Source organism: Trachinotus anak, unplaced genomic scaffold (genome assembly GCF_046630095.1).
Source record: "Trachinotus anak isolate AG129_WGS33_773 ecotype Australia unplaced genomic scaffold, CSIRO_AGI_Tana_v1 ptg000008l, whole genome shotgun sequence".
Lineage (NCBI taxonomy): Eukaryota > Metazoa > Chordata > Actinopteri > Carangiformes > Carangidae > Trachinotus > Trachinotus anak.
Genome location: NW_027273859.1, coordinates 3,441,980 through 3,494,463, shown reverse-complemented (window position 1 = coordinate 3,494,463; position 52,484 = coordinate 3,441,980). Strand labels below are relative to the sequence as shown.

The 52,484-nt window shown below is 39.4% G+C and overlaps 3 protein-coding genes across 7 annotated transcripts; all 3 read left to right on the top strand.

Moving 5' to 3' along the window:
• The first annotated feature begins 13,583 nt into the window (after positions 1–13,583).
• On the top strand, positions 13,584–25,916 carry lman2lb (lectin, mannose-binding 2-like b). 2 transcript variants are annotated; one of them, XM_071481923.1, is made up of 8 exons: positions 13,584–13,832; positions 15,225–15,343; positions 15,650–15,767; positions 18,515–18,597; positions 19,191–19,352; positions 20,250–20,364; positions 20,608–20,724; positions 22,513–25,916. In XM_071481923.1, the coding sequence occupies exons 1-8, from the start codon at positions 13,628–13,630 to the stop codon at positions 22,653–22,655; spliced, it is 1,062 nt and encodes a 353-aa protein (XP_071338024.1). In that variant the 5' UTR covers positions 13,584–13,627; the 3' UTR covers positions 22,656–25,916. The 2 variants fall into 2 exon arrangements, with proteins under 2 accessions (XP_071338024.1, XP_071338025.1); XM_071481924.1 differs by lacking the exon at positions 13,584–13,832 and adding an exon at positions 14,019–14,452.
• A 1,250-nt stretch (positions 25,917–27,166) lies between these two features.
• LOC139623597 (leukocyte surface antigen CD53-like) lies at positions 27,167–37,277 on the top strand. 4 transcript variants are annotated; one of them, XM_071481928.1, is made up of 8 exons: positions 27,167–27,345; positions 27,957–28,038; positions 29,737–29,925; positions 30,137–30,211; positions 32,209–32,319; positions 32,507–32,614; positions 35,449–35,532; positions 36,652–37,277. In XM_071481928.1, exons 2-8 carry the CDS (start codon positions 27,976–27,978, stop codon positions 36,718–36,720), a joined length of 699 nt encoding a protein of 232 aa, XP_071338029.1. In that variant the 5' UTR covers positions 27,167–27,345; positions 27,957–27,975; the 3' UTR covers positions 36,721–37,277. The 4 variants fall into 4 exon arrangements, with proteins under 4 accessions (XP_071338029.1, XP_071338028.1, XP_071338027.1 ...); XM_071481927.1 differs by having other exon boundaries at positions 27,172–27,345; positions 27,895–28,038; XM_071481926.1 differs by having other exon boundaries at positions 27,173–27,345; positions 27,887–28,038.
• A 1,780-nt stretch (positions 37,278–39,057) lies between these two features.
• Positions 39,058–49,772, top strand: LOC139623595 (coiled-coil domain-containing protein 183-like). The gene is made up of 13 exons (XM_071481921.1): positions 39,058–39,523; positions 39,933–40,021; positions 40,140–40,307; positions 41,139–41,243; positions 41,516–41,638; positions 42,524–42,679; positions 42,781–42,814; positions 42,975–43,075; positions 44,292–44,449; positions 46,427–46,580; positions 46,886–47,011; positions 47,701–47,770; positions 49,329–49,772. The coding sequence occupies exons 1-13, from the start codon at positions 39,460–39,462 to the stop codon at positions 49,451–49,453; spliced, it is 1,473 nt and encodes a 490-aa protein (XP_071338022.1). The 5' UTR covers positions 39,058–39,459; the 3' UTR covers positions 49,454–49,772.
• The last annotated feature ends 2,712 nt before the right edge of the window (positions 49,773–52,484 follow it).

Genomic DNA, 52,484 nt, shown 5'->3' with positions numbered 1-52,484 from the left:
AAATGTATTTAAAATGAAAAAAAATAAGATGAAAAATGGATCTAAAAATGTTTAAACAAACCTTGTTGGTAACGGCACTATTCCTATAGCCATTTTTTTATATCTTCAATTTTGATTGTTGCAGGTTTTATTTGTTTTTGTACATATTTTGTTATGCATACATTTTTACATTGTTCATTTATTGTATGTAGAGCTTGTCACTGAAGAAAGGCAGTTTCATCCACCTATATACTGAATATTGTATAGGGAGAGAATGATAGTAAATTCAATCTTTATGGAAATTATTCCAAGACACAACTCACAGAGAGAAATAAATGAACTAAATTTGATGCCAAGTATGTTTAAAATAGGAAACACGTTGCCAAAAATTACATGTAAATACAAAATGTAAAATAAACACTACTGTAGAATTACATGACAAAATGTACCACTTCTCATCTGTCTTAATACATGTTAACTAAACCTGTGGGTAAATGCAAAGGTTTAGGCCTTCTGGGCCAACTCATTTCTGGTTTTACTCACTTTAATGTATGTCCTATGTTTTAGTATTTTATCTTTATCATTCAATTACTTATTTATTACTTATTCATTTATTGATCTGTGTAAATGGTGTGTGTGTGTGTGTGTGTGTGTGTGTGTGTATGTGTGTGTATGTGTGTGTGTGGTGTTGGGTGGGATAGGGGGCGTTTTATTTCTTTTATATACATTGTATGTATGAAAAGTGCTATACAAATAAAGTCTGATTGATTGATTAATTGATTGATTAATCTATTCAAAGCAGTTCTACATTTTGATACCACATACTAGTCAGAGGGAGGGGGTCTGGGTGGGTGTTGAGCCCCAGCTATAGTTCAACAAAAACAAAAACCAACAAAAACACTTTGGTAGAGATTGTTTTTTCAGTTAAGTGTTTATACATGAACTACATGAATATAATAATAATAATGATCACAATTGTCATTGTCATTAATATCTGTTATTATATTATTGCTATTATTATATATCATCATTGGTTATTATTATGATACTGTCTGTTGTATATATATATATATATATATATATATATATATATATATATATATATATATATAAAATATGAGATTAGAATTAGATTATATATTAGATTTAGAATTAGATTAGAATATTAAATTAGAATTAAATTTTTATTTTATTATTATTACCAAGGACTCTCATTAAAACATCCTACCATGCATACACACACACACACACACACACACACACACACACACACACTACCCACAACATACCCTTCCCAACATTATCCAAGCCTTACTTTATTTTATATGTCCTGTGATATGTCAACTTTCTGAGTCACCATGTCTTCTGCCACTTTTTGTTTGTCATGTTATTTCACTGATAAAGTATCTTAAACATGAACATCTGAATGTTATGTCTCAGGCAGATGCTTTTAACCATCTTTAACCTTAACCAAGTGCTGTGAGTGCATAAACATAGCCATTAATAATGCTTTAGTTGCTATGAATAGATATTGTTTTGTATTGTTGAAAACAAATTATGTGTCTTATTTACATGTGTTATTTAAAATGTCCTTATTATGTTAACAGCGAACATATCAACACAATGTTTTCTTCTGAATTTATTTGGCCTTGCACTACTTAGTTCAGGTTAGGGGAAGATAAGCTGAATGGCAGTTTTGGTTAAGTATAAATAAACACACTGTACCTGAACTCACTGTAAAGTTTTCCTGTATTAAAAAAGGCCATAATCTTAACTCTAATATGAACCAAGTGCTGTGAGAACCATGAAAATGTTCCACGATGCTGTTGTTGGTCACTACAAGTGGATATCGTGCTGCAAGATCAGATGTTTGGGGGAAAACAAATCCATGAACATTTTACTGGTATGTTCAGTATCAACATTTTTGTGACAAATAAACAGTTTATTATATTACAGTAAGTTCAGTATTTTAGGACTTTTCACTGAGTTTTGTTTTTCAACTGAAAACAAAGGTTTATGCAAAAAGAAAAAAAAATCCATCTAGTTTTTCCGGCACTAACAAGGCCATAAATCAGTTGTATTGGGAGGTGAGTGAAGAAAGGGGATGAGAGGGAGCTGTGGGAGGAGGAGGCAGGGGCCCCGTAGAAATCAATTTTGACACATTAGAACTATTAGCTTATCGACAAGTGAAAGATGGATTGAAGGCTGGACGTTAAAGAGCGCTGTAACTGTAAAACAGCCTCTCCACTGATGAGCTCTCTGGAAAGTGAAGCTCTACACTCAAATATCTCTCCACCATTACTTTATGCCCCCGAGCATAAAGAAGAGAGGTCAGCTTTAAAATATATCAAAATCCCTTACATCTGTGTTGAAGGTCATTATAAACCACTTTACAATAATCGCATAATGAAATGCCACAATTTGAAAAAATGCAACCGACATGATGATTGATCATAAATTAAAGTTAAAATTTTTAAAGGAAAGACACATTTTGAGAAATATTTTTTAAAAATGATAAGAATTTATGATATCATAATATTGTTTGCATTTTTTAATGGGGAATTCATTTAATTAATTTAATTTAATTAATTAGGGACTAAACTTCTTTTTCAATATATATAAAGTTATCATACAGCTCTCAGTATTTGACATGCATGTTGAAAGTGAAAAAAATATTTATAGTAAATCTCTTTTCCTCTAAATATCATCAGTTTGTGTTTAATATAAATTCAAATAACCCTTAAGAATTGAAGCATGATGAGCCTGATTTACTTCCTGATTATTAAGACCAATTATCAGAAGAGAAATGTTGACATACACCATTCAGCCCTTGATGTTTTTTTACTTTTGGGCATTTTTACCTTTATTTTAATCATTCAAAATAAGTGAAAAAGTAAGTGGGGCATAGCAATAACTGTAAAAATACAGTAGTCATTAATGCTAGAGACATCCTCTACTCTATTTTTCATTTTTTCTTTATTCAGTACGGCGCTTAATTACAGTATATGTAGCCACTTTTGAAATGCTGTCCCAAAGCCCCCTGTCATACAGCCAGTGCTACGATTCTACAGGAGAAACACTGCAGAAACTTTCATGTATTTATTACTGTGACTGTCTAAAACAGTCACTTTGAACCATACTGAGCAAAAAAAATCTGGAATTAGCTTTTGCCCCTTTGCACACAATATTAATAATACAATGTAAACTCCCCTCAGTTTGCACATGAACAAATAAAATAGGACAGAAGAAAATATAGAGACCTTGACCTTTAAGGTAGAACCCTGACGAAAGGAGGAAGAACTGAGAGTGACATCCAACAAAGTTCAGCCCAAGCGCCTTTAAATCATGTTAACAGCTGAATTAGAAAGTTGCTCAACACTTTAGTCATGTGTAATGTATAATTTGATGAGAATACACAGAGAAAACACAGATTTCCCCGAATGACTCTTCAGAATGTGGTGAAGGACAGTTCTTTTTTTTTTTTAATTTTGAAAAGGAGAAAATCTTGTAATCTTACATCCCTGTGGATGTGTATGGATGGGTTATTGAATGGACCGGGGGACCAGGGCGTCCAAGGAATCAAGGGGCACCAAAGACTTGTCATTTCAGTCGTGTTTCAGCCTGTTTCTTTTACGAAAAAGTAGAAATTTGACTTTAAAATGGAATAAAAAATATAAGGACAAAAATGTTAGAATGACTCTTTACTTTTCGTTACTTTGAAGTAACAAAATTTGAGTAAATAAAACACATTGTAGATTCAGGGAGTTAACACATTATGGCTAGAACAGCAGTGGGAAAATAATTATGAATTGCTGTTGAACTGCAAATTGCAGCAGACATGCAAAAATATAACAGATACAAGAGATTATATAAAACTGTAATTGGTTTCTACATTAAAGACAATAAGAAAAACTGTGAAAAGGTCTTGTGAATGAAATGCTTCATGTCTGAAGAGCTTCATGACAAATCATTTCTCCGATTATCGAAGTGTCTGAGCGACAGACAGCTCTTGGCACCTCACCTTCTGTGTCAGTTCATCCACCTGTCTTCTCTTTGAGCCACAAATTCAATACCAACTGAACACCAGTGCACTTTTTAAGGCTAATTTACAGAAGCTGGCAGACGGTCGCTAATTTTCTTGAGTAGCCTTTCACCGTGTGAGGAAGTCAATCTCTTTAGAGAAGTTTTCTCTGCATTTACAAAATTGCTCAAAACCCAGACAACTTCCTGTTTTCTATCTCACGCAGCCAGGAAGCTGAGTCATTTGAACAAACATGACAGAATAACTATGAGAATAACTTCTAACTAGTAAGACTAACTAATTCTAGATTTCATTTGACTTTGTTTTAAGCAGAATGACATTACTTAAAAAGGAATGTGCTTTTTTCTATAAATCAAAGTGTAATGCGTGATCACTGTGGCTGTGAAATATTGACAGTGAATGCATCTGGGTAACAAATGCTGAAGGCAGAATAGTGAGGAAATGAGCGCTTCAATTAGGAAGATGTGTTTTTCTTTTTGTCAGCACAAAGAGCCGGGCACATGAAAAGTCCATTAAAGTGCTGAAATGAGCAGCGGCTGTAATTCACCCTTGTGACTGCTCTGACAATATTCTCTCAGGCCTGTGGATTTGAATAGTGTGAATATTTACGTCCAGAGGTGTTTGCCTGTTCTTACTGTCTGCACTCTTTAAGCAGACTGAGCGGACATTTACTGTCTGCTTTAAGTGATCGTGCATCAACAGAGGCACGTCCTGCCAGAGGAAGCATTAACGTCTCCTCATTATTTAACCATTCGCTGTTTCACACTGTGAGCCTGTCGGACCCTGGGTTGACTGTTTACTGTATGTGCGATATAAACTCATCTCTCACACAGAAGAAGAAACTGCTGGTGCGGTTAATGCTGATAGGTCACACCCAGGTGATGTCATGGTAACTAAACATCAACACAATCATCAGTAGGCTTTCTCACCAATCTGAGGTAACTGTGTGCCCTTAGAGTTATCACAGGGGAGCCCAACTTTAAATGCATGGATGGAAATTATAGTGGATATTTCTAAAATGGATGAGATAACAGCATTTGCATTTGGAACAGCACACCGGAGAAAATGAATTAACTATGTAATGCCCTATAAGTCTGATTTTGTTTTCACCAATCAATAATATTGTTGTAGAGAAAAGATCACTCCCTTCATGGTTTCTTTTTCATTACCTTTTCTTCTCCTGTGTGTTTTCAGATTTATGGCAAACATTAATATTAATATTAAATAAATATATGGCATACACATTCAGTTTGAAATCTGACATATATTATATGAAAATATTTGATTCATGCTGGATTTTAATCAAAAAATAAATTTAAAAAAAGAAGAAGAAGAAGCAACACCACAATGAGGACACTGGGATCACGTAACTGTGATAAGATATCAAAGCTTTTTTCACTTGTTCATGCGTCTTAAATATGACACCATCAGTCACGATATTGACTTAGGTCGATGTAAAGTGGCTTTGGGATCTGGTCAAAAGCTGGTAAAAATAAGATCCAACAACAATATTTTATCACAAAAGACATATTCAGTTAGACTTTAATTTTGGTAAATTAGATGTAGAATTACTCTAAAATGTACTTAAAGATAAAGAACCAATGAAGATTTTTTCATTCAGCAGGGTTAAATTATTGATGCATTGAAAATATAAGCAAAACTCTAATATTGGAGGTAGTTTGGAAGCACGTCATAGTGTATTTTGCATGTCATATATAATAACTGCTTTTAGATGTGTCATTAATGATTAATGTTGTGTGCCATATGTTTTACTGTATTGTCTTTCTTGTTCATTTTAAACTCATGTAAAGTGTCTTTAAGAAAAGTGCTCCCTACTAAATGTATTATCATTATCATTATTATTATAGGTATTTAATTTGATGGACTAAGTAAAAAATCGATTTTATCGATGAACAAGCTCTACTTTCATTTGCCAGAAATCTTTACTTCACACCTCTGGATTTGTTCATGATGTGATCAAAAAGCAAATAATGATGTAAGATTTTCTTACCTTCATCAAAAACAGAAAGTTGAGGTGAATCACAGATCTCAGGATAGTCCAAACAGAACCTGAAACCTCCATCATCATCATCATCATCATCATCATCATCATCATCATCGTCATCATTGGTGCAGTATAAGCTCCTGAACACTGAGCGCCATTCAGATCTAGCGCCTGGCTGGACTAACCTTCAGTGATTAGCGTCACCTCAACGTTCAGCCAGCACAACTATGTGAATACACTGCACGACCCCTGAAATGTAGTTAGAGTTACACCCATCACTGACAAACGTCAGCCAATGTTGGATAAGTTATTTGTGTACATTTATGTACTCATTATATATTACTCATTGAAAGTGTAATTTCATTACTAATTGCTCAACAGCAACAGTAACTGGTTACATTACTTTTGTTCCTCTGCCCAGTTCTGCCAAAGGTGCCTTTAAACAATGGCACATACTGTATTCTGTATTTAACAAGTAGGAATATTAAACAAGGCAGTTTGTGTTTCACCGCAGTCGCTGTTTCTGAGGTATTTACCTCACATCAAAAGCTAGCTTGACATTAGCCTTGGTAACTGCACACAGCACTGTAGTGACATCGTCACAGTAAAGCTGCAGGGTTCCTACACCCTCCAGCAGAATCTGAGGAATCCTGAATGTGGGCTCACCAGTGGGTAACGTTAGCAACATGCAGGCTAAAAAAGACAACTACACCAACTAGTCCGAACAGGGAAACAGCTTTCCCTGTATTAACCGAGCAACACTGGTCACGGTGAAAGTCATAGCCACGCCTACAGCCATCATCATAGCAAAGGCCAAAGCTGTGGCCACCCCATGGTTGGTCATAATTACAGCTGCACCGTGTCACAGTCACAGACATGGCAGCAGATAGTCAGAACAACCAGCCTCCCCTAGCTGTCTTAGCATCAGCTGCAGTCATACGGACTTGGGTCCAGACCCTCCACAGCTGAGGGTGTCCCCACTCATGCTAACAGATACATGATACGTTCTGTTACTGTGTGTCATAATCCAGCTCAGTCTTCCACTGTGGAGCACAAAAGTATCCTGGAATAAAAATAATATCGTGACCTTAAAGGAGGACCACGGGTCAGGTTCCTGTTTTACCTGTTTCGTGGGCCGTCTGTTCTCCTGTCATGACACATACAGTAGATGAACACATACCGTTTTATCCATGTAGTAAACTATATTGTAGCTATAACACATTGTTCCTTCATTTTCAAACCTGTACAACTCGCTTGTTGAAATCATTCCACACGTTGCTGTGTAAAAGCGATGCCTTCTCTTCCCCGAGGAAACATTCACTCCCAATTGTTTATTATAGAACAGGTGTGGTCGGATTTAATAAAGATTAGCATTGAATCTGACTGTGACCAGTGGATATTAAAATATCGCTTGACCTTGCAAACAGGGTTTACAGTGCAAGTCTGCCACAGCGGGAGGCGACTGCACACAGCATGCCCTGCAATCCTCTCCACTCCAGTAAGCTGAGGCAGAATTTATGGCCCCGCACACAGCCCTGTGGTGTATGTGTCAGTCTCTGCTGCGGATTACAGGATACACAAATGGTGATGTGTGGGTGTCCGGAGAGGTGCTAGACACTGATGTTTCAGGTTTCAAGGTTCAGCTGGAATTCTGTAGCTTTCTCATTGTAAGTGAATAATATCTTCCCAGGGGACATATACAGGAAATACTAAGTGCCCCAAGTCACTGCTGGATCATAAACACCTTCATGTTTGCTCTCTTATTCCCTCTCTGTCTCTTTGTTTGTCTCTGAGGAGCAATAACATCACCCTAAACTTGACTGCATTACTGCAGTTTCTCACCAGGACCCCTGGCACAAGTCCATCCACCATCACATCTCAATACTAAAGGCTCCGTCCATTAATCGAACCGCGCACCGTTCTTTTATGAGACACAACAATGCTGGCTGAGCGAGCAGGAAGTCTGGGCAAACAGCTGAGTCGTATGTAATTCCCTGCTGAACCAGACGCCATCATTCAATGTTTCCTGTGATGAGTGACTGATTATCTACCTGCCTGACTCACTGTCAAAAAGCTGTTGGTATCTGGTGTTTAATTACATCAGATCATTCACTCTCCAACTCAAATGCGTGCACTTTTCTTTTATTACTAACTACCTCATCATCTGTTACTATTTTTGCGCACCGCTTATGTCATTGTACTGCTCTCCTTTCACATTTACAGAACCTGATGACTCTGAAACAACCTACTGAATGCACTGACTTAACTTGTAGAACCTGTAGAATAAAGACAATAGAAATTGAACTGAATTGGAGACAATAGAAATTGAGCACAAACGAATCAGCAAAAGGATACCCATTGATGTGTTGTATTTCTTTCTTTCTTTTCTTTCTTTTTTTTTATTTAACACACAACAATTGCAGTGTGTGCAGTGTGGTGTGTCTCTGTGTTCCTGCACATGTGTCCATCAAAGAGACAGTAGGATTGCTGCAGATGCAGCTTCCACAAGAAAAACAATCAAAAAACAACCTAACCTAGTTACAGACCTCTATCTTTAAAACTGAGCAACAGCAACATGACGTACGCCTGACAGCGGAGTTGGCTGTGTTTGGTTTTTCACCTGTGATTAACACAATGTATGGCCTATCACGACTTATTCCCCAACTAGTGATTTTGCCTATAAAGTAAAAGCAAGATAATGTTTTTTTTTTTTTTTTTGCATGCTACTGTGAGCTTTTATTCTGTAAAGTTCTGACAGAAATTCCAAAGGTTCCGTTGCTTACTTGACAAACCTTTGACATAGCAGACATTCATTCATTCATACCGCCACGGGAGGGGCTGGAGCCAATCCCAGCTGACATTGGGTGAGGGCGGGGTACACCCTGGACAGGTTGCTAGTCAATCGCAGGGCTGACACATAGAGACAACAACCATACACACACTCACTCACGCAGTGTCTAACACCTCTCCGGACACCCATGCATCACCAAATTTAGAATCACCAATTAACCTAATGTGCATGTCTTTGGACTGTGGGACATGCAGACACGGGGAGAACATGCAAACTCCACACAGAAAGGCCCCAGGCCCGGGGCTGGAGCCCAGAACCTACTTGCTGTGAGGCTGCAGCACTAACCACTGCACCACCGTGCCACCCACATAGCAGACATGTGTTATATGAAAATGAACACAGGTTCAGAAAATCAGTCAAACGTATAATATGTGACTAGGGGTGGATGATCTTTGGTATATGATATACTTTTCAGATAAATCCTACAGATTGCATCATTAAAAAGGTGCTCTATTCAAATTAAATTAATTCTAATCTAATTAATTAATCGGATTAAAAGACAATGGCTGCTACCCAGCTGACTGTTAACTGAGCGTCAATTTTTTTAAATATGTCATTGTAATACTGTATTCATATTGCACCAGCTATGTGGATCAGAGTATGGCTGGGCTGCATATTTGTGTCCAAACCCAACCTGGGGGTCGTGATCAAGTCGAGCCTGAACTGCACTCGACACAGTTTGTGTAAGCTGAAGTAGGGAATTTGTTGTCCTCTCACTGGAAATATTTCAACACTTATACTTTCATCAGAAATGCCTCCGATACTGCCTAAAATTTGGGATCAGGTATTGGCGAGTACACAGGTCCACAGGTCTTTAATGATGACAGCTTAGGCGAACAGGTGAATCGTTCTTCTTATTTCCATTTGATCAATAAAAATAAAGCACAAAAAAAGAAGGAACATCGCACTGCAGGTTGCTTTCAAAACAGGTAATCACAGACAACTGGTAGCTAGCATCATGCTACCTAAAATTTGTAAAATATTGAAAATGTTTTTTTTTTTGTTTTTTTTTAACTTTTATAGAGGCAAAGTAGAAGTTTCTGGCACAACTTCCCCTACTTCCAAAGCGCATGGAGAAAGAGAAAAAATGTCTAAAATAGTCAAAACTCCAGCAGCACTTGCAATACACAGAATAACTTTACTATTATCAAATGTATTTATAATATAAATACAAATTCTTGAAGAGAACATTAATTTATTTGAGTGAATTAAATTCAACACAACAGGAATATTACAATAGCAGGTGACTGGTCTAACAGGCTAATGGGTTGATTTATTAGTGCAGGACAGACTTGTAAATGAGAATGGTCTGGGATACCACAGAAGAAAATACCATTATGCAGCATCCAATTAGTTTGTAACAGACTCACTGTCAACTATCAAACACTGTCTATAAATCCTTACATTAACACTTCTAGGTGCAGTCAAGCCTGGACTGCATGAGCTGAAACATGCACAAACACATTCGAGGTCCACAGGTCAGCCATCTCCCGCACTGAAGACTGTGTAGGAAAGACAACATGACAGCATCTTGAGGCAGAATTACACCATCTTGTGTGGAAAAATGTAGTCAGACATGCATTTACATGCTGGTTATCAGAAACAACAGACCCATCTGAATGTATGTTTCCAATTGCAATGTTGTGCTTTAAAAAGACACTAGATTAACAAGCTGTTAAACACAAATTTCAGCCATTCAGCCACAGCAACATAATGCAGTATGTTTAGACATAAATAATTAATTTTGCATTGTAGGTAATCTTATAATACTGTTAATACATTTTGTATTATAATGTTTTATAATGTCAGTCGACCCCATGATACGTCTGTTTTTTTTTAAAACAGATTTGGTACAGCTGTGGGTGGTTCTAATCCTCCTGTTACTGTAATAATACTGATAATAGCAGACACAAAAACTCAAAAGTTTGAAAGGAGTTTCAATAAGGAAATGGTTGAGATGACATCTGAGGCTGGGGCAGGCAGGCTGGAGCGCTGGAAGAATCACTGGAGAACAGCATGGTGGAGATGGTAAGCAGGCAGCCGCTTGATGAAAATGCAGCGTTGACACACCCATAGTTGGTTTGCTCTGGTCTGATTCAGTTGATGATTTTGTAAACTTGTAGCACTTTCCCCTGGGTTTGGTTTATTTTCACACTGAGAAAAAGTCAAGTGAAGCAAAACGCATCACTTGGCTTATTGGTCAGATTGTCTGGAAAGCAGGAAGAAGGTTCTGCAGTCTGGACTGTGACAGCCTATGCAACAAGGATCAGGGTCAGAAATGGCATTTCTTCATAGCTTGTATATATCTGGGCAATTTACCTACATTCTGTACAAAACAAGAATGTAGATTCACGTTGGTATATCATCGTAATGCTGTGCAGATTCTGACTCTGTAAGACGTTTGAGAAGGATGGAGCTCTGTACAATGACATGCAAACCATCATGTCTAACTGGCTCAAACCTGTGAGTTCGCCTGCTCTTGGGGTCGGATCAAGTTCAGAACTCTTTTACACCAAAAACAAACCGCTCCAGAGTTTGTTTGGGATCGGACTGAGACCACCTCCCCAAAGTGCAATTGTTTTGGTCCTCACCCAAGTGCAACTACTGTTCTCACACCTGCCCAGACGAATTGCACCAAGGGGGGAAATGAACCAGGGTTCGATTTAACCAAACTAAAGAGTGCAGGTGTGAATACACCCCTAGGTCTGGCACTGGAGTCCTGGGGAACAGGAGAAGTAATGTTAGAGAGGCATCCGAGGAGGCACACAAGGAAGAACTTGAGTAAACTATAAATTGCAATTTCTAAAGAAATTGGGGGATTTCTGCAAGTACACTCATAAAATGAGACTTAGGTCCATTAGTTGTTACCCCAGTGCATGCTGGGATGCAGGCCCAGTTCAAGACTGCTTTGATTGAAAGGACAATAACTGCTAGACTTCAGGACTCGTCACTGAGGTACTCTGAGTATTCTTTACTACTGTGGCCCTGAGAGCTCAATGTACTGCAACTTAAAAAAAACACATGCAAATTACCAAAACACAAATAAATTCATATTCATCAATTTGACAACACATGTGCTGCAAATATACACATCACAACCAAATACACCACATCCTGTATGGACACGGCTAATTTTGAATTGATCAAATACCTCATCCTACTGCCATCACTTCTGTATCTAACTCACCTGCTACTCCTTTTGTCTCTTTCTAACATCATCATGGACACTGCTATGTTTTTCTATCCGAGTCATTATGGAGGCTACTGACCCAAATACATTTTCCAATATTAACTTAAAAAAAACTAATTCCAAATATCAAAATGAAGTTACTGTATTTCGAAAAAGAAAATGTGAGAAAGTGCAATGGAGTGATAGTATTTCACGTATATCAATAATTCAAATCCAATATTAATATTTGATATATTAGTCTTAAATGTGCTGTTCTGCATAATGAGTACTTTCACTTTTGGTACTAGTATATTTTGATGCTACAACTGTTGTACTGTGGTAAAAAAAATCCCAATATTTCTTCCACTAGTTGTCAAGTAACACCAGTCTCATCATAGCACCCCATACAAAAAATACATATCCATCACATACAAGAGTACAATGCGACAATCTATTGTACAATTCCCCTGAAGCATGTCCAGCTGTGAAGATGCAGATGATGATGATGATGATGATGATACTTATGCAGGATGACGTCTTCTGCTGGAGCTGAGAAGTTTCATCACGTCATAGATGTCGAGATGTAGTTGAGATCTCCTGATTATATATATAATGTATGACTCTTCTCTTTTTCATAAAACGAGTATCAGTCTGTGGCACAACTAGTGCACAAACAGTCGTGTAGGATCGCACAGACACACTGTCTCCATGCTTATCCATCATGTGGAGTGTGTAACAGTATCCAACACGCCTTCAATTCTAGGGTGTTTTACCACACTCTCAACAATATTTTAGAAAGATAATCTGCTAAAACCAGTGGTAAAACAGCACCCACTGTGTTTATTAAGAAAATACACCTGACAAAGACCATGAAGGCAAATTATGCAGGGCATGAGATTAGGTTTCTCCACGTTTCATCATCAATGTAACATTGCATTCATGTTTACAGGCCCTTTAAAAACATTTTCAGGTGTTGAGGAAAGACTGCTCATTAAATTCAACACGCCCAACACTTGTTTGGGGATCAGTGTTGGAAAATTAGGAAGGTAGTTCCTGCATGAAGTAGGGGTGGGAGGGTCTCTGGGGAAAATTAGGAGAGGACACTCTGAGCAGCAGGATTAGACTGGGACACACTGAACTTGGAAGGAGAGAGAGCGAGATGATGGTTTTATAGTATTCAAAGGAAAGTTGGAGAAATAAGATGGTATAAAAGAAACAGAAGAGAAGAAACAAGAACATCCACATTCAGTCTCAACAGCATGCTGATCAAAATTGGAAAATATAACACAGGACTTTGTGGAAGAGACTTTAGAACATGTTAGACTTTGATGTCAAAGATATGAACATGAAAGATAAGATCTAATAAAAGATCTGATTTATGAGATACTCTGCATAGAGGCTCAGGAGAAAAATGCTTTCTTTTTTTATTCTCTTTTATTCGCTGTTGCAGAGGATATGATTCATTCCATTAAAATCTCGAAGTACACTCCACACCGGCAGGTGGCGGTAAAGCGTAATTTCCTTGTTAAACATGAAGCAGACGAAGAAGAAGAAGAGGAAAGAAGTAGTGGGAGTGTAAAGATGGTTGCCGCTGTAAGCAAGTCAAGTCTAGCTCTAATGAGAAGCTTCAGTTTTTTACATCCAATGTTTTATTTCAAAAACACCCGTGAATTAACATGTTTGTTTGTCGCCGTATGTATTTTGATGAGCCAGTCGTTGGCAAACGACCGGGACTTTATGGAGGACTTTCTGAAGCGGGAATATTCTCTGGCGAAGCCGTACCGCGGTAAGTCACGTTACTGTCAACTGGAGGTGACGTTAACGTTAGCAAGTGCGCCTGAGCTAACCGGGTTGACGTTAACCAACACAAACTATTCATCCAATCAAAATGAGCGTTCCGCATGACGTAGCCCAATCCTCGGATTACACATGTCGCTTTAATGTGAGCTGCTGCGGATAATAATTTACCAAGAGGAACTTTGATCCTCGCAGGCACTTAGCTAACGTCACAGCACGGGATAGTAACTACTAATCCACAGCGAATAATTGTTAACTAATACGGTTAGCAAAGCCTAACTTACAACTAACCTACCTTTACCCGGTTAAGTTAACAGTCGCTTAAAGTTAGCTCCGACAAGTGCGGCTGTCATGTGCGGCCGTTGGGGACTGTCTCAGCCACTGAGTGGGAGGCGACTCCGCAGGAAGGAGCCGGTTTCCATTTCCAGTTTCTGTGTCCCATAACAGTTCAACCTCTTTAATTAAGATTTCAGGGGCAGCACAACTCTAAAAACACTAAAATAACTCAAACACACACCCAGCCGTGAACACTGATGGAGTAAAGGCAGTGACATGTGGAGCACACTGCAGTGTGTGCTGTCGGGATGCCTGTCTGTCTGTATATATTGGGTGAGTTTGGCAGTGTACCCCCTAACATTGAATGTCTGGGACTGACATACCCAGACTGTATGTCCCCAGACAGAGAAACTTACAGACTTCTTCCTGCCTTTCATACCTTGAGAGAGAGACGGGGGATGACATTACAATACACAAGTATTTTGTATTGTTATTACACAGTACTTATCTCACTTAAATATGTTTTTTGAGCTAAATGATATGACTCTGTATAGCTTGTCCGAGTTTTGTTTTTGACCCTCTGAAGCCAGAGGCCTGCTGCTACCTGATGGTTAGTGAGAACTGCTTTTGTAGTGGCTGGTTTTCACCCCAACAGACACAAGATCTTGTGATGAGATCGCACCGGCCGCAATAGCTGTCAACACGGTGACGTTATGACCTATGAGTACTAAGTAATTAATACTAAATTACTGTATGAGGACTTGGCCTTCATGATCTCAGCTACACACTGAGTTTTTGACTGTATTTTACATGGTTAAGTTGCTGTTGCAGGGGACAAAAATTTTTCCAAGGACACACATCCAGACATCTGCCAAAGTAATCAAACCTGCCTTTGTTGTTGTTCACACACACACACACACAGACTCACAAGGTGAACCCAATGATAGGCCTGCTATTGTGGCTGGTAATTATCTCAGGTACACATTACCATTACCTTGACATTACCTTGACTGAATGATTGAAGCCTCCTTTGGCTCAGTCTCCTGAGGTTACTGTGTGTACAGTTGTGAATACACTAGCTAACAGGTCTATTGCTGTTTTGCAGGGCTGGGCTTCTCTAGCTCTTCACAGTGGGATCTGATGGGCACTGCCGTGGTTACACCTGACCATGTGAGGCTGACCCCAGACCTGCAGAGCAGACAGGGAGCAGTGTGGAGTCGAATCGTATGTCTCTTGCAACAAACTGTAAAACCTACACATACACTCTGCCCTGTGTTAATTGACACCTAAACCTCTTACATCACCTACCTCAGGCTCACATAGTTACTCTGTCATTGTCAGAAAAGTCTGAGTTTGACAATAAAATAGCACATCTTATGAGTATTGTGCAGACCCTTTGAGTTAAGTTTACTGTCACTGACACTGGACTAATTCAGCCTGTTTAGAATACGTTACTCAGTTTGGTTGACCAACATACTGCATTTAGCACAGCTCAAGAGTAAGTTTGTCTGCATTTCTGTTGCTTTCTAGCCTTTCTTCTTGCGGGACTGGGAGCTCCAGGTGCACTTTAAAATCCACGGCCAGGGAAAGAAGAATTTGAATGGGGATGGACTGGCCATCTGGTTAACCAGAGATCGCATGCAGAATGGTAGGAAGAGACCCTACAGGTGTAAAAAGCTGCTTGATGCTTATTTAATGTAGTGTGAAAAAAAACAGTATTAAAAAGCATCTATTTTCAAAGTCTAGTATTAGGAGTTGTTCAGTCTTGGTTGCCAAAAAAGGAATAATCCAACATGTTGGAAACTGCACTAGTCATCTTACTATGTGGCCTCACAGTCAGTCAGATGATATGATAGTAGGGCTGCAGCTATCGATTATTTCAGTAATCAAGTATTCTCTCGTCACCCGTCAATGAATCGCGTATTCAGATAAGAACTACTTTTGTCTTATTGAAGAATAAGACATAAGATATGTAAAATATGTAGAATATAGAAAATAGAAAAAAAAAAGAACACAGGTCTATTAAAATTGCATGTGATGACATCTCAAAGGAGTTTTAAATCGAAAGCAACACAGAGCTGATAACGTACCCACCAGCTCACAGGCCCAAAGGGTAGAACACAAGCACCTGAGAGGCGCCCTCACAACTTGTGGTTACCCTAACTGGACCTTTGTGAAAACTACTTCTGCTTCCAGAAAGAAAAGTAGCAAAATGGTTGAGAAAGAAAAACCAAACAAGAGAAACAACATAGTCATCCCATATGTGTCTGGGGTATCAGAAAAACTCAGGAGGATCTTCAACAAACACTGTATCCCTGTGTATTTCAAACCCAGCAACACACTCAGACAGAGACTGGTACACCCCAAGGACAGAACACCACACACCCGAAAAAGCAACCTGGTGTATGCAGTCCAGTGCAATGAGGAATACAAAGACCTCTACATTGGAGAAACAAAACAACCACTGCATAAACGCATGGCCCAACACAGGAGAGCTAACTCCTCAGGCTTGGACTCTGCTGTCCACTTACATCTTAAGGAGAAAGCCCACTCCTTTGAGGACAGCAAGGTTCACATCCTGGACAGAGAGGACAGGTGGTTCGAAAGAGGAGTGAAAGAAGCCATCTATGTGAAAGTAGAGAAACCATCCCTCAACAGGGGAGGAGGCCTCAGACACCACCTATCTCCAATTTACAATGCTGCCCTTTCATCCCTTCCCAGGAGATTCAACAATTTAACCTCCAAGAAAATCAACTGTTCACAAGTGGCATGTGACTCCAACGACTGTCGTTATAACACAATAGGGCTCTAATGAAGTCGAAACCAACTCTCCACCAAGACAGTCACTCTAACGACTGTCGTTGGCACATGGAGCACAAAGGGAACCAATGACATCATCAGCCTTGTGAAAGCCCCTCCCTGAGGTTAAAAATACCTGGGTCTCCACACCAGATAGTTGGACCAGTCCCAGCCTGGTCAGGTGCGAGAAAGAACTGATGAAGCCTCTTGGATGAGAGGTGAAACGTCTTCCTAGACAAATAACCAAGTCCAGTTGCTTTCGATTTAAAACTCCTTTGAGATACTATGACCTGGACAAATGAGAATATTCACAGGCTTATGTGATGACATCGCTCCGAACAGAAAGGTAAACTCATCTGGCAGCTGTAAAAGGAGCCTTTTATAGCTGGTTTACTCAGGTGTAAAAAAAAAAAACCCACTTACACCCACTGACTGTGGTGTAAAAGGTGTTAGAAGGCTGAAACTCTCGCTGTCAGTGTCTTCTGCCATGTTTTGACCTAAGTCAAATTAACCACAGTGATTAACCACGGTAATCGGCCACGGTTAGTGATAATAATTTTTAAACAGTAATACTAACCCCTTCATCTCTAACGGTGACTACTGAGCCGTCATATGGATTAAACAAGGCTTTGATATCTTGATGGCTTTTATTAATAGAGTTAATGAAGTTTCTTGAGGAATCGTTTCAGCTGTATATGACTGATACATCTGGATACATGGGAAACCAAGTTGTGGCTGCACGTATCCACTCCCGGCTTCAATGCTAACTGCTTGGAAAAACACAATATTTGAAATTTCTGTGTCCACACATTTCAAATACACAAGATACAATGTGTAAATTAATGTGAATCTCTCTAAGTCCAATTTCTGTTTCCAGTGCCCCATTTGGATTCATTTTTCAAGGGACGTAGGGTGATTTTAAAATTACTCACACTGGTCAGTGATTCTGTTTGGAGTGCTCCCACCTCAGTAAAATTACAACCCCAATTATCTACTGTTTTTCATCAGTTGTCCTGTCTGGTCTGTGCAATGAAATGTCACAAATATCAAGACTAATAAGTGGCGATATTTCTGTCTAGAGCAGCAACGTTTATTACAAGGGAGGAGGGGAAAATATTTTCAGCCTTGGCTGCAACTAAAAGTTGACACAGTATCAACTTTAAACCCTCCTGGTCTATATGTCGTCCGAGAATAGTAAAAAAAAAAAGAGTCCATGCCAGGTCTTTGGAAAAAACAAGCAGTTTAAATCCAGTGGGATCCCAAACACCAGTCAAAGACCTGAAGATACTGAGGTTATTATCATGGCAAACTGAGAAAACTTTCAAATTCTCACTTTGAGAAGCTGAAATAAAATAATTCTGTGGTGTTTTTGCTTAAAAAAAGACTTAAATGGTTATTCTGTTGTTAAATTTGTTGATGCATAATTTTGGGTCAACCAATTAATCAACCAATCGTTTCACCTCCCCTCTATTATTATTCCTGTCTGAGCTGTGTTCATGATTGTTGCTTCATGTTTGTGGTGAAACTGCAAAAGGCCCAACAAACGTAAGTTTATGAGAAATGCCCCGATGTGCCTCACTCACTGTTTCTTTGCAGGTCCTGTGTTTGGCAACATGAACCAGTTCGTCGGACTTGGAATATTTGTGGACACTTACCCCAACGCTGACAAGACCCATGATGTGAGTGACAGTTGTTTCATGGCCGTCGTATTCTACTGCTGGTATTTCTCTATAGTTAAATGCTACATTTCTTATAGACTCTATTATGTTGTATCTTTACATGTTTGTCTTTATTAAGGAAGATCAACAGGTTTAAAGTGTTTCTGGCGATTGCACATGTATTTATTTTTGCTGGATTAATGTTTTCCTGCTCAGTGATGAAAAGCCATCCAGTCAAATCTGACTGTGACACCACTTGAAAGAGTGCCAGCGTGCAGGCTGCACCTGGCCTCTTTCTTTACCATTATTATACTGATCTCAGTGATGTGACATGTTTCTTTTTCTGCATCCCTTACGAATGTGAAGAAGACACAACCTGGAGCTCAGGTAGCATCAGAAAAAGTGCTGTTCATTCCACAAGCTGAGCTGCTGAATGTCCATCCCATCTTAAAGTATTCACTGTGTTGTGCTGTTTCATTAAATCCATCTGTTTGGATTCATCAGCAGTGTTTGGTGTGATTGTGATGCCATAACTGAAACAACAATGTAACTGTGTGTGTTTGTAAATAGCAGATAAAGGTGTCTCTGTTGTGTCTTCCCTGTCTTCCTCACAGAGGACTTTCCCATATATATCTGTAATGCTGGGGAATGGGACTCTGTCATATGACCATGATTACGATGGACGACCCACTGAACTCGGGGGGTGCACTGCTATGGTGCGCAACGCAATCTACGACACGTTCCTGCTTGTCAGACTCTCCAAAAACAGACTCACGGTATGAAACTCTAATGATCTAAAGTTGTCATATGGCAAATCAACCCACTGGCTTGTGCAACTGTTACACATTAACTAAAGTTATATAGTTTCATGATTAACCTGCCCCAGTGATACAGTAATAGGATCACGGAACAGGTGCATAACTGTTAATTTTCTTTATTTGTTGTGAAGTGAATGAGTGTTATTCTACTTGTTTCGGATAGGCAAGTGAAATACTACGAACAGTTTTGTTTCGATTGCAGTCAACGTTGAGGATACCACCACTGTCAGAGCAGAAATATGCACTATTATGTGTAAAAACACAGCTCTCTACAGGGGACAGGTAATGATGAAGGGGCTCCTGTTCTGTTCAGAGGATTTGTCAGATTATATGACGCAGCAGTGACCACTTCAGTGACAGAATCTGAGCTTCCTACCCTGAGCGTGATGTCAGAGGAAAATGGCCGCCTTGTGAATACGACCTGTGGATGGGAATCCAGAACCGGTTTGAGTTGAGAACCTTTTCCAAATTGTCTGAACCATCAGGACCGTATCCCCCTGAGCCTTTCAGTTCCTTTTGTCAGTGCCAACATGAGCCAAGGGAGGGAATGACATTCAGACATTTCCTTCATGTTAATGCATCAAAAACATAAATAACTAAAAAATGACTTGAGAGTGCAGAGCTGGAGACACCCTGACATACGGCTTTATCACAAAGTGCAAGAAGCATGTAGAGAATATATGAACTGAGGATTTATAGAGCAGTACATGACACAGAACAACCTGAACAATAAACTGTGGTACTTTTTCACTTTCCTCTGCATAAGTTAGCAGCTGTAAAGACTGAGATTTGAATTCAGACTGGAGCGAACAGTCTTCCCCCGTGACTCATGCTGACCATTCCTCTGCCCTCCAGCTCATGGTGGATGTCGACGGTAAGCAGGAATGGAAACACTGTGCTGACATCACAGGACTGCGGCTACCTCCAGGCTACTTCTTTGGTGCCTCGTCTGCCACTGGAGACCTGTCAGGTACGAGGAATCATCTGAAGGATGCTTAACCATGGAGAACCACTGTTAAGTTAAATGCAATGAAAGTTTAATTAGATCTTTATAAGACCAAAACAGTCCAGAAAGTTGACAGGTATGATGATAAACTAGCTTCTCCTCCAAACTCCACAGATGCTAAAATGACAGAAGAAACACTGAAATGGCGCAAGTGGTTTGTGTGAATTCTTTCTTTCAAGTGTTAATCACTTGCTTGTGCTGCTCCAGATAATCATGACATCATCTCCATGAAGTTGTACCAGCTGACAGTAGAGAGGACTCCGAAGGAGGAGGAAGAGGAAGAAGTCACTGAACCCAGAGTTGACGACATGGAGCAGTTTCAAGGTAGATGCTCCACAATCACCTCTCCTCAACTCTCAGTGCTGTCATGTGTTACTTGGTAGTTGGTGGATATTTTATATGTGGTCAGTTATGATTCACAAACGGGAGGGGAGAGCGTGTTTACTTATTTTTCCTCACTGTATTTCTCACAGTCATCCTCAGCAGATGGAGTTTGCCCGGTTGTCACAGAATTATAGATATTTCCATTTCTATCTGAGCTCCTAACGTCCATGTTAGTGTAAAAGTTGAGATCAGATGTTCTCTCTTGACCTAGAAAACAGCAGTTGACAAAAAAACACAGTGAGCTGGAAAACCCCCCAAGCCAGCCCCATGACCCAGCACGGGACAGGCTGAAGGATGAATGGATATCATGACAGAAACCATTTAACCAGTTCTATTCAGATTCACTACATGAAGACCACAATGGTTCCCAACCTGTGGACTACAAAAGTATTGAAAGTGGGCTGACAAATAATTTAAAATGTTATAAAACAAAATGATCTTTAAAAACATTTTTTCCTGTATGAAGTCCTATCTCTGTGATAAGGCCGTCCCATCAAACAAAAAAGAGAAATTGAGCTTCCAGTGCTTTCAGTTCAATCCTGAATGTTCAATCGTTATTATTAGAATGAAAATGCTCTGAGAATGTGTTGTTTGGTCTCCGTAATGTTACGCCGTTGGATGTAGACAACCAACAATTTTGAGATTTTCAAGTGGACCATGATTTGGAAAAGGTTGGGAACCACGATGTAGGTGACGGTGTTGTTTCTTTAGGGTGTGACTGGATCTGTTCCTTGTTGTAACAACATGTGGAATTTTCTTGTCATTAAACAAACCAACTTATGTTTTAATGAGAAAAGTTTGTTTAAATGAGATATGTTGATTTTTGTGAAATAACAGCAAAGATTTGTGATGTAACAAGATAAAATGAAGGATATTCTATAACAAGAAAAGTTTCTTGTTGAAACAGAACAATATAGGATCTAGTAATAATGAGAAAATATATATTTTTTCTTTTTTAACCGAGATGGGATATTTTTTTTTCTTTTAAATCCTTGGAGAACATGCTTTGATTTTAAGTTTTTGTAAGTAATATCAAACATTCATTAGTAGATGTGCAACAGTCAAAGTAAGTTTTATTTACTGAGTGCTTCACACTCTGCTTCCTCAGGTCTTCAAAGCTGTGGTTGGATCAGATTTGATTGACAGTGGCGAGGCAACTCACCATCGTCAGATTTAGATTCAGATGTTGCAAAACCCTGATTGGTCCGCAGAAATGTATGACATCACCTTTTAACTTTAAACCAGTGAGAAGAGCAGAAAGTCTCTCATGTGATGTAACCGAAACTGCTGCGGGAACCTTTTGTGTTCATGTGCAACATTATTGCTGGCCTGTGATGAGGAACTGAGCAGAAGTTTTTGTTGTCACAGTGGCAGTGAAAGGCTGCTGTAGTTACCTGATTATAAGTTGATTTCAATTAAAATGTCTTTAATAAAAATAAAAAAAAAACACAAAATAACAATAAAGATTTAACAGAAGAAGTTGTGGTGGTCGCAACATGCTGCCGTTATTTTTTAGTTTTAAGGGGAAACACAGCTTATCTTGCCGTGATACACATGGTGGCATAACCAGACAGTATTTGTACTGATTGAACTAGTTATCGACTTTGGCAGAGAGAAAATGAAACTACAAGAAATCCCTCCTCATTAAGTGGTTGTATAAAGTTAAACTGAACACTGCTGGAACCCTCCTCTGTTTGATCATGACTCTATCATCCTTTTCCTCTGCAGTGGACGTCCAGGAGGAAGGGATGAGCAGAGTCCAGTTCTTCTTCACCCTCCTCTTCTCCATCCTGGGCCTGGGTGTACTGGCAGTGGTCGGACTGGTGGTTTACGGGCGCTGGAAGGAAAACAGACGTAAACGCTTCTATTGATAAGAGACCAACTGATCCATGTGGGTTTTCAGAATGTGTGTTTCTTAATCATGACATTACAACAATGCAAAGACTGCGATAGCTTTATTGAAACCATACAATCAAATGAACTAAATGAACAACCTCCCGGGTCTGAAGCCCAGAGCCAAGAGAACATAAACTGCTGAGATGAACAGGTCAAGAGATCATGAACAGGTGAGCCAGCTGTGAAATATTCTTCTTTTTTTTTTTTTTAGTATTATGGAAGATGAAGCAACTTAAAGCACAGTGGGATGCAGCATCCCATCACAATAACTGAACCACTGTAGATTTCAAACAACCAAAAACGTCAGAATCGGATGCTGGATGTAGTTTACTGGCACCATGTTTGGAGATTTTTTGGCACGGGAGTGTAGTTACCTCTCACTGCCACTCGGTGCTGCCAGCGTGCAGCTTTGATCTGACTCGTACCTGCTGTGAAGACCAATCAGCCTGTGAATCACTATAGACTGAAGAAGTTTGAGTTGTATCGAGCTCTTCTGTGCATCTGAGAGCACCTTAGGAGCCAGGAAAAAAGCACTTCCTGTGTGATCTGGATCTGTGTGAGCTGTTTTAAAATGTATGAGCAACGATACATCATGTTGTACATTAAAGGAAGGACTCGAGTCACCAGTACTGTTTGAAGTGCCTAGGTAGGACCAGTAAAGACAAGGTCTTACTTTATATTCTGGCCCCTTCTGCAGGTCTGAGCTCCACCTTTTCTTTTCTGTTTGACATCTCAAATGGTTTGGCTTCATTCAGTTCTGTTATAAGTTGGTTTATCCAGCTGTCGTGCACCAACCATCATTGTTAACAAAATCCCTGTTCTTCTGCGGCAGTCAATATAAATATTTCACTGTTTTACCAGCTAATTCACTCAAATGATGTTGCTTTGGAATTTGATGCACTGTGAAATTAATAGCCATATGCAGGATTATGTTGTCAAATGTGAGTTTGAGTAAACCGAGGAGTACGTGAATATCAATGCTGTTTACTGTTTAGTTGTGTCACCTCTAATATAGCTGTTAAAATGGTGCAGGGCTTCTTATGCCAATATGTAAGGTGGTGCCTTTCCCACGGTGTCCAGTGAATAGCGCTGCCACATGTCTGCTCCTTCACTGTTACACGTGATCCACTGACTCTCCAGCTGGTGTGACAGTCAGTCAGTTTACATGCAGTTTGGTATCTATCTTTTGGTTTTGCTATTAGAAAAAACCTGGTTTCCTCATGTAGATTTCTATAGAATGCTGGTCTCATGTATGAGGGTGAACTAATGGAGCAGCCATAAGAAAGGACAGATGATTACAGAGCAATGTGCAAAATCGGATTAAACTTCCAACTAATGCGTCGTATCCTCTTAAAGTCTTAATAAGTCTGTTCCCCTGCTGAACATTTGACTGGTTGTTCTACACATGTGAAAAAGCTCTGCTGTCTGTCTGTCTGTCTGTCTGTCTGTCTGTCTGTCTGTCTGTCTGTCTGTTGTCCTCCTCTCACTGTGCTGTCAGTCTGCTCCAATGCAGACACACACACACACACACACACACACCCCATAAAAATGGAAGCTTTGCAGCATCGTGTATCACAACTACACTGCTTCCAAAATGAAATGCATCACTTTTATGTTGCATTTCATTTGTAACTTTTCTTACAAACAGTAAAATAAGGTTTTTTTCTGACAAACGAGTGAAGTGCAGCCAAAGGTATCACAGAAAAGCTGCAAACATGTTTTTTAACATATGCTTGTAAAACACAGCATTGAAAACAATGTTGGAACTGTGTTCGCAGACTGATTAATCACAGCCACATCCACTGGACACCACGGGTTATACAAACAGGCCTTTTAGCAGACATTTGGACTTGTCACGGCAGGAAAAGCACGGGTGTTACATTAACATTAACATTAACACCACATTACTAATGGCTCGGTTCTATTCAAGTGTCGCACTAAACCATGACAGTTTGACACTGAGTCTGCATGAACAGTAGCAGGACCCTGACACTGAAACAGCTAAATTGAATTCATCCATCATTCATTTTATTATTTACACCTTTGCTCTCTCGCTGTGACATGTCATGTGTCTTCCTTCTAAAACTGGGGGCCTGTAGTCACTGAACATTTAATTCCTCACAGATCGGTGGGTTTTTATTTGCAAAAGTCAGTTTGAAGCAGTGAAATGTTAAGATGCAGTCCAGTGAGAAACTTTCCAGAAGATCTCACCATAACAATGTCAGACTCATGGTGGACGCAGTGAAAAATTATCATTTTTTATTTGATATATTTTTCTTCCACGTCAAAACCTAGAGTCTGCATTATCCACAATGCAGCTCTACCACCGACAGTTCAGTCAGAGATGTAGGTGTGTTATGCTAGGAGCCGCTAATGTAGCTGCAGGCCATGGTCAGTGCTGTGTGACTGCAGGCGCCTCCGGTTTGTACTTTTCTAAACAAGCTGCATGTTCACACCAGAAGGGAATAAAAATCCAGGGGCCAAAAGTGTACAACTCCATCTGATGAAAAAACTACTGTCCGGCTTAACCTGTGTGTTTTTGTGTGAGGTAATACTCAGTAAAACTCTGTCATCAAACTCTTCCCAGTTACACTCACAAAGTTCACACAAGACAGCAAGCAGGTTAACACAGAGCACCAGCCCTCGATTCATTTGTTAGTGAATTTGCTACGAGGCCGTTGCTGATACATAGCAGGAGAGCACAGTAAAGCATTGCACAATAAACCTTTTAGTGAAGCAAATAACATCCGCTTCTTTGTTAGAGTGAGATATCTGTAGGAGTGCTAACTGTTGGGTAGTTGTTCTCTGTCTGTTTGCATTTGTCATTTTGTTCTCATAGCTGTTTGAAGCCATATCAGTCAATAGTCGACTGTAATTAAAAACACGGTGTGTTCATGCGTAGAGTTACAACTCTCTTTGCCTGCTTCTTGAAGTTTTGTAGACCTTTCTCTCTGAAAGGTTTACTGCTCCCCCCCCCCCCTTTCTTCTAATTGCCTGTGTAGGTGTTTTTTTTGTTTTGAATGTCAAGCTGTTTGTCCTTTTCATTAAATTCATGAGCCATTATTGGGGCTGTGAGCAGCCCTGTGGTTAATTATTTAAATCAATGTTAAGCAAATTCAGCTTTTAATTTGCTAATCAAAATCTTTGTCTGAACTGAAAATATAAGTGAAGAGCTAAAGTTCTTCCTGGTCCTGTGTCTTTTCTTTTTTTTTTTTCAATAAAAGTTTCTACGGTGATTTAGCTCATGTGGTAATGGATTTTTTTTTTTTTTTCTGTACAAAACGTTTTATTAATAACTTCATAAAAACTTTATATGTTAAAAAACCAAGATTCTAATGCAATTTGTAAAAATTTGGATCTGAAGACAGGTGTGTGTGCGTGCATGTTTGCATGACTGTACACCTCACTGACAAAATAATAGAAACTTGAAAATTAAAATAATTGAAAATTGTCCACATAGCACACTACAGTTTAACAGCAGCACAGACTACATTCTCCAAAAAGATCATGAAGTTGATCAGCACGTTTCTGAAACAGTTTCAGCAGGAACTGAACAGAAGAACCTCCAGGAATGAGGATTTACAGCAGGACCGCTGAGTTAGTCTTACGCAGAGGGGGGGGACACAGTTAATCAGTCGATGTATTTCCACTACATTGGTGAACTTAGAGTGTGTGAAGACAGAGTCCTGCTTATTAATGACAATAAGGCTGAGGAGCTGGTTTTTGGCAGCCAGCGCGGTGCCTGTCACTATTGAGTGCCTTAATGATCATGATCAGCCTGTGAAAGCTGTAGAGGAGTTCAAATATTTAATTTTCGATTGCACTTGAAGTTTTACAGCCAACACTGAATACTTAAAAAAAAAAAAAAAAAAAAGTAAAGCATCGCTTGTATCTAATCAGGAAATCGGGATCATATGGTATAAGTCAGAGTATTTTAGAGACTGTTTATAGTCGTATTTTAACTTTTAATATGTGCACATGGTGTAGGTACGGCCAGTAAAATTATTGGGAAAGAGCAGAAACAGCTGGGGTGTATATACAGAATGTAGGTGAAACAGAAAAATAGTGTCTGATCATGTTCATCCACTTTATGAAGAAATCACAAAACTGCCCTCACTGTGCATGTTGTGCTAATTTATTATTGTATTTATTGTTTGTGAGTTAAAATGATGTGTTTCAATCAGCCCGTGAAGCCAAAGGTAGATTTTCTCATCCATGGACAATAAAGATTATTATTATTATCGCCTTCATTTTAGCCGTAGGTGGACCAATAAATTACCAACTGAGTGCAAGTTTATACAGTTTACAGTGGCTTCAGAATGTGTTCAGACCAAGTAAAAACATGTTTTCAGAATTTTTTTAGCAAATTAATTCAAATTTTTGTGTTCAACCAGAGGAAGTAAAGGAGTCAGGTGAACAGGCGGTGAATTCATCTGATGATTGTTTTCCGAAACTAACTCAGCTGCTCTTCCTGCCAAGTGTGGACGTCCCTCCTCTTCACTGTTGTGACAAGTAGATATTTCTGACTGCCTCTCAGTGGACAGGTGTTGTTTCTCTTCCTCATACCTGTCTGTCGTCAGTTAACACTGGGAAAGGTAGAAACACCACCAAAACACTGCTCACCGCATCTGTCACTGGAATATTGCTGGACACAGTGTAGTTAAGGTAAGCCCCCAGATGTCTCGCCTGTTTTATCGTGATGCCTGGGTTCCTCCCGGTAATTACACTGTCAGTTTATAAATGTCTGTATAAAAGTGGAAAGACCAGCTTTATCTATGAAGAACAACACGCAAACACAAAGAAAACTCAGAATGAAATCAGTTTAAAGTGACTCGTTATGGTATATGCAACATTACTGGTGTCTGGAAGGCAGGTGTTTGGATAAGTATAATCAGAAAATTACATTTGTTAACTTTATTGTGATATTACACGTGTACATGTAAAGATGAAAAAATCTCTTGATCAAATAAAAAGAAAAATATATGAAGATATGAACTGCAGCTGGATATTTAGGCACAAATCCTGCAACAAATGGTCAGTGGTAAAACCATAAGATAAGAGCAGGTAATAATGATTAACTGGAGTCTGAATAGGTCACAAGTGTCCATTGTGCCTCATGGCTGAGTGTTGTCATATCAAACAGTGGTGTCCTGTAAACACTCTGTGCCGCCAAGAAGAGCAGCACTTTCACTTGTTTTCTCTCAAGTATTTCAGGAGATCTGCCAGACTGACATTTGGTCAGCATTCAGTTTTAATGAACCTGTCTCCTCCGACAGTGGAAGATTATCAGGAAGGATGAATCGCTCCTGTGTGAACTGCCTGAAAACCATGATGATACATCTGAACTTTCTCTGCTGGGTAAGGTGGCGCACACTACAGCCACACACCTGCCTGCTAAACCAAACACTGGGCTGACTTGTGAAAGTGTAATGCTTGTTACAGTGGGACATAACAACCCAGATTATGTCCGTTGTTGGACAGCGTGTTACGGTCTCTTCCTGTTGTCATGGACGGCTGACATTAAATGGCCTTTGAAGGAGAGAATGGCATCAAGACCAGGACCTGTGTTTATCCAACTAACTCCAAAAGTTATGGATTTAAGCAAAAGATAAAAGTAAAAAAAGAGTAGATCCTCGATGACAGACAAATAGCCGAGCACGCCCACATTCTCTGATAATAATGATAAATCTTAATAATACATTAACTGAAGCAGTATAATTAAGAGTAGTTTTAGTCTATAATTTGCATTTTATTTCCAGTCACTGTCTGAACATCTTCATTTTCTGTCCTTGTCAGTGTGGCACTAAATTCTCCTGATGTATCTCATCTACTTATAGCATTACCTTATTATCTTCCATTATAAATAGTGCAGATTGTTCTTCATCTCTCATGTTAATTATTCCTGGAACTTCAAAGATCTCACACAATTTAAAGAAATATTTATATATTCCTATGTTCTTGCAGAGTAACGAAGCACTGAATAAACTGTAAGGATTTCTTTACAGAATGTAAAATATGCCAGGTGTGGTTGAATCTGTATCTGTGGCTCAGCACGCATGTGATCAGTCATGTGATCACATGAGAGTTGCTTGACTTTTCCACTGGGCTCTGAGTCACTTGATAAATCTGTCTTATTGCTCACACTCAGTCCGGGACTTTTCTGCTCTGACGTAGTTTAAAGCAAGTTAGATAAATACAGGAAAAGATTCTCAAAGCAAGATTTTGGTTATTATTTTTGGTTTTCTAATGTTTTTTTAAAGTGAAAGTAAGTTTTCTCTAAATGTATATGATGTATTTCTTCCTTTTATAGAATAATATTTACTTACATACAAAGTTTGTCTCAATATAGTATTAATGTAATACTGGGTTACCTTTACACAGTAAAACCAGCCAAGACCAATTATTATTTATTTATTGTATTACTAGTGTAAGTACCAGTTGTTTATTTACCCACACTAAATATAGTATGGTTGTAAACTGTCAGTGTAATGTGTGTGTAATACTCCTCTTTTTAAACTTCCATGTCCCTGACTATCACACACTGACTATTATTAGTATGTGTATCCACAGTTTTACACAGTTAACAACTGTTAACGTTGTAGCCTGACGCAGCAGATGGTTTGTTACACAGCAGGTGGAGCTACTGTACTTTTAACTACTTTATATACAGTTAGGAATGTGGTTCCCAAGCTGTGGGTCAGCCCTGAGATCTGAGTGGCTTTTAGATGACTGTGTTGCTGCACAATTTTTTATAAATTTTTTTGGATTCATTTTGGTGAAATTATAAACAAACAGTAATTCAAATGAAACCACATGAGAAGTTGAAATGGAAAATGTGTCTTTGGTGGAACAGCTAACAGCTCAGATATCTGAAATGTAACGGGGGGGGGGGGGCTCAACCAAATGCTGTTCTTTTGAAAGGGGGTCACAGGCCAAAGAGGTTTAATGTGCATCCTGGCTTTCAGGGGAGAGTTACGACATATTGTGGACTTGGATCCAATCTAAACTCACAGGATAATAATGTGAGGTGTCTTCTGTCTCTCGTGTGTGCTGGAGCTGTGTGGTGCATTTGTGGTGGCTTTCGGGGAATTCCAGATGATGCACTCCAGGTTTGCCTCCCTCGTCACCACCTTCTGGCCCATCTACCCCGCCAACACTCTGGTTGTCACTGGTACCATCGTTACCTGTGTGTGTTACGTGGGGGTGTTGGGAGGCATGAAGGAGAACCGCTGCATGCTCATCAGTGTGAGTATGAAGCCCCATATTTATTTTAAAAACTGAACGTCGTTTTTGTGACAGTTGCTTAATTCATACTAAAAAATGAGCTTATCTTTGTGTTTGATGAGCTCTGTGTTTATTCTAATGCATCCAAGTGCAATTCCTGTTAAGTGCTAATAAGACTGGGATATTATACCGTCTCTCTTTCATGTTCGAATCTGATTTGCACTGATTGCAGTTTTTCACCCTGCTGTTTATTCTGATGCTGGTGGAGCTGGCCATGGCCTGTGTGTTCCTGGTCTACAGCAGAGAGGTAGGAGAGTTTATTCTTTCTTTTTTTTTTTTTTTTTTTGTCCCTAAACACTTTGATCTCAGCTTGGGTGACAGTAAATTATCACCATGGAGTTTGCAACCATGCTAGAGACATGGCTCTAGGGATGCACACACTCAAGCCACTTTGGTCAATATCAATCAATCAACATTTATTTATACAGCCCTTTACAACAACCAAAGGTGACCAAAGTGCTTTACAGTAAAAGACAGAGATAAATGAAATCAACAGAATAAGAACACAATATACAATTAAATCATGAAAAGCATAAAAATACATAAAGGGACAAAAGTAAAATGTCACAGTGCTGCTACATATTAAAGGCCATTCTAAATAAATACGTTTTGAGCTTAGATTTAAAAAGGGCTGGGTCAGTGATAGTGCGTATGTCAGGGGGTAACATGTTCCAAAGTTTAGGTGCAACAAAAGCACGGTCGCCCCACAGCTTGTATCTGGACCTTGGGACCTCGAGAAGATGTTGACCAGATGACTCAACGCCCTACTGTGGTTGCGGAAAGTTAAAATGTCAGGTAAATAAGGTGGAGGCAAGGCCACCCATGGCTTTAAAAACAAACATTAAATTCTTAAAATCAATTCTAAAATGAACTGGAAGCCACTGAAGTGAATAGAGATTGAGGGGGTTGTATGTTCACGTCGGGAAGTGTTTTGCCCCAGTTGGGGGCTCGCAAGGGAAGAGTGGTTAACACCAACATAAAGTGCATTGCAGTAATCTAGCCTCGAGCTAATAAAGGCACAGATGGCCTTCTCTAGGTCATGTCTGTTAAGGACGGGTTTTCCCTTAGCTAAAAGACGTAGAGTGTATCTGTCTGTCAAACCTTAAACAGCCCCCAGATTCCTCACAGCTGGTTTAACATAGGCAGCCCGAGCACCAAAGTTTGAGGCTATATTATATTCTCACTGCTGAATATGTTAACAACTATTGGATGGATTGCCATGAATGTTTGTATTGACATTCGTGGTTGGTAATTTTCATACAAGGACTTGTAGTATTGTAATAATCTGCAGTCATGAAGTGAAGGCTGTGGCTGTCAGTCTGTACACTACGTCAGCCCTTTCCTGTTTTTGGTCTCCACCACTCCTGAGGGAAATATCTGACCCTTTATCTTCTAAATGCTCCTCTATATTCACCAGCTATTCTCTGACTGTGTCTGTCGGCTGTTTGGTTCTGGGCAGGTAGTGTATAGTGGCTTTTTAGAGCTTTTTCTGCTGAAAATAGCCGCAGGTGCTGCAGCTGAAGGGATGTTATGGGAGGAATGAGAGTTAACCAGAACTGTATGAACCAGGAGTGAACCAGAGCTGTAAAGTTGTGAGCCAAACAGCTACTCTTAAGAATGGTAGTGCGCCCTTCTCCAGATACTTCGTTCACTGAATGTGTGATTGTATCTTTTTTTGCATCCCATGCATCTTTTTTGTGCGATTTTACATCCAGAATCAATGCTACTAAATATTATGGCTCTTTTGCGGCCCACTTCCTGAACTTCACTTCAGAACTACTTAAGTTCTTTTTGCGTTTTGATTCCGCTGCATTTTCTCAATCCCTTATGGTATCTCTTTGTGTTCTTTGTGTTTCTGCACATGACCCTTCAGTCTCATGCCCTTTTAAGGGCATTTTCGGGCGTTTACCTATGCTAATTAAGACCAACTGGTACATGCTTTCAATTTACAAGGAAACTGGCATTCATCAATCTAAGAACACAGATGTGCACAATTCTGTGGTTTAAGAACACGTTCATGAATCCGACATAGAGTTTTCTTAAGAACTTAAGAACAACTTAGGGAAGAATTTAACAAAATACTTAAGAACACATTGGTGAATGAAATCCATAGTTTTTAGTTAGTCCAGCTTTTTCAGTCTCTTTAACCTAGTTTTGAATACTCACTGGTCTCTCTGTTGCCACTGACCAGATGTCCAGTAGGCAGCAGTATATTGTGGGTAATGCAGCCTGTTCTCTGTTCAGATTGACACATACTTTGAGAAGGACCTGATGCGTAGCTTGGAGATTTACAGAAATTCCAGTCCAGAAGGCAACAAGACCATTAAAGAGGACTTTGATGCTGTGCAGCACCTGGTAAAACTGTTGAAATTTGTTTTATTGTCACATTATTTCTATAAATTTCTATTTCCATACATCTTGACCATGTTTTACTGATATTTTACGCACCTTCATATTGATTAACAGATTAGTCATTCACTTCCCCCTGCCTACATAAAATACATGTCCATACCATTTTAGTAAGTTGTTTTTTTTTGTGCAGTTCAGGTGCTGTGGAGTTCATGGTGTGGCCGACTGGAAGGGAAACGTCCCAGTCTCCTGTTGCATCAAGGACCCCTGTAACACCCACATCCAAACCAACTGGGAAGAGGTTACTAGTCCAAATATTCTGTTTGCTTTTCAAATTTTTATCAGTGAACTGCAGATGATTCTTTTCTTGTTTCTTTGATTCTGTCTGTCTCTCAATGAGCTGTGAACTGGGCTGTGGGACATAAATCTGCTACTGCTGTCAGACGCCAAGTTCTCTCTTCTTTCCATTCTGGTAGCTGTTTAGAACTTAATCAGAATAAAATCTGTTCAGCTTTCAACAGATATTTTTGCTGCTGGTGCTCATCTGTTTGAGAATCATCACATAGATAGGGATGCTACCTTCAAATGGAAAATTGTGTGCATGCAGCCTCCTCTAGGTGTCTCTTCTGTATCTAACCTGTCACTGCTCATGGTGTTCTTATAGCGCTTCAGGCCACAGATGTCAGAGAAGGCTTACATCCTCTTGCACCAGTCTACCAGTCACCAGCACATCACATATATAATCTCTGCTTTATATATTGCATGTTCCTCTACACTTTGGCATTGACTCATTTGGTCACTTTGTGTGAAGGTGGATATTGCTATGACTCCAATCTATAAATTGTCCTGCCTATAAAAAAATCTGAACATTCCTGTTGGAGCACTCAAAATGAAAGGGTAGGTCACAATTTTTGGAGTCTGTCCTCAGTGGAATGACTAACAGCAGGCAGACAGTAAACCTGCTTCTGTGTTCATAAGACAGACTTGAAATGAAAAACCTTTAAGTCCTCTTTAATCTTGTTTCAGAAGCAATCACAGCACCAACTCACTTGGTTTCTTAGTAGTTAATCATTACAGGTTTAGACTATAAGAAACAGTGTGTATCCAGCCTGCAGACAGCGGCAGCCCGTATGCTGGCAGCCTGTTTGGATTCCTGCCAGCAGTGCCACAGGGCTCCATTTTGGGCTCTGTGTTGTTCACTACTTACGTAAATCAAATTCATACGGTTGTCAGATCCATTTTTATGCTTGTTTTATGTTGGTGACAAGTGCACTGTGCATGTGTGGGGGTACAAGACGTGTTGGTATGTTGGTGAAAAATGTGTCGTAGACTGAGTATGGACCAGCTCTGTAGTGGAGGCTAAATGCTCAAGTAGTGTTTCATAGACCCTGCTCCCTCATTTTTTCTGCATGTTCTAATTTTTCTGTTCAAATTTCTGGTTTTGTTTTCCTCTGAATCACTGCATCCCCATGTCAGCACCATGTTAACGCTCAGCACCAATAGCTCACCGCCCACTCATGCTATGCAGAAGGTAAAACAGATGCACCTTTTGTGCTGAACCTAGCAGGCAGCACAAGGTTAGCCAAAGTGGCTAAGGCACTAAAACTGACACAAAACCCAGTTATGCAATCCAGGTGTATTTATATATCAGTGGCAACCGACATCACCATGCAGAAAAATGTACAGTGCAGGCCTGGCCTACAAAAAAAAAAGAAAAAGAAAAAAATACTGACAATATTACTTGCAAAAAAGAAAAAGAAGAAATAACTAAATGCAAAAACTGTGAAGAACAATTATGACTTATTTCACATCTCCTCACTCTGCATGTGACCCAGAAATCATTCCAGTCCTCAATCAAGGACCTCTCAGTTCCCTTATTACTGTTTGGAGGAACAATAATCGTATATACAACATTTAACTCCAGCCAGTCTTTCTGCACTTTGTGCTGCTGCACCTACATAAACCAAAATAGCATGTATACATGATAGAGGAAGACCTGCTGCTGAGGCTCTTATGCTGCGCTGTTCTGTGTTGACTGGCACTGTATTCACCACTTCAAAACTGCCAGTGGTGCTGTGCCAAAGCACCACCTTAGCAACTGTGCTTTCAGAATCTCAGTGATTTTGTAACAAACTTGGTTGATGCTGCTTTATCTGGCTTTACAGTATTTGATCTAGCTGTAAGTTCTACTTTATGCTTGGGTTGAGACATGGTGAGATTCTGTTGTGATGACACAACGCCTCGTTCCTACTGTAGTCAACGAGTTACACCTAGTTTCCATCAGAACGAGCTGTCCAAGCTGGAAAAATAACACGGATCTGTATGTGCAGCAAATATTCAATGATTTTCCTCTCATACACTGTAGCGTATGAGAAATCTCTTCCCACGTCAATAGTCTCATTTTGGTTATAATACAGCACTTGGTTTGCAAAAATATAGTTATTCATAATTTAGGGGAATTTTGTTTTATTTACCCTTCTGAGCAATAGAGAGATAGAGAGAGAGATGCTAAAGGAATACTGCAGAGGACTGACTGAGCATGTATACAAGAGGACATTACCCAGCCCTGCCGACTCCCTCAGTCTCTCCACATCCACAGACAGGTGGCAGCAAGGGCCAGAGGTGGTCAGGAATTGAATTATTTACAGTTTAAGATCATTATAGACAGATAATAGATGTAGATTTTTCTATGTCAGAAAGATTCAGGGCTAGTCCAAAGGCATTTCTGGCTAAACCCCCAGAAACCCTGATGCTGACAATGGCAACGCCCCGGCCCTCTGTCTAACTTAATGTTAGCTCATCAAATCTAACTTTCTCTCTCTTCTCTTTCTTTTTCTCTTCTTTCTTTCTCTCCCCTCACGCCTTGGCTGGGTGTCACCACGTGTCTCCACTTTATCTGTCCTTTCAAAACAAAAGCCCTCTGCAGAGTTGTGTAATTGCAACTTCATGATGTTGTGGCATTGGCAACAGTTATGGAGCTGTGGGCAGCCGCAACCTGCAATCAGTGTTCCTGTTATTTTATTTGCTGGTGTAACTGTAAACAGGACATTGGTGTAATAGTGTGATTTCTATTGGTGTATGCTCAGTCATTACTCTACATAAATAAAGGATAACCATGCAAATTTTGTCTTTCAGGGTTGTCTCCTTAAATTGAGGAACTGGTTTGCCAGAAACTATCTCAGCACAGGCGCGGGTGTTGTCACAATGTTTATCATACAGGTACAATATTTTCAGCCTCCTCAATTTCCTCATTATAAGGCTTGCAGAAGTAACCCTTGGTTCAAACTACCAGGCATATTGCACTTCATACGACACCCCAGTTAGTGGTGTCCCAGCAAGTGTTGTATATTAGCTATCAGACACTGCAGGGCATGATGTGACTTACATAATGAACCTGTGGCCAAATGTGAAACACACTTTGACATTTAAATGTTCAGAGAGTTGTGAAGCTGCAGAGTAATGCTCTGAGAGTCTGTAGTCAATTACTTTTTGAGGTAGTAACAGTGGCTGCCATGTTGGAAGCCATGAGCTTTGTGCAGCTGAAAACAGCTGAATGCCTATTTAAACTCACGATGTGGCTGTCTTGACAGAGCTAGGTAGGCATGATTCATTTGTCTTGTGTATGACAACTGTTCATTTCAAGCCACCTCACTAATAACCACGTGCTATTTTGCCACCTGGGAACGCTGTGGAACAAGCTGTAAACACATTATCACCTTCGAAGGCTGATACAGCGAATGTGTCAGCATTCATTTGGACTCATGTTTCATGGTGCACGGCTAATCTAAGTCACTCCCCTTTTAGCTCTGTTTTGGTCTCCAACAACTCCTGAGCAACGCATGTGGCCTAAATGCTCTGCCACGTTCAACAGCTAGTCCGACTGTGCCTGTCTGCTATTTAGTGCTAAACAGGAAGCGCACTGCGGGTTTATCAAAGCTTTTTGTTCAGATTATGCCAAAACTGTTAAGTTGTGGTACATAAAACCAAAGCAGTAAGGTGAAGGGTGCTAAAATGCTCTGTATAGCTAATGCCATGTGTTGGGTGATAATTCTCTGTGGGTTTGTACGAGTGAACCCTTTAACATTACACATAACAATTCGACCAACTGTTAATGATAAAATATTAACAGATATTGATAAGAGCTGCTTGAAGATGCAACATTTGCACAGTGGCTTAGTTTTCATTCTGTAAATTGCAGCCGGCATGAGTGTGTTTGCTTACCTGTACTAGAATAATGTAAACTATATTCTTTGTAGGTTTGCCTTTTATATGTTTTTGTCTGTTGCGCCTTTGCAAAACATTGTTTGATATTTAACTATATTTTTTCTTTGTTTACAGTTTATCTGTCTGTGCATCACCATCCCTATCTTTTGCCACTTCAGGCAACGTGGACTGGGTTACCAGTAAAAAAAGAAAAAATCTGCTGTATCTGCAATGTACAGTGACTTTCTGCATGTCTACAGTTTCCCTGTGCCAACTTTTTATTATGAATACCCAAAAAGTTGCTGCCATTTTCAGCCATCAGAAAGGGAGCCAGCAGGAGAAAAAGTGCTAGCTCTCTGACCAAGAATAAGCTGAGGATGGCAGCTTATTATCACTATGGATAATGCCCTATGAGGTGACAGACCATTAAATGTGTTATGGAAAACATGATAGAAGACATTTAGCTAGTAGGTGAGGCATGACATGATTATGTAATACCTCAAGAGATCTGTTCCCCCAGTGAGTGCTGGACAAAATGATATACACCACTTTGGACACCTGCTCTTCCCAATACATCGGACAAACTATACAGTTCGACAAATCCAGTTTTGAACATTTCAGAGTTTCAATCATTTTCCTCCTTTTTTTTAATTTTGTGCTTTCACTTTTAGCAAGTAGCTTAAAATTTTAGTGACTGGAAAGGAAGACAGTTAAACTTGAGTACTCTTTTACTGTGCTTAATAAACCAGTACACATGCTGATTTAAACTGTTTCTATCATTTTTATTTGTGTGTGATGGAATTGCTTCAGTTTCCTAATTTGTAGCTTTGTTTGGGCTGATTCTGGTCCTTGGAATTATAAGTCATTCCTGATATTATTTGCAATATGGATGTTTTAAGAATTGCCACAAGAAAAACAACGCTTATTCTGACTTAGGAGTGTTCATGCAATAATCCAAGATGGTTAGCCCCAATCAGAATCAGAATCGCCTTTATTGTCATTATACATAGTACAACGAAATTTGAGCGCTGCTCCCTTGGTGCAAACAATGCTAATTAAATAAAATAAATAAGAACCTAAAGAGAACACAAGAATTAAAAATAGAGGAGGTATAAAAAGGCAAGTTATATGTACAGATATATTTACACGTGGTATGAATGAAACCCGATTATTGCACTTTAGGCCCAGTTTTATTGCACAGGTAGTTGGAAGTTATGCAGTGTGAACGACCGGTCATCCGGATTTCTTTTTGTCTTTGTTGACTGCAGTGATAGCCCTCGGGAAGAAGCTATCCCTGAGTCTGTTGGTCCTTGTTTTGTGTGACCTGTATCTTCGGCCCGACGGTAACAGGTCAAACAGGTGGTTACCGGGGTGGGAGGGGTCCTTGATGATGTTGCCAGCTCTGCTCAGATAGCGAGAGTTGGCAATGTCCTCCAGGCTGGGCAGAGAGCAGCCAGTGATCTTCTGGGCTGTGCAGACCACCCTCTGTAGTGCTCTCCTGTCAGCTGCTGAGCACCCCGCGTACCACGCTGTGATGCAGTACGCCAGGATGCTCTCTATGGTGGCTCTGTAGAAGGTCACCAGCAGCCTCTCCTCCAGGTTGTTCCTCCTGAGCACTCTCAGGAAGTGGAGGCGCTGCTGGGCCTTCCTCTCCACCGCCGAGGTGTTCGCAGTCCAGGAGAGGTCGTCCGATAATGCTAAACTTATAGTGCCTAAATTAGCTATTTTTGTGGTGTCATATATTTGTAGCAGTTTGTTACCAGGTGAAACCAGACGGAAACAGTGTATAGCTAAAATTAGCTGAATCAGTTATATTATTATATTGTTTAATTGTTAATACTGTATGTGTCTGAAATTATTTTCATCAGGTGGAGGCTATAATCAGGGTTAGAAACTCAGATTCAGAGCTACAAATCAGAGACGAACATGAGGCCAAGAAGCAGTTCTGCTTCTCTGCTCTTTTTTAATCACATGTAGAGCTGATCTTTATAATAACCTCATGAATTTATAACATAGAGCCCTTTATGTGTTCCTGCATAAATGGGGCGCCACTTCTTCTACAACAATGAAGTTATTGCTTTGTGTGATGTCCTGCCTATGTGTGTGTGCTCGTCAGTGTTGCTCTCCCTGCTTGAAACACAGTGTCGAGAATATTATCATGTGGTGTTGAATGGATGAACATGTTCAGCCATGATGTTAGGCTCTGGCATCAAGGTGTTAGTGTTATGTGACCCTGTGCAATGCATTGTGTGTTCCAACATCCCTCATCATGCAACACAACTGTATTATAATATTAGATAAATTAATTCAGCAGTATCCTGTCAATTATATCAGCAATGAAAATTAATACAAATATGTTGGAATGGTATGTTGCAATGTCCAATTGAGTGTCTTTTAAATTCTATTGACAATTTTATCAATTATATTTATTTTTATTTATTTGTTGTTTTTTTTTTTTTTTTTTTTTTGTTATTCCAATACGGTGGCCTTTGAGTACAAAACATACAGGAGTGACACCACAAACAAAAACAGAAACACCTTCCAAATCCAGAAATGCAACACATACCAAAACACTTACAGGAGCAGGAAAACATGCGACGAGAACCGCTACACCAAAAGTGTTCTGGTAAATATCAACATCAACTAAGGCATCCTGTGACATTGTTTTCAACCAACACACAGAGCTAATGTTAGCTTAACTAGCCAGTTACAGTTGATGAAATTTGCCAGCAAGAGCTGTCATTCATTTCATCTGCCAGAATAGATGGTTGCTGGCTAGCAATGGGAAGCCTGCTGGTCTGCGTAGCAACAGTAACCAAGGGAGGCAGATGTTAGAAAGCAGCCATTTGAAACTGAAGCTTTGAAAACATAGCTCTAAAAAATACATTAACTGAAAGAAGACTACAGCTAACAGCTGGTTAGCAGTAGTTGCTACAGATAAGGATGGACTTTAATTCTTCCTCAAAGATGAAAGATGCAAGGACTCCAGCTCAAAGCCAAACCTCAGGTACTTAAAAAGTTCACATTAGTTGAGCTAGTTAGCAAAGATAACCACCAACCTGTTTCAGTCTTTGGATTAAAGAAGAGGAAGCTCTACTGTGAAATAAATATTAGAGTTAACTAAGTTTTTAATGTTATCAAAATAGGATGGTAATGTGGTTGAGCAATTCATAAGCTGTGTGCATGTGACCCTGACATGTTAATGTTAGCGAAGCTACTTTAAGGTCAGTATTCTTAAATGAAAAAAATATATGGCACTTTATTGTTGAAGTATGAAACTACACTCTGGCATACCATCATAAAACTGCCATCAAGTAAAATAAGGTGCTCCATAAAATCACCCTGAAGAAGACACAGTAAGTGTAGCTCATCTGTAGCTCTCTAAACGGCTGAATGACAGTCCATTTCATTTCCAGAGAAACAGATTGAAGCACAGGTCTTGAACAGCAATGACAAATGTACTCCAAGACGAAAGCCATTGTCCAGGCTCGGACATCTCCTGGAGGTAAAGCTTGTCTGTTTGTTTTAAGTGCCCACTAGCAAATTTCACTCTGACATTTTTTCTCTAAATGTGGAAGTTGAATAAAATTGAATCGCTTACGTTTTTATTTTCTGTTGCTAAGAAAAAACTTGAGCAAGTGAAGCTGCGGAGGTATGTACTGATCAACGAACACAACAGACTCACACTGGCTGTGAAGGGAAAAGAAGTTAAGTTAAAGGGGCTGCAGGAGTCACTGAAAGCCATGAACCTTCAGCCTGCAACTTACAACAATGAAGACACATTGAAGCAGGTAAGTGTGTCTCCAGGGACATTGGGCATTTTGGAGCCTAAAAAACTCATGGTCACCACTGGACTATAAAATACTTACAGAAGTATTCATTGATTTTTTTTTTTCAGCAGAACAAGCTGAAAAACACAACATACGACACATTGTGGCACGTTTCACTTCACATAGTCATGACCTTTATTTCAACATCTAAACTACACTGCACACAACATACTGCCCTCAAGGGTCTGTTCTGAAGGCTGACATATTCAACTCATGTCATCTGTCAGTGTCTAACTGCACTGGACATACTTGAAAGCACCTCCCCAGGCCCACACGCTCACCCTGCGAGGCCAGACTTGTCATAGCTCTCAAAGTACAAGTGTCAAAGGTTGGCTCCAGTCTGTGGTTGGCCAGAGCTCAGCTTAACGTTTCTGAGATCTTCACACACTGTTCAGAACTTTAATGTGCCACAAGAGGGAATTATTTTTTACAGCAAGCCAGCATAAAGACATAAAAACATAAAACATAAACATTAATATTCCTGACAACAGGCTCACGTGATCTGTGTTTGGTGTCAATGTTGAATGACAGACGTTTAAAAGTAGATTAGGCTTGATGAATTATTTCTTTTCTTCCCCATCCCTCAAACTGTTGACCACCTAGTTTGCCTAAAGTCGGACTAGCATCTACTTGTCTCTGTGAACAAGAGCACTAGTGTCATCATGGAGAGGGACATCTAATGTTGGATGTGTCCATTTACATTTCAAGTTGTAGCTTACAGTATCTTCTAATACGCTATTATCACATTACTGATTACAGCCCATAACTTGGTGCTTTATTTTCTGACGCCAGCATATGCGACAGCTGGAGAACAACCGAGAGAAGATGAAAATGAAGAACACAGAGGCAAAGAAAATCCAGGTGGCCTATCACCACATTTCTGAGAACGTGCAGCAGGTGAGCTAAGCTATTTTAAACACTGTCAACCTCTATACGAAAGGCGGTTTTAGAAGTTTGTTGGGAGCCCTGAGAATTTTATTGGCACAGCTTCAGTGATACAGTGCATACTGTAAATATGAGGATGGCATCATGTTGAAATTTGAATTTTGAAATAAAAATGTCTGCAATGAAATACAAACCAATATCCAATAAACTAGATTGAAGTTGATAATTTCATAATAATGAGTTGAGTTTTAACAGCTGATGTTTTGTATTTGTTATGTGGTTAGGAAGTTCGTGATATGTACCAGGTCCTGGATCAAAGAGAGTGTTCAGTTGGCTTTGGACAGGCAAAGGTGGACAAAGCTACCAAGCTGCTTCAGTTGGCAGAAACTGCTGCAGGCGGCACACTGGTAAGACTTCCACAGCAAGAGGGTCTGATGTGGATTTCAGACTGGAGTTTGGAGCATAGACTGTAAGTAAAGATGGCTGTAGCCTCCATAACGTCACTCATAGCTAATCCAAAAATGAGGTGGGGCGTATGTGGAGCTGAGACTTTGGTGTATGCCGGATACACTCACCCACCTGTCACTGTAAGCGATATGCCCTCAATTATGCATAGATTTAAGCCTTGATAAGATTGAAATTAGTTACATAAAAATTCACCCTCTATCTAGTTATCTATCTTTTTTTTTTTTTTTTTTTTTGGACCAGGCTGCAAACATGTTTATTTCTACTGTAAAGTTGGACATTTTAATATGGGAGTTTTAAAATGTCACAGGCAGTTTTTGCCAGTTTTTGGCTTCATTTTACAGCCCCAGAGGTTGCCACTTGGTTTGGGAGCATACATGAGTCTTCCAGATGCTGGGCCCCCAGTAAAATGGGAAGCAGTTTCTCTTCACTATATTTTTTTTTAAATAAATGATCCTGATTTGATTGTGATTATAAATAAATAGAGCATTAATTATAGACTTTTCTTTTAGAATCATCACAAAGTCAGTTGTATCTCATGAAATAGGAGGAGTTTTGACCCTGAGAGGTGTGTTCATTTGGTTGTTGTGTATTACACTTTATAGCCTCTTGCTGAGATCCATTGTCAAGAAAACCACATTGCAGTCGAGACAACCTCCCAACAGTTCAAGAAAAAGAAAAGAAACCATACTATGTGTTAACTATGGGATTGCTTACAATTATCAAATCACTGGTGAACAAATAATAGAACTGAGACATTTATAATTTATCAAAGAGCATAACTTCGATAAATGTGTTTATAGGTTTCTTTCTCTCCCACCCATCAGGGCAAGATGCTCCAGGTGGAACATGACACAATGGAAACAAGAAGAGAAATAGCTAATGAGCTTTGTGAACTGAGTGCAGAAGTAAAGTGGCTAAAAAAGCAAATGGAAAAATTTGGGCGCCTTAGCCCAAGAGGACAGAGCAGGCTGAGAGAGCGGGTAAGAATGGAAAAGGACAAATAATATTGATCAGTTTGTAAATAAGAGATTGATTATGGTTCATTTATTGGTGTTACGTATCATTTTTTTTTTACATATAGGAAACTGAAAAAGAGGAAGCACACACTGTTGAAGGTACATAACTTGTTTTGTTCAACTGTCAGTACAGTAGTCCTTCAGTGTGAGCTCTGCATTACCTGACCTCTCTGCTTAATGTCCTACAATACTGCAAACCCCAAAAAGTTATGTAAATAAATTGTGACAGTGTTGATATGTGCTATGTGTGTCTCTTCAGATCATCAGTGCTATGACACCTGCGATGCATCAGGGTGTGATGTGAAACCAGATGAGGATATGGAGCCTCTGAGTGAGGCTCTGGGCCGTGCTAACATCCAGGTAGTCAGTTCCTGTTCAAATCATATTCATATTCATTATCAGTGAAGCAGTTGTAGCAGACAGGTTCCCTGCAAAGTGCTGTACACTTACTTACACACTACGCTTATGTCTGTCCAAAGTTTGAGTCATTTGAGTCCAACATCTCTCTGACATGACACTGATGTCCAGAGCCTGCTGAGTTGCTATCACGTTTCATGGTGTTCACATCATTGTTGTTTTGATTAAGTTACACAAACACTGATGGACCCAGACAGCTTACATTTCTAAAACCTACTGTAATCTATATCTATATTATTATACCACATGAAGCTGTGATCATACACTATTTACTTTTCCTTTTAAAACATAGCTTAGCATAGCATAGCATAAATATTATAATTCTTTGCATGAAGTTGTATATTACATTTATTTGAGAAATTACAGTATACAGTGTATCCTTTTTTGTGAGCTTCCCTATAGGAATAGCTTGCCTGTTTCTGTCCAAAGGTAATGACCTCTGCCTCCAGTGCCTCCAGTACCTCCAGAGCTCACTAATTACAACATTATTATTACATTATTATTAAAACTAAACCAAAACTACAGATTGTGGTTTTAATTGGTGTTTGGAAAACAACAGGAAACAACAAATTGTAGCAATTTCCTCGCATCTTGTCACTGACAGGCATCAGGTTCCTGTGCCCAACCAGGAAATGCACTGAATTTGTGTGAATTTGTGAGGTGAATTTTGAATTTTTTGAATTTTTTACCTATTTCCTGTTTTCAGCCTTTATGCTAAGCTAGGATAACCAGCAGATGGGTTATATTTTGCAAGTAGACATGAAAGTTCTCATCTAAGTCTCAGCAAGAAGAGTCAAGCGTATTTCCAAAAATGATGAACAATTCTTTTTAAGAAATTCACAAAAGGGATAAATCATATAAATTTAAGTGAGTCTGTGGGCGTAAAGATAATCATTTTAGCTGCACTTTTTTTATATCACTTTTTTGATTTCATAAGACACATGCTGCATGATTATTGCTATAATTTCTCTGTATTTCTATTGATGCACACTGCAAATAAGCCCTTGGTTGCATTCCACATTAGGTGGTTAATGGAAGATAGTTTTTTTGCAAACCATTATTTATAACTCATTATTTTTACAGTATATTATGTGACCAGAGAGCTTGTTTAAGCCACTGTTGTCTGGCTAAATAACATGACGTCTGCCTGTCTTAATAGGAGCCAGATAAGGTGGTGACAAAGCAAGCTACCAAAGAGCATCTAGTCACTGAGATAGCCCAGTATGATGAAGTGATTGGACAGGAGGTCAAAATCCTGGCTGGTCTGGAGCTCCAGTATGCTGACCTCAAGTTCAGTGAGAAACCTGCAGCTACAAGGTACTGTCATTGAAACTCTGCTACACAGCCTGAGTGTTCCAGTGTTCAAGTGTTACTGCTTTGTGTCATATTCAGGGGTTGTATTCAATCTTTACTCAGCACCAATAGTAAATAGTAAATTAGTTGTAGAGCCAAAGTGTGGGGCCCAGATGGGAGAATTCAGTTGGTCAACTAATATACCGCAGATTTTAATGTGGCACACTGCATTTCACATATTTATTCAAAAACATTTAAGTAGCGCTGTAACACATAGACAGCTGAGAACTGTTCAATTAATTTCTAAAGAAAAATTCCAAAAACTGACAAGTTGCAGTTTCCTCTACTTGCTGGTTTTCAGAATATTTTCTATTACTAAACTGAATATTTTTGAGTTTTAAACTATTGGTTAGACAGAATAAACAACTTATTTATTGTGGCAAGAAAAAGAAAGTGTCTTTAAAATGGTCAGATCTTCATTTGAGTTTTAATAACGAACATAATGTATTTCAACTAATAACACACATCATCATATTGCTCTTGTCCATATTAGATATATCATTCAGACATGTATATCTAGTACAGAGGGGCTTCAAACTAAGAAATCCACCCTCTGGTGTGGAGTCAGAGCCCAGACCTTAACCCAGTGGAGATCCTGTGGAAAGACCTGAGGAGAGTCACTCACACTCACACATTCTTCTGTGAGGAAGAATGTAGTGTAGGTCTGATCCACAGCTACCAGTTAACACCAGCTAACAGTTTCAACTGCTTATTAAATCCAAGGATTCGCTTTTTTCCACCAGCACTATGAATCTTGATTGGTGTGTTCAATAAAGACACCAAAGATTATAATTGTGTGTTATTAGCTCAAGTCTGTTTTGTGTTTGTCCACACTTTCGACTTGGATGATCAGATCACATCTTATGGTTTCATTCCAAAGGGTTCACATACTTTTTCTTGCCAGGTAGTCTCATTCAGTGTTTGCACACTAATATTCCACTATTATTCTCAATATGACAGTATGACAAATTCATTTATATTGTATATGTAATTAAGTGGAATAAACTAGTATCGTTGCTTCTTAGTAACTGTGCACCTTAATGACCTCTGTGTCTCTTACACATTGTAAATTAATTTCATAAGTTTTGTTCTGTACAGTTTCTGTACTTTGTGTGTGTGTGTGTGTGTGTGTGTGTTGAACTAAACAGTTCAACTTTACCAAGTGAAAGGTTAACATTCTCTAATATTACTTACACAGTAGATGTGCTTTTATGAAAATGTCATTGTTTTTGGACAAGGTAGAAAAAAATCTAGTCTTCTGTGTATATTCTGATGCAGTATAGTACTTATTTTAGTAACAACGTAAGACCTAATGCTAGGATAAATTACTCCAAACACAACAGATATGATAGGTAACCAAGTTTCATAATACCTAGTCTATTCTAGATGCTTGCCACACGCAATGAGCCATCAGTCTGGATTACCGCATCAGTCTTTGAGTTTACATGGCAGGTAGTAATTTAATGCCTGTGGCTATATGGAGGATTTGATAATGACAATGATTATTTGAGAGCTTCTCCTTAGAGATCCATCACTCTGGCACACTGAGGAGATCTCTGATAGCAGCGTTCTCTTGTGGTGTGATATCAGACCTGATTGATGTCTCTGCTAATTTCTCCTGATATATTTTCACAACCCCCCATCCCCCCAAGGCGCCCTTCACCTTGGGCGATTCTCAAAGTGTGTTGTCACACATAGGCATTCACTATCTGATATACACTTAATCTTGTTAAATAGCTGGGACAGGGAGAGTTTTGTACCAAAGAGAAATAACACCAGAAATAACAGAATGACTGAGGAAGGATTGTGAGACACTGTCAAATGGGGCCATTAAAAGTTTATCATGTAGACTGCAGAGTGAGACATTTTACTGCTATGTTTAGAAGTTTCTTTTGTAATGAGAGGGGTTGCCTTATAACTCAACATCCTTTTTCTTTTAAGGTTTGACAAGCTGAGGAAACAAATACGGGCAAAGATTAATCTGGAAGTGAACTGTGTTGAACGACTGCAGCCTACTCTGAAGGAGTCTCAGGATCTGTTGGACACTGTTGAGCAGGGGGTCGACAACCTATACTTTAGGATGAGCGCCGTGGAGGTCTGGACCGACATGTCCTCTCTGAAGCTTCCCACTAATTGTGCTATGTTTTAGGATGTCTATTTGTTCCAGGTTTTTCCAAGAACACTACTAAAGCTATGTCCCAAATCCTTGCTACAGGGGGTATTTGAAAAGGGATTACAATTCATTTCATACATACATTTAAGATCACCAGAGGATGAATTCTACTGACTTTGGTGATTCCCTTATATTCATGTTCCCCTCAGGATAAAGAGCAATTGAGAACCGATGGACTCATACCAAAACTAAGTGATGTATTCAACAAATCTTTGACTCTTTTTCAGGGGTTTCCTGGTGCAAAGTGTACAGACCGCGTAGACAAACTGAGAGATACCAGCATCCCCCTACAAACATTACTGCAAAGTGTACTGATGCAGAAACCTGAGATCAGAGGCCTGGATCAAGAGGGGGTACTACAAATCGATTATACTTTCTTTTTACTTTCAGCCACTCTGCTCTGTTTGTAATAATAATAATAATAATAATAATAATAATACTGTAAAACTGTTTTTGGCAAGTTCTCAAATGCATTTATTACTTTGCAAGTGTTTCCTTTGCCAACTGTTTGTAATATAAGCTTTTAAAGTTGTCAGAAATCAAATGCGTTAAAATGCTGGAGACACACTGGATACGGGATGTGTGTGTCGTGGCTGCTCTTGCAGATTTTCTGCGGAGAAACACACGTGTGTATTCACACCCGCTGCGTGTCTGCTCCATGGCTGCTATGGTCAGCTCTGTCTGTCTACCAAGAGTTTGCAGGAATTTGATGTTTACTTGATTGTTGGACTTCTCTATATTTTTAATTGATTTCTGATCATTTTTGACAGGAAACGCCTCTAAAATGTCACTGTCTCCACATGTAGCTGCTAAACTGCAGCAAGGCTGCACAACTAAAAAAAATATACTTCTATTTTTTCATGTCTTTGACATGTGCAATGCATCCAGTTTGTCTCTGGCCTGAATTGTTCGTTTAAGAATATATATTTTTGAATAGTTTTTCTTCTTTTAGGATATAATGTTGTGTAAACCATGAGTCTGTTGAGTCTGGTTCATGTTTTTAACCCCACAACCTTTGCATATGTGTGTTCCTCTGCTTTAGATATATAGTTTGCTGGAAAAGTTCAATACGATGGAGCCGGGAAACAACAAAAAACCAGCCACCCCTACAGGTGAGGATCAACTTGCAGACCTGGATCCTCCCCATCTGCTTATTGCTGTCAAAGGAGCTATGTGTTAGCTTTCCTATTGCTATATAGCCAGCATTAGCATTAACAGATGTTTACTTACCACTCAAGAAGAAACATTGTTAGTTCAGCATCAACCTTTATTCCTTCACTCACCGAGAGCTGTTTAAGTGGAAAGCAAGGCCAGTGCTTTGACTTTTGTCTCTGTTTTGTCTTTTCTTCTGCTGAAGTTAGCATGCTAACCAGCTAGCCCCAGCCTGTCTCGCCACATTCTGATAGCAACTTGATGTAGCCTTAAAACATAGCACTGCTTAGAGGGCGTATTTTAACCCCTTGTATTATGAAGACAATGATGGCCGAAGCTCTTGTCAAGCAACAAACACCACCACCAGCTCCTCCCGGAAAGAAACTACGTTCAGTGGCAGAGAAAAGTGGAATACACAAGAAAAGAAAACTAGACAATTAACACAATGTGATTACACCAATAACACACGAACAATTATAATCGTTCATGTCTTTATTTAATACACCCATTAAACATTCACTCTGCTGGTGGAAAAAGTAAGCGGGCCATTGGACCATTCCTCTATGCAGAACTACTTCAGCTCAGCCATATTCTTAGGATGTCTGGTGTGAGCAGCTCTGAGCTCATTCCATGGCTGCTCTACTGGGCTCTGACTGGTCCACTCTGACAAATGGATTTTCTTTGTTTGAAGTCATTATGTAGTAGATTTATTTCATGTTTTCGGTCATTGTACTGTTGCATGACCCAGCTTTTGCTTAGCTTCAACTGGTGGACAGCCACTATGACATTATCCAGTAAGATTGGGAGGTCATTTTGACCTTGAGGGAACCAAGCCCCAAATCACGATGCTCTCGCCACACTACTTCACCATTGGGATGATGTTTTCGTGTTGATATGCAGTGTCTTTTTTACACCGTGGGTAGTGATGTATGGTTTTCCCAAACAGCTCAACTTTAATATTACAACATTTTCCCAGTAGTGTTGTGGAGTGTCAAGTTGCTCTATGGCAAACTAAAGTCAGCCATCAATATTATTTTTGAAGAAAATGCAACTTCAGAAATAATTTTTAGTGCTTCTTAGTCACAAAAATAAACACAATTTAGGAAAGTCAGGAATCTCACTTGGAGCCAAATCAAAGCAACCTCATGTCAATGGATCATCAGTGCAGTCAATTGTTCATAAGTGCAAAGTACTGGGAACACTGGTGTAATCCAACAACCACCACAACATCTGCCATGGTCCAGAAGCTGCTGGAAATTTGTTACTGTCCTCAGCCAAAGTTGTGTGTGGCCAGGGTTATTAGTGTACTCAATGGAAGATAGGGTTGTGCTCGATAAGGTTAGAGCTTACTACTGCAACAATGCTAATTCAAGCTGAAGCACACTAAATTGCCTTCAAGTGTTAACTCGTTAGCACAGGGGCGGGTGTGAAAGCTGTCTTTAAAAATCAAGCCTATGTGTAGATTGTGCAGCCATCTTGATTGAGCATTTGCCTTTCTTTCTTTATCCCATCTCACAGACACCCTCCAGCTGAGTGATGATATGGAAGAGTGCACTCCAACCCGTGATGAGATCAAACGCTGTAGCATTAGACTGATTGAATCCCAGCAGAGCAAAAAGTCCTCGAGGAGAGCCAAGCTGTAGTGGAGCTGCAGACCACACAGTGGGTATAATAAAGCTAATGAAATAAACAGGAATCCGCAGGATTGTTCTGCTTTTGCTGATTGCTCGTTTGAGTTTCATTAATCAGTTTGCTTTATGACATGTAGGACATTAGTCTGAGTGTTCTGAATGCCCAGAGTACCAGATCTTCAACCCACTTCAACTGATGACAATGGAAGAGTTACTTTATCAAAATTGGAATTACTTTCCTTCCTCTAGACTAAAAAACTGTTACATTAATTGACGTGGACTTTTATAGTGGCAAGAAAAAGTAAGTGAACCTGTTGAAATTAGCTTCATTTATGTATAAATCTGTCTTCAGTTATGGTCAGATCCTCATCTAAGTTACAATAATGAACACACACAAGGTTTTTTAACTTACAACACAATGATTGTATTCTTCTTTTACATACTAAATTACATAATGAATATATATATATATATATATATATATATATATATACATATATATATATATATATATATATATATATATATATATTCGTTTGGGAGAAGTATGTGAAGCTAATTGGAGTCAGGAGTTGTCACACCTGGAGTTTTATCTATGAAACAACTGTACACAAATCATGGTGCATGGTTTCATGGAAAAAATGGCGGAATATTATAAAGGAGGGTGCTTCTCTCCAAAAAAATTTAAATCACATCACATACCTTAAGTTTGCTAAAGAGCACTGTGACACTCCAGGACTCTACTGGGAAAGTGTTTTATGAAACTGAGGTTGAACTACCTAGAGTGTGAAAAGTATACCAACATAAAACATCATCTCATCCCACTGGTGAAGAAGGGTGGAGAGAGCATCATGATTTTAGGGCTTTTGCCACCTCTGGGCCTGGACAGCTCCAAAGCATCAAGGGAAAAATGAATTCCCAAGTTTATCAAGGTATCTTACAGGATAATGTCAGGGTGGGCGTCCACCTGCTCAGTAGAAGTTGGTTGAAGTCGATTCAGCAGAGCAGTGGCCATAAACACCAAACCAAACCTACCACAGAATGACTTCAAACAAAGAAACTCCACCTGTTAGAGTGGCCCAGTCAGAGCCCAGAAACTCCACCTGTTAGAGTGGCCCAGTCAGAGCCCAGATCTTAACCCAATGGAGCAGCTGAGTGTTTTTATGTTATGCTACTTTATACATATACTCCTCTACATTTCAGAGGCCTTTACTTTTACTTTGTCACTTTAAGTTTATTTGGCCAAAAAAAACCCTGAACTTTACTTTTTTACAGTGTTGTATTGGTACCTTTACCTTGTAATGTAACTATATGGTTAATACTCATCCTGAATATACTTATTAAATTTGGTAAAATGTCAAAGCAAAGCATGTATCAGCCTTATGTATGAAGTTGCCTAAAACTGCAGAGCATGAATGGTACCATTAGGTGGGAGCATTGTGCAACCCAGTCTCAGTGAACAGCTGCACATTTATGGACCTGGTGGGTGACACTGGACTGACTCCTTGCTGAAGTGGAAGTGAGTCTGGCATGGAGCAATCCTGTAACTGAAAATTAGCAGATTGTAGGCAACACAGATATTGACTGGGAAACAAACACTGGCAAGAAGGGTGGAAATTTGATCAAGCAGTACTGCTTGCTAAAAAGGTGGTATTTAAAAGTACAAATATTGTAGACCTATTTTGGGGTTAATGACAGGTTGGTGTGCGGCTTTGTCATAAAGGTAGATCTGGTGCATTATGTGATGATAGACAGACAGACAGATAGATAAATAGATAGATGGGTAGAGAGCTAGCTAGATAGACAGATAGATAGACTGACATCAGTTGTCTGAGTCATCTGACAAAGACTGACTGCAGGGCTGTTGAAATGATGCAGGTGAGGAGCCGGAAGGAACCACAGACACACACGCACACACACACGCACACACACACACACACACACACACACACGGAGAGGAAAACATTGGAACAAAGGGAAAAAGGGAAATTTGAGCTCGAGATCAGAGAAGACCTCATTCAAAATCCCTCTGACATTTGTAACTAATAACAAAAAAATCCAGCCTTGGAAAAGAGACTTTTTCAGTTTCATCAATTTAGATAAGGATGTTTTTTTTTGTTGTTTTTTTTTTTAAACTTATCTAATGTCATTGTTTATTTAATATTCATGTTTTTTAGCTGTATTTAACAAATATGACTTCTCATGTAGCCTGTAGACCTTCGACGCCATGCTCCCAACACGTCTCTTAACAGATGTATTCTGTATTCGCTGCTGACAAATGAAAATAGAAACAAGCAGAGGAACACATTATACCTAAGAAGATCCAAAATATAGTGTAATTTTAGACATTTTACAGCGAATAATAACTGGGTTGAAAATAAGCTCACTTTCCATTTACACTCATACCTGCTCAGAAACTTATCACAATGTGCCTCTGCTACTCAGCATTAAAATCATCTGATCTGAAGTATAGCACTGCCATGGGAGGAGAGAGGGAGACAGGGAGACGCAGTTATATACAGAGGTTGGGCTTATAGACTGAACTATCCAGCAGTATATGCATTGGTTAAAATGAGCTTCATCTTAAATGTATGTATATTTTGGTAATGATGCTTCTGTACTTTTACTTTTTAAATGCAGGACTTAAATCGCCCCTCGGCTTCCTGCTGAATGATCAGGTAGTGCTCAGTGGGTTTATCAGAGTTTGTTCTGATGAAAGCAGGAGCCCACAGGGGGTTGATCAGAGCAGCTCAGACACAGCCTTTCTGGAAATGTGCAAGCCATGAAGTCAAAGTGGTTTCAAAGCTCTGCAGCATGGCTACAAGTGATCATATGTAAGAATATGATTAAGCGTTAAAATAAAGATGAGTGCAGCTGTAATAGCCTACATGTGTGCTTCATTTACAAAAAAAGTCTTTTTTTTTCTGTAACAATCGAAGTGTACCTGCATTCATAATCAATATTTTTATGATTGTTTTGTCTAGTCTGTGGTCAAGTATGTGTTCAACATCCCTGTTGGAAAAGCTCATTAGGAGAAGCACAG

Bases quoted from the DNA above. Each gene is read 5' to 3' on its own strand.
- LOC139623597 (XM_071481928.1), top strand. From the start codon at position 27,976: ATGAATCGCTCCTGTGTGAACTGCCTGAAAACCATGATGATACATCTG. The intron at 28,039-29,736 runs GTAAGGTGGCGC...TGTGTGCTGGAG, and splicing joins ATCTGAACTTTCTCTGCTGG to CTGTGTGGTGCATTTGTGGT. The intron at 35,533-36,651 runs GTACAATATTTT...CTTTGTTTACAG, and splicing joins TCACAATGTTTATCATACAG to TTTATCTGTCTGTGCATCAC.
- LOC139623595 (XM_071481921.1), top strand. From the start codon at position 39,460: ATGGACTTTAATTCTTCCTCAAAGATGAAAGATGCAAGGACTCCAGCT. The intron at 41,639-42,523 runs GTAAGACTTCCA...CCCACCCATCAG, and splicing joins CTGCTGCAGGCGGCACACTG to GGCAAGATGCTCCAGGTGGA. The intron at 43,076-44,291 runs GTAGTCAGTTCC...CTGTCTTAATAG, and splicing joins TGGGCCGTGCTAACATCCAG to GAGCCAGATAAGGTGGTGAC.
- lman2lb (XM_071481923.1), top strand. From the start codon at position 13,628: ATGGTTGCCGCTGTAAGCAAGTCAAGTCTAGCTCTAATGAGAAGCTTC. The intron at 15,344-15,649 runs GTATGTCTCTTG...GTTGCTTTCTAG, and splicing joins GAGCAGTGTGGAGTCGAATC to CCTTTCTTCTTGCGGGACTG. The intron at 15,768-18,514 runs GTAGGAAGAGAC...GTTTCTTTGCAG, and splicing joins CAGAGATCGCATGCAGAATG to GTCCTGTGTTTGGCAACATG.